Source organism: Ambystoma mexicanum, chromosome 4p (genome assembly GCF_040938575.1).
Source record: "Ambystoma mexicanum isolate Mex_15411 chromosome 4p, UKY_AmexF1_1, whole genome shotgun sequence".
Lineage (NCBI taxonomy): Eukaryota > Metazoa > Chordata > Amphibia > Caudata > Ambystomatidae > Ambystoma > Ambystoma mexicanum.
Window position 1 is genome coordinate 1,136,162,916 of NC_090927.1, and position 72,089 is coordinate 1,136,235,004.

Below are 72,089 nucleotides of genomic sequence, written 5' to 3' on the forward strand. Positions count from 1 at the left end.
ACCGTAAATACCTCCAAGGTCCCTTTGCGGGTCCAATCCATAATGGCTGGTAAAAACCAGCCGTTAAGGTCAGGACCCGCAAAGGGACCTCGTAATTAGGCAGTAAGGGGTTAACGGCACCGCCACCTTTAACAGCGCCGTTAACCCCTTACCGCCTGGGTTGTAATGAGGCCCCTAGACTGATAAAAAGGATAAAGAGGTCAAAGTAACAGGAAATGTTCAAGTGTTTCTCTCGTGTCAGCACAACCAGGCCATCATCATGCATCCATCATTATAGGCTGAGCTGCAGGAGCTCATCAGATGAGCCGCAAGCAGTGTGCCTCATCTGATGCTTATGTAAAGTGCCTGTGTATAGGGCGTTTTATTATCTCCAAATACCGCTCATAACACAGAAATGGATTATTTGATCTATACGCAGGAGTCAGAGCATGTTTAGAATTCACCACTGTGCGTTCCTTTGGTAGGTTTCCATACACCCTCGTAACCATTAACTTGGTCTTTAAATTAACATCTGTTGGATTTGACCATAAGTTATATAACTGCAGAGAATTCAGTAAATACATGACATGGTTAAACCATGGAAGGTGCGAGAATCCCTCTTGCATCAATACATTCAGGAGTGCTCCCTTATAGTTACCAAGGTCCATTGAAGTCCAATGTCGAACCCAATCCAGCAGTGTTTTTAACTCTATTTCATCAGAAATGCTCTTCATGTTAATTGAAGTAGGTACGGGCAAATTGGGAGTGCTCTTGCATAACCCCAGGCTCCTCTTAAAAATGTGTTTTTTTTAATAGATACGTTGGCTGTATCTCTAGAAAGCCACATGTCTGATCCCGTACACGGTGGTAGCCGATCCCCGAATTGTATATATTTCCAGGATCAGTGAGAATTCCCCATTTCCATGCATTTGGCCGAATCTGGCAATTGCTTTACTAGTTCTATCTAAAATAAAAATTGCCTTTTGAAGCTGCTTAGTCCATTTGCAATTGCTAGTAAATTTTACGCCAACTTATCATACATGTTACCCTGCTCAATTCCATCAATTGCCATTCTCAGCCTGGACTCCATTTTCCAAAGTGGAAAGGATACCATTGTATTTGTTTTGGATTGGTCTAAGCCTAACACTTTTTTTTTACAGCTTTCACAGAAAACTTTGTTTTTTTTAAGCCTGATTTTGTCAGTGAAATGAGTGTAGCATAATCCGCAAATAGTAAAATTGGGATCCTATCACTGCCTAGCCAAGGTGCATCTGTGTCCAGTCGAAGCACACAATCAATTATGTTATTGATGAGTATGCAGAAAGGTGTGGGTCTAAGAGCACAACCCTGACAAACACCTTTCTGCATATGGAAAGAACAAGTACATCCCCGGCTGAGCTCCATCAGATATCCTCGATTTCAGTGTATACAATTAGGATAGCTTTTATAAGATGATCCGTTGAATCTCTAAGGGCATCCTGTAACATCCCCGTGGGACATCATCGAATGCTGTCTACAGGTTAACAACTGTTACGCACATGCCTCAGTGCAATTCTTTTTGTTGTAGCAAAGATAACCTGATACTCTGGTCTACAGTGCGCTGACTGCTCTGAAACCCTGCCTGAAGGTGACTTATAATGTTGTTTACCTCCATCCAGCCTGTCAAACGATTGAGCAATGCCCTGGCAAACATTTTGCCAGCTGGGTCAAGGAGTGATATTGGCTGATAATTTGCTGGATTCTCACGCCCCCCCCCTTTCTTACATATAGGTGTACTACCAATGGTTGTGTCCATGAATCCGGTGCTACAAAGGATGACAACCAGTGTTCCAGGTAAGATTTGGAAGTGGGAGCTTTTACTCTCTATTTCTTAAAGTTGGGAGTAAAATGATTTTTAGGGAGTAAAATCGATTCCAGTTCTCAATAGGAGTATTTTATAAGTGAGTAAAAATATGTTTTAACTGGAAATCGGAAATGCTTTTGTGATAATTATTTCTGTGCACCTTGGCATTTATGCACATTAAAAGATGGATGTGTACGTCTTCCAATCAGTCAGTGATAACAGTAGTTTCTTCCTGTGTTACTACATGCACTACAGGTCCAAACATATCCATGGGCCTGTGTGGGTGAAAGCAGGGGCACAATGCTCTATGTGTCTTATTCCTTTTTTTATTGGGAGTATTTTTACTCCATATGTTTATTTTTTGGGAGTACTTGCCTATTTTTACAGAGTAAAAGTGTCCAGTACACCCCTTATCTGTAGTGCTGATGACATCCGTGTATGAAAAAGGCATGGAAGGATGGGAGCCAGAAACCCATTTCCATTTTAAATGCCTCCGCTGGGATATAATCAGGTCCCTAGGCTTCACCCTTTTTCAGTCTATGGATTTCATCACAAAAGTCATCTAATGTAAATGTAATAGTTCATGGGCCAATTAAGTCCTCCGCACCTTTAGTCCTATTGACGTTGTTTGTATTAGTCCTGAATTCAGTATACAGTGATTGGTAGTCGCTATGCCAAACATCCTCAATGTACTACTGTTCACATCTTTTGCAGCCTTGAGTAGAGCAGCCCACTTTCCTTAATTAAACACTTTCTCTGTACTGGTTATAAGGCCCTGGTGTTAGCATCTCAGCTCTCGAAACGTACTCCTACTTTCCCTCCCCACAGTTCACATACCCTTCTTAAGCTCTCATTTCATAGCGCTACAATCCTTATCGAACCATTTCGCATTCTGGATTGATAACGTTTTAACGTTTTAATGTGGTCCCCGTTTTGGTTACCAATGGACTGGTGCCTTTTACCATTTCATTGTGTACTGCAAACATTTCTATATTGGTTAAACTTGTGGCATTTAGCATCTTTTCAATGGAGGGTGTGAGTGTTTGTATTGTATTATATGGGCAAAACATATCTCATACCAAGAGAGTTCCATTTAACAGAGAACCTTGCAGGTCCTTGGATAGCCATTTTTGAGCTCCATCCACTGTCTCGATTTACCGCCTCAGCTGTCTCGATTTACCACCTCAAACCTGTCACAACACATGCAAATGTGTTCCACCCAAATTTTTGGTTGGCCTTGCGGGCTGATCACTTTGCACCCTCCCTTTGCATGCTCTTAATTCTAAATTATACACAATTCGTGTTACTTCAGTTGTATGTCTGTTGCCCGTGTTTTGGCCAATTCTTGATTAATGCTCTGATTTACAAAACATTTTTCAAACGGATTAGGCCATTGTAAAATGGTCTTGTAAATCAGGCCCTAAGTCTGGAATATCCAAAACAGAATCCTCTTCTTCGAGGACTCCCTTTAGGGATTCCCAAGGCAGGAATTGGAGGTCAATGGCCCCAGCTGTAGAAAATGAGCACCTTTGGTGTAGTGTTATCAATCCGATGTGTTACCAACTGTATAATGCCGAGGCCACTGGTGTTATTAGGTGTGTTCTATAAATTAGTCAGGAGAATGTAATGACCTGCTCCCATTTCTGTATGCCATTTTTGCAGATCGTTATTTTCAGTATGTCAGTCCCCAGTCTTCCAATTAAGTGAAGCATCAACCCACGGTACAAGACCACCAAAGGCGTGCCGCACTGGCCCGTTCACGCCGGGGTTCTTATAAGAGGCATCACCATGGAAGCTAATCTCATTACACACTCATGCCTCTAGACAGCTTATCGTGTGATCATTCAATATAAAGTTGCACCATCCGCTACCCGCAGTATGTTTTTAAAGGCCCGCTATATTCCATCAAATTAATTTTATCATAGCCTCCTTGCTATTCTCTAACAAATCAGTTTGACAAGATTGAGTAATAATCGGGATTATGGAAGAAACAGCATTATTTTGGCATTCTCCTTCTTCCATCACCTCCCCTCCTCCCGCCCTGCCCCGCCCCCTACAAATGTATTGTTGACATTATGCCGAACATGATTTCCAAGGGGTTCTACTTCGGGTTTAGCGCCATCATTAGAGAGATGATTACTATTGCTCCCAGTTACTTTCTCTTCCATCATAGGAGATACTGCTGTTAGTTCAGTACATGAGCCCAGAGCGGGGTACATTCTAAATTCAGTCGCCAGCAGGCACCGAGATAGACTTTCATCACTTAGCTCAACACTTATATAATTACCAGCTGATCCTGGTGGCATGGAGAATCTTGTACATTAGAGAATGTCCTCACGAATGATGGAGTAACATACCCGGATGTATCTAATCCAATGGATGCATTTGTTAGTTAATTCACCATGTTCTTCTTGTGTCCCTATAGTTAACCTCAGGACTTTGTGAGCACAATGTTCTCCACTCATTCTTTCATGACACAAGTTGTTAAGACTCCTCCACTTCTGTCCCTCAGAGAGTTGATAACTGTGTTGTTATTTAATTATCTCCTCCTCTCATTAGTGTCATGTATGCGTATTGCCTTTTGGGGGGAGTTCAGTGGCCACATGGTTGTCTATAACCGGCAATATTGCCTTAATAACTGTGTTTACTGATTGGCCCATCACACTGCCAATCCTACTTGTCATCCTATCAGAACTATTATTGTGACCACTCGCCTTACTTTGCTTTTTCTCATGATTTCCCACCACCCTGCCAGCAGTATCCTTTGATGGTATATTTATTTATGTATTGTTTTCTTATAAGGTGCTTATACAGAAAGTAAAATAATGTTTCAAAGTGCCCACAGGGTGAAGGGAGGGAACAAGGGAGTAAAAACACATTACAAAACACAATATTTAAGAGCAGTGGGAGAAAAGGGAAAAAGGACAAACCTACTATGCTCTGTGAGTATTCAGAACGTGCAAGTGCAGTAAGGGAGAGGGCATAGGGGGTAAGTGCTGGGGAATCCGAGCTCATGGGTGAGCCACAGATGAAGTGCTAGGATTGTTCCGTGCTACACGGTCTGGAGCCATGTTAGGTGTAAGTGCGAACATCCACGGCGGAGGGTGTGCCAATGCAAGTGCTGAGGGTAGACAGGAGCTGGGCTGATTGGGTGTGGGAGGACAGGTTCCCCGAGGATGCATAAGGGCCCTGGACACCAATCACAGCAACTATGGGTTTAGCAGAGGAGAGTGGAAGGGAAGGAGGAGGTAAAGAGGAAAGTTTTAAGGAGCTTTGGAATTTAAGAAAGTCCTGCTCAAGCCGTAGAGGGAGGGCGAGGCTGTTCCATAGGAGGGAGACAGCTGAGGAAAGCAAACAACCACCTACCCTCTGTTTAGCAAAATGCTTTACCCACAAAGAGGTGGTGCCAGAGGAATCTAGTGGTGTAGAGGGAGAGTCTTTTGTGAGATAAAGTTGAAGATAATACGGTCCCTGGGCCCAGACAGCCTTGTTTATGTTCTTGATTCAACCTTCCACTGTAATCAGCCACCTGCAGATAGCCACTCCAGGTCTGCTCTGCAAGAGAATTCCCTTACTTAGTTGTAATTGTAATGGGTTATTTATAAGACGCTTAATACCCAGAGATTTCCAAGCGCGGACTGGGGATCGAACTTGTTTTGTTTTGCTTCCAAGACAAGTGCGTTGCCCCTGAGCTATCCTCCCGAGCCTCATAATTCTTTGAATAATGCAAATAGCATTTTGTTTAAAACAGCCCCACCCAACCAATAATTCTGGAAATTACAACAACTGTTAGAGTGAAGTGATCAATAGTTTGTGTATGTTTAGCTTTGTCTAACATGTGAAAAACAGGTAGTGCAATGGTCCTTTGTCCTTCCTGATTGGCCACACTGCCAGCTGTTTCCTTATCTGACCCAGCTTACATCACATTAAGGGGAGAAATGTTCGAATTAATTAAGGGTCCAGGATCCCACAGGTTCTCTAAAACCGCCTACCTGTTGGATGTTGGAATGGCAGAGACTGTTGATGGAGCATGATTCTGTGAGATGCCTGCCTCTTCATTCACTAGATTCATGCATTCCTTACCATGTAAAGATTGTTCGAACCACTCTGGTTTATCTGTAGCATCGTTGTTGTCAAGTAAGTGAATATCTGCCAAAATACTGAAATTCCCACCTTCTTCCTGGATGTCTGTTCTTAGAATTTCATACATTTCAAGTGCGTTATCACATAATCTCTTGGTTCTGACTTTTTAAGGTGGAACGGTGCCTGTGGGAATTACAGGTTTATTAGTTGTATCGCATATCTCCGGACCCATAGGCATGGGATCCTAGCCGTGCAGCACTGCGCACAATCGACGGCGGCTCCGCACATACTGTTATTCTAAATGGTTTCCTCACCAAGCCTCCACGCGAACACAGTGCAACATTGTGATCCCACCGGGCGTTCGAACTACACCTGCTCCTCTGAAGCAGCTACACCTGTGCTTGTGCAGCAGCATCAACCTAAGGTGGAAGTCTATATGATTAAAGAAGCTCGACCAGGGCTGCTTTAGGCTCACTTCTCCTACTGGCAATCACCCCCACCATGGGAGGCTTTGCTGAATGTGTGGAAAACAATACCCTGTGTTTCCGTGCTAAAAGTACTCTGCTTGCAGTGCATCCAGCAGCATATGGTGATCCGTGGTGCTATTAGCTGCCACGCTGTGGACATATCACCAACCCGATATTGAGCATCTTGTGGCTCGTGAAGTGTCTTTCTGTAACACCAACAAGTGTTGATGTCAAACTTATATTGCTCTTGGTACTGACAGGATACTTACCTTGTTGTGTTTTAGCAGATTTTGCACATTGTTAATAACAGTGTTTTGTTTGTTACTTGATGTTGACAGTCCCTGATGAATTTCCATGCACAATCCTTGCACCTGTTACATATTGTAAAGAAACATGTTGGAATGATTTATATGTATGTGGATGAATGAGTAATGGTGAGTTTGAATGAGTGTTAGTTTAAGTTTAAATGCTTATTTGCACAGCACACAGCACTTTTATGACACCACTGACATTTTAGGTCATTTAAATCAAATACCCTTGACCTAATGTTCTACTGTCTGTAACATCTTTTGCACTGCTTATATTTACTTCAGTTAGCACTACCGAATTAATTGTGTATTTCCTTTTTGTGTTGAATCTTTTTATGGTGACCACTGGAACTTTTCAAGAATTACTTTTATATGATATGATATGATATGATATGATATGGCATTTGTAACGCACCTATACAAAAGGGTTTCAAGGTGCGACGAGGCAGGGGGGAACAAGGGGAGACAGACAACGATCCTACTAGGCCAGGTGTCATTCTGGTCACGCAAGTGCAAGGGTAGAGGGGAAGGGAAAAGTTCATGGGGGAAAGGGAGAGGGGAAAGTGCAGTACAGGGTTATTAGCATACAGCATACAGGATAAATAACAAGGGCCAGCTGGTGGCAAGTGCGAGGTAAGTGCACACAAGTGCTGGGAAGGGGGGCTGTAGGGATACAGACACAGTCCTGTAGTGCAGGGGTTGCCAGGGAGGCAGTGCAGTGGAGAGTGGCTGGGCCAAGGACCGAGAACGGTGAGTGGCCCAGTGGCAGATTCAGTGCAGTTTCAGTAGTATTAGCAGGGGAGAGGGGGAGAGAAAGCGGAGGCAAAGAGGAAGGTTTTGAGGTGCTTCCGGAACCAGAGATGGTTCTCCTCAAGTTTCAGGGAGGCAGGAAGGCTGTTCCAGAGGGAGGCCCCTGCAGCAGTGAGAGATCTGCCCCCAACTCGTTGTTTGGAGAAGCGGATGACCCTGAGGGAGTTGGAGGCGGATGAGCGAAGAGCTCGAGAAGGAAGATATTTAGGAAGAGAGAGTTGAAAGTATTTTAGCCCAAGGCCTCAGACAGCCTTTGGACAATGCAGAGGGTTTTGAACTTGATCCTCGCAGTCACTGGGAGCCAGTGTAGTGATTTCAGTCCTGGAGAGATACAGTCCCTGGGCTTGAGGCCAAGGACAAGTCTCGCAGTCCTGTTCTGGATGAGTTGCAAAGGGCGGAGAGTAGAGGCGGGCAGATTTAGATAGAGGCTGTTACAGTAGTCCAGCTTCGAGAGAACCAGGGCTCTAGAGACAGTGAGCTTCTGGGGGAAGGAGAGGAAAGGAAGGATACCTCTGAGGAGGTGTAGCTGGTAGTGTGACTTCTTAGAGACGTCGGATATGTGAGGAGAGAAGGAGAGTGTGGAGTCAAAGATGACCCCAAGGTTTTTTGCCTTGCAGGTAGGAGTAGGAAGAGGGCCCAGAGAGGCCGGCCAGAGAGCTGCAGGGAAGGAAGGAGTGGGTGTGTGTCATGATGCATACCCCCTGGTATCCAGACCACGTCCATCAGCCCCGGGAGCAGGCATCATGTTGCCTTGAGAAAACCCAGCAACCCCTGCTAGGGGCTGTCTGGGTTCAGTCCTGGTGCCTATGGCACCAGGCTCATATGGGGCATCAGTCCTGGCGCCATAGGTGCCAGGCTCATAGGTGTAAACTTACCTGATGCAGACCATGCTGCATGAAGATCCAAGCCCATGTGAGACCTGGAAGGGACTACTTTACCTTAGGGACTATTTTGTTTCTCGGGTGTGGTCAGGGAGGAATACCTACCTGGGACTACTTTGGAGGCTATTTAAACCACGCCCGAAGAGCAGCACACGCTTCGCGTTATTCTGCATCCAGCAGCGTAACGCTCACCGTGCCAGCAGCAGCATCCAGCCTTCTGCCACGCCCGGCTCGAACCTGGAGCACCTAGAAAGAAGGAAAGAAGCAAAGGTTAGAACAAGAGTATTACCTGATTTCTTACCTGATTCCGGATTCATCGCATCTTCAAACCAGAGGAAAGACTTTGTTTTAAATGTGTTGCATCGCCAGCAGCAGCGCTGCGCCAAACTCACCGTTCCACGCAGCATCTCGTCTATCCGGCGCTGTCTCCATCTTTACATCGCCGAATCCCGGCACCTAAGGGGGACAAGAAACAACAAGGTGAGCAGAGAGAACAGACAGAGACAATCTCTTTAGCCGCCATATGCTTACCTGATTTTACCGCCGTAGGTATAATTCATCAGCACGCCACATCTTCTTATGCCACACCTGTAATATAAGGAGAACTCAGCAAGTTTAACCCTTGGCATTATATACCGGACAGTGTTGGGTAACACAGACTTTTACCGGGCTGATTGGAGAGGAAAGAGGTCAGCCACGCCAGAGCCTGACCAGTGATACCCAGGTTATCATGGAGATGGTTGAGCAGGATGGTATGGTTGACAGCATCAAAGGCAGAAGAGAGATCAAGCAAAATGAGAACACATGGAATGTTAGAGTCAAGGTTTGAGAGCAGGTCCTCACGGATGTTCAGGAGAGCAGTTTCCGTGCTTCTGGCAGCTCTGAAGCCAGACTGATGGTCATGAAGACTACCAACAGATTCAGCATGGAGATTAAGCTGGGAGATGGCCATTTTCTCCAGGAGCTTGCCCAGGAAGGGAGTGATAGAGATTGGGCGATAGTTAGCTGGGCAGGAAGGGTCGGAAGAGGGTTTCTTAAGAAGGGGATGCACAAGGGAGTGCTTGAGAGGGGATGGGAAGACTCCAGAGGCGAATGCAATTGTCTAGTTTTTAAGTCAGACCTGTTGTGCGCTTCTGAATTTAATGTAGTGTAAGCACCAACTGGTCTTGTTGGTTTCTGGTCTCGTCCATGGTATCACATTGTGAAAACAGTACCAGCAGCTTGTCTGACCTTAATGTTTGTTGATAAAGGTGAAGGACCTTAATGAGGGTCGGTTAGCAGTGGGCAGTGCCACTCCCTCAGCCTCTTTTTGTGTGCAATTATTAGGTACATGCCCATTCAAAGGGGTCACTTAGTTTAGTTCCACTATCTCTAGGCATTCATTAGTATCACAGTTTGTTACACCGCTATTACCCTTTTGAGAGAAGTCTTCATCCTTTAAGGTATGCAACACATGTTCAATTGCATTTATTAAAATATTAGCTTCTTCTATCATAATTAGATTTCTTCTTTCACTTATGGGAGGTAGGCTAGAGTTTGATGTTCTCTTTGCTTTGACAATAAGTACATTTTTAAATTTAATAGATTTAAAAGTTACAATATATGCACAACTTTAGACCTATGTATGTATAATGTTCCTTGCATGACAATTCTAATTATTGAGTGGGAAAAGTACCTCCAATCTGTTCAAGTGCATTAGGAGTAAAGTGTGTTACTGGTATAGTGGAACACTGCAACACCTAAAGAGGCAGCCAGAGTCAAACCACTTGTTTAAGAGTTGTACATGTGCCAATGCTTCAGGCAATAGGAACGCCTCAACTGCTCAAGGCGCTGCCTGAGTCTGCTTTTCACCCGCTCCCACATTCAGTGGGAATAAAGCAAGATGTGACAAGTTGATCCTTGTGCTCAGTATTTACTTTCTGGTACACAAACGGAGTCTTTTATTTTCTTCATAGCCATGCAGACAAAGTGGAGCTTAGCTGACCACTCATTAAATAACTGTTAACAGATGACAGTTAACTCTCCAGCATCCACTTTCGAGGCCATTTACAGTAATGAAACATCTTGCTTCTAGCATGTTCCAACAGTGCTCAACAGTGGAGCGCCTGAGAGTGGGCTTTGCCGTGGGCTTTGTTATTGCCATTGATGAGTTATCCTGTCCTTCGCTGCTGGTGGGTCCTTGGTCCACATCCCACCTCCACCAGTTCTCAACATGTGCAAGCCCTTTGTGTGTTCTTCCCCACAGGTTTTGTTGCTGCGCTTGATGAATCTTTTGGTCCTCTGCTGATGGTGCGCCCTGGATCAGAGGCCTCCTCTCCAAACAGCACTCAACAGTGGCGTGACCTTAGTGTAAGCTTCACCACAGGCTTCGTTGCTGCCCTTGACAAGACTTCTGGTCCTCTTCCAACAGTGCGCCCTGGGTCCTAGGCCCACCTTCCCTCGAAACAGTGCTGAACTGTGGCATGTCCTTAACATGGGATTTACGAAGGCTTTGTTATTGCCCTTGATGAGTCTTCTGGCCCTTTGCTGCTGGTGCGCCCTGGGTCCACATCTCACCTCCACCAGTTCTCAACAGTGGCAAGCCATTTGTGTGGTCCTGTCCACAGGTTTTGTTGCTTCACTTAATGAATGAATCTTTCGGTCCTCTGCTGATGGTGCGTCCTGAATCAGAGGCCTGCCTCCTCTCCAGACAGCACTAAAAAGTGGCTCACCCTTAGCGCTTAGCGTTGTATTCACCACAGGCTTTGTTGATGCCCTTGACCAGTCTTTTGGTCCTTTGCCAACAGTGCTCGAGGGGTCCTAGGCCTGCCTTCCCTCCAAACAGTGCTCAACGGTGGCATGTCCTTAGCACAGGTTTCACACAGGCTTCATTGTTGCCCTTGATGTGTTTTCTGATTTTCTGCCTCAGGTGAAACTGGGGTCCTAGGCCTGCCTCCTCTCTCAACAGCACTGAACAATGGCAAGCCCTTAGCGTGGGCTTCACCCGATGTTTTGTATATAATGTATAATGTGTCAAACCAATTAAGCACTTCAAGACTAGTGGAGCTCAGTATGAATGGAAAAAAAACAGTGATGCTGTTGCAGAGAAATTCCAAAATGTTAGATTCAAAAGCCCCCATTTTGAGAAGGAAAGGATATGCTTAATCACACCTTTCCTGCAGATTTCTCACATGTGCAGTGGTTTTCAACCAGCCTCACGTTTTTCAAACTACAATGTGCATTCGCGTATTTCTGAAGGCCATAGCCAAATAATTAGTTGCAGTGGTTGTAATACACGACCGGACTTTGAAAAGTACACTGCACCAGTGTGTTAGGACTGTAACATTGTCAGAAGTCCATGCTGTGGTAGGGTCGCATGTTAGGTCAACCCGTGTTAATTAGGCCTATTTGTAATCATATGGTGGAACCAATAAAGTCATCTCCCTCAAGCGTCCAAGGTGCCATGTGCAAATGTATCCTAGTTGTGCCTTACTGCCTCACATTCAAAGTGGTAAATACAAAGATACGTTAACACTATTGGAATGGTGAAATTTCTACTGCTGGCTGGCCATGCCTCCTGTTCCACAATGGGTTCCTGCAGCCAACACAATTGAAAGTGGGTAAATCCCTTGTCTTATGTATTTTCTTTGTGTTTCTTCTTCCTTTGTAAAAGCGAAGTCCAGCTCTGTGTGCGATTGTCTTTGTTTGATTGTCTCTGGGACGTCAAAAGCTAATAGAACTACCATCCCAGCATAATATCTTCAGTTAGTCCAATAAAAGGTATACACATTTACATTTTTGTTTGATTTTAAAATATAAAATGTTGTGCAAAGTGCAAACACATATTTAATATTGGTTTCTATATTAAAGAAAGAACCAGGTGCAAGGTTTCTTTGCACATACCCGGCAGGAAAGGTTCTGACCTATTTCAGTAACTTTGTACTTAGCTTACTTTGAACATGTGCTGGCAGGAAAATGGCTGACCTCTTTAACACGCTGTTCACAGCAACACCTCATTTGTATGGAATTGTCATGCACTTAACCTGAATCCCTCACCTAAATTTCTTAAAGGGATAGCCGAACCCAAATTATGTGAATACTGTGAAAATATGAGTGATTCAGAGTTTGGCTGAATGTATTCTTCCACGCTTAATCAAGTGGGGACTATCGCTCATCATTCACAATCAGTAGCTTCATAAATGCTACCATAATGGTAGTAAGGATAAAACCTTTGGAAAATGTCCTGGTTCTAACACCTCTGCTGCTATAACACTGCATCGGGCATATCCCAGGGCTATCCCCTTGATTCCTGAATCAAACTGTCCCTGAAACAAACTAAATTTATAACACGTGGCCATAAAACTGTAACAGGGGACCTCTGCCAAAAACGAATGCCAGTGAAGAAAAATGAATCAAAAAAGAGTGTACACTAACCAAGAAGTAACACAGATTTATTCGACCCACACAGCTGGGAGATATGGTCCATACAGCCCCGCGAATGAAATTAGCTCATCACTCCTCACTGCGGTTATACCTTCTATACACAAATTACAAAATGACCATACAACATTTTGGTTACATTTGTGGGGCAGGTTGGTGAAACTACATTGACCCCTATAGTGATCTATACCTTAGTTGACTCTTATTGGATAAAATCTTCCTTGATACAAAATTACATTGACACCCCTCGTAATGTCACTACACCTTCCCACACCACCCCGCAATTATATGGTTGTGCTGATCTGTCAAAAAACACTTGTTTACCATTAGTTGACACTGCCCAATGTACAAATGGATAGCCTGCTGCATACTGACTGGACATGACATGTTGAGATGGCACGGAGCAAGACCTTCTCAATGAGTCTGACCAATGATGTGTCCCGCGGACATCAGCAAGGACACTTTACAAAGTTGTAACCTAGGGACTCCAAAAGCTCTCTCTGGTGATAGGTTCCCTGTTGCACGCCCCACAAGCACTATCCCATTACTCTAGCACCCCAAGCTCCCTTCTAACGTCTCACTGCCAGGCACACTTCTCAAAACTTGACTGACACAGTGAATATATATATTAATTAGCTGTATTTGATTCCTTTTTCCCTGCCAATTCTTTTCAGACACCCAGGTGCAAAGCTCAGTGGCCTCGGACATATCTCATGGAGCGACTCCGATCGGACTGCGTTCTCCTGGGTAACTTCGATCTTGCAACATTTCTGCACAATGTTTCAGCTGAATATTCAAGAAATGGCCATTGCAGTCACAAAAGCATGAGCCTTTATTATGAGCTCTCTACAAAATACTTTCCTAACCTGGGACTACAAATCATGGCTTCTCTAATGTTCACAAAAGGCACAAACATCTCCCTACTATGTTACACCATAAAATACCTTGCACCGCACCCCTATGCCCACTATGCTTGTACTGCACCAGCTACCCTATCCCTAAGCAAGTCACACACACACTTTTTCATTTCCCTGTGTGTCTTTTCACACTGTTGCTTACCAAACTATATCTATACTATACTATCTGCACCCTGTGCAGTGACATTGACACTACCGATGTCACCTACCACATCATGTTTTATGTCACCACGCATCTTGCATAACTGGTACATGCACCGCTTTGACAGTGATGGACCTGGACCCTTAAAACATTCCCCTTCAATCGATTTATTGATTGACACATCTTTTGACAACAGTTCCCTACTTTTCCCCCTTGATAGCCATATCCTTGTTACCATTTGCAAGCTTCACTATTGTGCCTCATACTCTTCCAAGGAGCAATCCAATATCAAACAGGCCAACTCCCTGGTCGAACAATCTTCCCAGAATGCCTCATGGTTGTCTATCTCCATGGGTGGCATTGTAAACACTCGTGTGGGCCATATTCAGATCTTTCTGTTTGTGTTTGTATATGTTGCATGCATGGTGTTCCTTTGCTTGCCCCATCAATATTCAAAGCCAGCATAAATGTCTTCCCTTACACATTCTTAGACCTATTTGACATGCACAAAAGCTGATGAGTACACAACAAGGATTGGGACAGCTATCTTAAAAACATTAAACATCCACATAGGGGACTCAGGAAAAAAATATCATCAAGTCAGTTGTCAGGGGTTGCTGGGCTCATTTCTGAGAACAAAGTCTCATGGTTCTTCAATTGTCTCAGACAAGGTCCCATGGGCCTCATCGTTTGTGGGTACATATGTACATCTGCTGCCTATTTTCTTACACACAACCCCTTCATCGCTGTTAAAAAGTCCAAAACATACTGGTTCTGGAGCGCAAACATCCTTAAAGACCTCATCTCCTCCCTCACTGTGTTTAGCCCTTTCTCAGTTGAATTTAGTTGTATTACTTCATAGCTTGTCATTTGGATCCACTTAGAGTATGCTGCTGCTTGCACCCCTGGAAGCAAAAGTGATGAGAAAAATGAAGCCGCCTTGGTGAACAGGCAAACTCTCTTGGGATGGCAGCCAGTCTATCTGATGATCTGTGTGACCAGTAATTGTTTTCCATGTGAATTCTATGCAAGTTCAAAGATCAGGCTGTGTGTGCACCCCCCACTGAATAATGTATGTGTGTCTAAATCTTTATCCAACAGTGCAGGATCATCCGCAAATGATACCAGGTCTGAGTGGGACCCCGAGGGCAGCGCGATTCAGTGTCACAAGGGAGCAAGTTGCCTAACAGAAATCCATCATCTACTTTTGGCACCCATGGTTGGTCCCAAGTGGGACGAGCCATTACATCTGAAACATGAAGACCAGAGTGTAAGTTTCCTTATGTATAAAGGTTGTTTATTCTCATCTATCCATGTTAGAGCATGGACATGCTCGTTCCAAATTATTCAACAACTAATATTCCTCTTTTTCACCACATCTTTTTGAAAATGCTCCAGTCCTTCTACCCTACATCGCACCATTGCCTTCTCCCACCCTTCATCATGGAAAACAGACCCCTGAATGCGCATTAAGGGCCTGGTGTGGCACCATGTTATACTATGCCCTGTGGCATTGGTGAACGCTAGTTTGGTGTGGGTTGTGAACAGTTGCTCCTCCCTTCTCGCTCCCTTCACGATGTATTCCAATATTATGTGCTTGGTGGCTTCTACATTCACCATCCTTGTTATTTGCATATAACTATCCGCATATACTTTCTTCCTCTTATCTATCCAGTGGACAACAACTCTATGCCCTAGCAACAGACCCTTATTTTGCACAATGCCAAATGCACTTGACAGTTCCCCACCTGGACGGGTACCTCTTGAAGGAGAAAGAGGTTGGGTGCAGCTGTTACGTGTGGAATGAGAGAGCACACAAAACATATGTCATTGGCCCTTTCCCACCCCACAGTTCTCATATTGTCATACCATGAGTTGCTGGATCCAGTGCCATGTCTGCCCCGGATACAATTTTCAAACAATTCAGAATTAAACACTTCTCTTTTATTGTGCAATTCTTCATTATCACTCCTACTAGGGGCATATTTCCCCTTCCAGCTATAAACCAAATAAAAATAAAAATAAAACATAAAAACACAACACTACAAAAACATATGTAATAAAACACCTTCTCTTTTCCTGCTACTTCAACGTGTTCCCACTCTTCTGCACCACTCACTGGTCTTCTGTAAAGGCGAAATGAGGATAAAAATCTCATAGTCAACTGGCTGATACGTCCCACCAGACGGCCCCCCTTTCTTCTTCCACAGGGAGAGCGCTGGCCTTGTAAAATGAATTCATGGATGACTCTTGGCCACCTTCAGCCGCTTCTGCTGATGCATTGCCTGTACTTGAAACCGTGTCGGCAGACCTGCCTTGACGTGGTTAGATCTGGCATGAAATATAGTTCAGAGATGTTCTGAGCTCATTTAAATACACCTTAAAATCTTCTGCCAGGAGCTGTGCAGTGCTGTTAGTGTCCCAAATTGTACATGCAGGAATGAGAGGCACTTGCATTCTCCTGTCAGTGACAATTTTGGTGATCCACGCCAGGGGAATTGTGTAGTGCAAACAAAGCAAGAGGCATACAGTTGAGTCAATTCTTGCCAAGTGTATCTGACAACTTGGCAATGCACTCTTTACGCAGGCCTTTGGGGTGTTCTGCAAGGACATTGGCTTGGGGATGGTACGCAGAGCACCGTTTGAAAAAAGGCATGCAACTACAATTATGTACCTATAAGAACTACAGCTATCCTACACATCAACATAGTTGATATGAAAATGCCTTTGATTTAACAGTTTTGAGTGCGTGACGGGCAATGAACCTCTGGCATGCCACACAATTAATTGCAAACTCAGCTACCAGTTCCTGTAAATTTGGCATGAACCATTGTTCATTAATCTCAGCAGGGACATGCTCTTCTGAGGGGCGGGGGGGTGTGGCTACAGAGCCATTTGAACAGACATGATTTCGAGGGCTCCTGCAGATCCTTCATGATCCTGGAAAACGGTTGTGACCGTAGGAAGCAGTGCTGCGGAAAACGCTCATGCAAGAGTATAAAGATGTGAAGGACAGAACACTAATAAGTTTGACCCGAAATCGTGCCCGCTTTGGTAATTTTGACCTGGAGAAGCGAGCAGTAGCAGAAGGAGGAATGAGCAAGATGGCGTTCAGAAGGAAGAAAGGACAGCTCTGGCAGAATCCAGTAAAGACGGCGGGCAGAGCAGAGGTGCACAAATGCTGGTAAAAACTGCGGAAGGTGCAAAGACGTGAACGAGTACCCGTGGTGAGAAGAACTGCAACTCGCACAGAAGGTGGAAGTGCAGGTGCCTCTACAGCCGCCGGAGCATTAATCATTGCATCAGAGCTGCGGGACAAAGGCTTCGCACAACACCGTTCGAAGGAGGTGCAAGAAGGAGCCAGGCGGCCGATCACACAGAAGGAGTACTCAATGCAGGAACATTGGAGTCCCTGTGGAGAGGCGGGATCATGGCTGTGTAGAAACTTTCAGAATAGTAAGTGTTGCTGAGGGCACCATAGTATATTTATTGTAACACTGGATTCATTTTAGCAGATTATGGACGGCATGCATCGGAACAAAGGGCAGTAATGAGAAAGGAACCGCTCCCTGCCAAGAGCTAGACTGAATAAGAAATAGCACCTCATAGCCCGGGATACTTTGTTGCATGAGTCAGGAGTGAACCGAGGTGGCACGCAGACGAGGCTGCCACTGTAAGATGTTAGACAAAGGAAAGCACACTGCAGATGCCCATGTATGCCGGAGCAGCGTTGGGAGGGCGCATTGCAGGGATAATAGTGGAACTTCTCAACAGAAGGCAAATAGGTAGCGGGAGAGCACGAGAAGAGGGAATCATCAACAGCAGTACTATCCGAGCAGCAGTAAAGGCAAAAACCCTTTGAACACGGGGAAGATGCCTAAACTGTGGGGATGCTTATAAGGTAACCGACAAGGGGGGAAGCAGTGTTGCAGCCTCATTGAGAACCTGTCACCACATGCAGGATGAGCCATCCGGGCCCATAGAGTAAGCAAGGACTGACCACGCTGTAACCAAGTCAGCAGACATATCATGGAGTGGAGGATGGACACAGTCTGGCACAAGAGAAGCCAAGACAACATGCAAGAAAATGGGACGGTGGAGAGGTAGATGGAGTGGACATCAGGAGTGGCATGCCAGCACCAAGTACGAGCCACACACCTAGACTGGCTGTAAGGCTATAGCGGTGCACAAAACAGACATAGGATAGCACGACGAGCTGCTGCAGCAGTGCTTCGCCCTGGACGCCACGTAGTGGCAGGAGCAAACAGGCTGCCGAAAGAGCTTCTAGTGCAGAAAATACAGGGGCACTTGGATGACATGGAGGGCAACACAAAGGGTGGTTGGCTGGAAGAGATAAGACTTCACACAAGAAGGTTAACAGAGGCTTGCACACATCAGAAGACGGACCGAAATAGCACAACACCGAAGAAAACTGCCACATTAGGGAGCACAGATAGAGTGAAAGCACCTGGACTGTGGGGGGGCTGCCATACTAACGGACCCATCTAAGAATCGTAGCCAGCAATACAAAGCAGCGAACATGGGAACGCAGAGCAGCCCAGGCCGAGGTGTAATGGGGCTTAAGAACCACAATCAAGAGGAAAGCAACATTTTTTAATCCAGCGGAGTACAATAAGCCCCTGAGGTCCATACACGACATTGAGTGCTGGGGGAGACACTGAAGGAAGGGCTGATCAACAAGAGCATTACAGAAGAAAAAGGACAGAACCAGTTCGGTCCCGACTGAGGCATGCACCACAAGGCAAGGTAACACAACAATGGCTTCAAAGTCAAACAAGGGCAAAGGGAGGCAGCCTTGCATTGATATATCTGCCAAACCAGCCCACACAACAGATGGTGCGAAGACACCAGCGCTCGCAAGGCGAAGAAGCTCCCGGAAGAGGTGATCGACATTTACTGGAAGCTCTAGCTGAACTGAAAGTGGCCCTGGAGTTTAAGATAGATGGAGTCAGGATTGATGTGAAACTTTTGCAGCAGGATGTCAGGACACTGTCAGAACCCATGGGAGTGCTGGAAAAAGAGGCGCAGGCGAACAAGAGCAGTTGCAACAAAAATTCCCAAGAAGTCCCTATATTGAACCAGCAAATACAAAATCTCAAGAGCAGAGCAGAGGAAGCAGAAGGATGTGCATGAAAGAACTATGTCAGAATTGTCAGGCTGTCGGAATGGGAGGAAGGCCCTAACCCGACAGACTTCATTGAAACCATGTTGCAGCAGGAAATAGGTGCCGGGACACTCACCCAGGGATTCACGGTTGAGCGAGCACACAGGGCCCTAATGAGGAAGCTGCCGCTGGGAGCCCCACCACGACCGATAATAGCTAAGATCCTAAACTACACCTAAACTCCAAAGACAGAGAGTGGATCCTGGAACACTTTCACAAAGGAGGAATGATCTGCCGCTCATCAGCGACCATTACTGCATTCCCTGATTACACTTTCCAAATACAAAAACAAAGGATGACTTATGTGGCAGTCAAGAGGAGGTTACGAGCAGCCAGTTTCAAATATATGTTACTGTATCCAGTGAGACTGAAGGTCCTATACAAAGACCAGGCTGTCTTCTTCGAGACACCAGACGATGCAGACAAGTGGATGGACACAGTGAACATGCCGACGGAGAAGGATGACCAGGTGGGAGGCGGGAGTGATAAGTGAATCTACATTGTTTTAATAACATACACTTTAACTGGAAGGTAGCCAGTACAGAAGGATCCAATATTATAAAGTTGAAAGGTCACAGCAGTAAACATTAGAAGTAGCTAAATGCAGGAACCAATGGTGCCACAGCGACAAGAGCAGTGCCAAAGGAATTGCTCTATACCCCAGGTAGTTTACATAGGTAGGATATTAATAGTTGGGTATCCTCCTGCTGCACTCGGAACACCAGCATCAGTACAGTATTAGGAGTGAAATGTGGAGATGCCTGAGCTTCGAGACAGGAGCTAGGCAAAAGTTGGGAACGGTTGGGGAGGTAGGAGGGAAGGGAGTTGGAGTAGTTCAAAGGGGGTTGGCCTAAAGACATGCACAGAGGTGGCACAAGGGGAATGACTTGGAAGGTAGAGCTCACAACATCTCTGAACTATATTTCATGCAAGATTTAAACATGTCAAGGCAGGTTTGCTAACACAGTTTCAAGTACAGGCAATGCATCAGCAGAAGAGGCTGAGGACTCTCTATCCTGGCAACACGATTCCAAACCGTAACTTCATGAGGTCCTGGAAGGAGCCCCAATTCACCAGGGCCTATACAGTGATGTACTGCACCCCAACAACAGTGATCCATGAATTAATCTTACAAGGCCAGCGCTCTCACTTTGGAAGAAGAAAGGGGGAACATCTGATGGGAAGTATCAGCCAGTTGACTATGACATTTTTATCCTGAAATGGGTGAACTTAAAATAGCACCTGGAATGTTAGAGGCTTGAACAGTTACATTAAGAGGAATCTGGTAATGACATTCATGAAAAGGCAGAAAATAGACATAGCACTCCAGAAAGAGACCCAAGGACAGACAGGATACCTTGGCGCGGAAATGGGGAGGGGTGACCCTGGGCTCAACATACTCAGCATATGCCAGAGGGGTCCTAATATGGGTAGCACCAACAATCCCATTCAAGGTCCTCCAGACCTATCTGGATGTAGACGGCAGGATGATAGTATTCCGAGGGATGTTGGAAAATAGAAAAATATGTGTTACAAACATGTATGGCCCAAATCAGGACACGACGGCCCATTTCAGATCCCTATATCCCAAGATAGGACCATATAGAGACTGCAGGCTCATATGGGGAGGAGATCCCGGCTAGACCCGGCACTGGATAGATCAGATGGTAACTTCTCTCACCCAGCCCCCTCAGCTAAAGCACTGAAGAAGTTGTTACACGAATTTCAGTTAGTGGATGAATGGAGAACTAAGCACCCACAGGACAAAGTATGCTCTCACTACACCACTCCCAGTAACCTTTAAACAAGGCTAGATTATTTATTTGGGGGGCAAAGAAACTCAGGGGCGGTGAAAGGAGTGGAATACGAAGCGAGGGTGCTCTCGGACCATGCCCCACTGTTTGTCATGTGGCTGGCCCTTCCCCCACAAGCTAGGATTATGACTTGTAAACTCAGATTTGAGGCACTCAGAGACTTGGGGGTTCGGGAACATTTGAGGGAAGAGGTGAAGGAATACTTTGAGCATAATACCGGTAGCGTGGAATCTGCAGGCACACTGTGGGAGGCCTATAAAGTAGTGGGGAGAGGGGCGGCCATAGCGAAGTCGAAAGGGATGCAAGAGGTCATTTCTGGGGATTTGCAGAGGTGGAAGGTAAACTGGAGGCCATAGCACTGGCAGGAAGTAGGTCTTTGGAAGAGGCGCAGGAGGTGGCTAGCCTACAACAAGAATACCGGACCCACTGGGACAGACTAGGCAAATTAAGCTACAGGAAATATATGGAGAGACAACATGCAGAAGTGGACAAGCCGGGGCAATTGCTGACCTGGGTTTACAAGAGTGAGAGGAAGCGAGAGACTATTAGAGCAGTTTTGGACACAAAGGGAGAGTTGAAGGAGATGCAAGAGGGTGTGAATAAATGTTTTTATGATTATTATAAGCAGTTGTATGATGAAACCTCAGAGTGCAATATGATAGAGATACAAGAACCATTGTCCGAGATGAATCTCGCCAAACTAAATGAAGAAGAGGAGGAAAGGCTGGAAATCCCCATTACGTTAGATGAATTAGAAGATGTGATTAAAGACCTGCCAACAGGTAAAGCCCTAGGGGCGGGTGGGCTTCCCAGTGAATTTTATTAAGAATAAAGGGCGGAAATCCTTGCTCCACTGTTTGCTATGCTGAATGAAGCGCTAGACACAGGCATATTGCCCGGGTTCCTGAGATAGTCGATTATCATTTCCCTTCTTAAACCAAATAAACCTGACACAGACTGCGGATCGTACAGGCATCTTTCATTACTGAACCAAGACGGGAAGATCCTGACAGCAGTCATGGCACATAGACTTAAACCAGTCATATCCAAGCTTATACATCTGAACCAGACAGGATACGTCCCACATAGAAACATCACCAATAACTTGCAGAGATTACACCACATAATAGACTGCACCCAAAGACAAATGCAGCAGTTCGCAGTGGCATCACTAGACGCAGCCAACATGCTCCTATGCTTGCAGCACCCGGAGACAAATTTGCAATACATTCTCGAGGTGATGGAGCGATATGCGGCCCTGTCAACTATAACGATTAACCCACAAAAGTCTAATCTGTTCCCGCTGGGGCAGTGGCGGCTGGCTCCTCTTACTAAAGGTGGGATTTTAGGCATTATATGAAAGTGGAGAAACTAGGGTAAGTTTGCTTCTGTTGAGCCATATGTAGGTTTTTTTTAGTAATATACATCTTATGACTTTCCATTTTCACATGCCACCCTCTTAGTTACCCAGAGATACCATTCTTTAGTCTGTACTGTTCATCTGATTTTCCCCACCAATCTGGCCCACACAAATAAGGGCTTCTTTTCTAATATTTTTAAAGCAAGATATCCTTGTGTCTTCGTTACTAAATAAACGATACAGAGAGAGTCGGATTGCCCTGATCACCCAACCCGCAAAAGACTCATGCCTGCTCACTTTGGAGAATGGTCACTGCTCTGAACTCCTTCTCAGGCCCTGGCAAATAAAATATTGAGAAGGTGCATTGTGGAATTTGACATCAGATGTCTTTAGTTTCACAATTATCAACCTGGACTGCAATTTGTTCGTGCATGGTGTTTTTGATAGTCTGTAAAGAGAATGCGAGAGAGAGCGAGACTGATCTGAAAAAGAGGAACATTGGCTCAAAGCAGAGGACAGGGCTTACTTTGCAATCACCCATGCACACAGAGGTGTTTAAACATGGTCTTGCAGCTGGTTGATATTTTCACACCGTCCGGGTTTGGGGGACTCAAAGAAGCAATGCAAAGCACTGGTTATAGCAGAAGGAAAAATCTGAGAATAAGCACTACCCCTCATACTCCTGATCATTCAGGAAAAGGAAAGTGTGTTTGAACAAAGAGTGGCAACAAACGCTGATTTTCACAGATGCGTGTGTGTGTGTGTATACATATATACACACATGCATATAAATGATTACAAAAACTTCATCATTCACTAATACTATCACTTCTTTATCCTAAGAAAAGTTGTCCTCCTCAATTTCAAAAGGCTAAGCATACTCTCTCACCAGACAGGTACACACATCCACCATACCCGTCTCATCTGAGGATGGAGCACTCTCAGAGATACACTGTAGGACTTATTTTGATCTATAGTTACTTGTAACAGGGACTAATGAAAAGGGTGGCATAAAGGTTTTCTGTGTTCTTTTTTTGGTAGCAGTGTGAAGGTTAGGGGAACAGAGTGTAAAATCACAAAGTATGTAACAAATATGCTCCCAAGGATTTCCAAGAAAAGGCTTTACACAGGGTTTCCAACAAAACGTTTCACGCAGGGTTTCTTTTTTCCTTTTATATATTTTTTGCGGGGGGGGGGGGGTAGAAGGAGGAAAGGTTATCAAAACGGATAAGAAAATAACCACAAAGGGTTTCACAAAAGGTTTCTCAAAAGGGAATATGAATTTATGGGAATTACCAAAACTGGCACATTCAAAAAATGAAAAGGCGCAATCAGGGAACCGAATGACAAAAATAGATACACATGATCTGAATGTCTGACGCAGAATATCTCCTGCTTTCGTCTAGTGTGGATCAGCCCTGTCCCTCAATCTAACAGCCAATCACAATCCACAGATAATCCGGAAGTGAGCATGGAGTTTTCTATGGTCATGAAACCTTACTAAGGATTCCAGAGCTTGGATTGGTCTATCAAATCTCAGAGAAGTTCACTGGTTCTTATTGGCCCATCAAAATCACACAAAGGTTTGGGCATGACCTTCAGATGCTGCCTAATCCTGTGAGAACTCAGGAATCATCCAAATCCCCATTTAGAGGATTTAGTGCACCTCTGGAGTTAAGAAAGAAAGGAGTTTGCCCAGCATTACCCATTATCTGTCACATTGCTAAAACGTTGTCACTGTTTAAAGGGGATTCAGGAGAAAGGTTTGATGGTCTCCCCATTTCAAATGCATTATTATTATTATTATTATTATTATAGAAATGGTAATAATAATACAAATAATAATAATAAAAGTTATTAATATTATTATCATTAGGGTATTTATTGAGCACAAAGCTAGCTTTGGGAAGCAACATAGCGCTTTACAATCATGAGTGAAGAACAAAGTGAGGGAAGCAGGGAAAAAAGGAGCAGGGAGCTTGCCACGGAGGGAGAGCAGGGTGGGTCATTGGAACCACCGCCTCTACAGGAAGACCATAGGGGCCATCAATGTTAAAAGCAGGTTGTCTACATGCTGGGCACCCTATTGTTTTTCAAATGTGCATCTTACACTTTCATAGAAAAAAATAGTAATTTCCAAACTTAAAAATGCTGCTTAAACTTGCATTCACTAGTTTTCTTTGAAATATGTTTCTGTTTTTGTCGGACTACCACACAAATACTGTGTCATTTTTATGCCTCTTCCTTTGTGTTTTATCACACGTTATGTTGATAAAGATGTTATATGCGTATCAAACTGCTTAATCACAAATACATGATTCTGTTGTGCTGACAGCAGTTATTAGGAGATTAAACCATGGGATGATGGGTGCAAACGTTTGATATCCCCACCATTGCCCTGAATATAAGGAAGCGACTGGCCCAACCCATGCCCTGGCCAAACACATTTTATAGCACTTGGTTTTTTTTTTATAAGGAATTGCAAAAAGTCATACGATTACCAACCAGTTTTTAATATATAACATCTCAGCAATGGTCTCTCAAACTGCTGAGTTACCCTGGTAACATTCTATGTAGAGCATGTCTATGGATCTCTTAATGTACTAAAAATCACAGCATTACAGACCCTGTTGATCGCACAATGAACTATCCACAGAAAGAATGCAGATTTATCCCACCCCATGTAACATATTGTTCCACACCGTCAATACACTGAAGCTCCTACAAAAATGTAACAGTTTGAGTCCTGCTGTTGGGTTCACAAGGGTAGTCCCCTCCTGCCCCTTATGCCGATCGGCATCAGTGGCTCCTAATGCGAGCAGGCCCTATCTATCTGCTTGAAGCAGGGGTGGAAAAACATTTCAAAGTAGCCCCATAATACATATCTTCAGCAAGCCCAACCCTTTTTTTAATGAGGCTGGAGTCTCAGAATTTCAGCAAAATGACAACCATCAGCATTTTTATTAGTTTTGTTTTCGTTCCTGAAAACAAAACTAATGACAGTGCTGGGCAGTGGCAGGCTCGGTTGCAGTGGGCCCACTGACAAATTAAAACGAAAATCATCTAATTATGTACTCGGAGAACCTGCGTTCATTAAAATAGAATTTCAGTGGCGTATTCATAATTGCCATGATTTTCTTTTTAGTTCCCTGCTGCATCTGCTTGAGCGTGCATGGCTGTGGTGTGCCGTGTATTGCTTCTGCCCTTTCTGGGGTGATCCTCCTGCCCTCTACTGATATTATCTCTCTTAAGTACACTACTTATTTTTGGCAGTACTGTAATTTCCCCTTGTCCACTTTGTATCACTTTTCTGCCAGTAAAGTCAAGAGTATCACTGAATCACTGAATCTTTTCTGCACTGGTCCTCCATTATTTTGCACACTAGTAGGTCATGCATGTACTGTATGACTGTGCTGAGAATTTGTAATGTGCTTAGGTCCATCTGGACCACTCTACTGAACACACTAGGTGATTTGCAATACCCTGTGGTAACGAGTGTGTTGGAACAAGGTCTACCGATACGTAAACATGGTGAGATTCTTTGAGTCTGGTGCAATGGGATTACACAATATGGTGGCTGGATTTGGTACTAGTGGAAACTCCACTTTCACTACATTTTTCAAGGGACAGAGATCCTGAATAAATCTCCATGCCCCGTCTTTCGATTTCATGACAGGGTGAATTGTCATGTTACATAGGGATTCTGACATTTTTATTTTGCCCTTTGCCATAGTGTGAGGAGTGTGTCATATATGCCCTTGTCTGCTTCTCATGATAGTGGGTCTGGTTTGCCCCTTCCTTTCATTTTATGCAGACCAACCCTTCTCCCTTCAGTAACCCTGTTCCATAATACCTCTGATACATTTTTCAGATCATCCCACAAGTGAGCTGATAACATGCTCACTATCTGCATCCTCTGGGGGACCTGTCTCTTTTTTTATATGACATGGGATGCATATCTGGAACAGTCTCCCCTTCCTCTTCATCCTCTGAAAACAGTTGGTTGTCTGTAAAGTCTGTTAGTCTTAATGTCGAGTCAATGCATAGGACATGCGCCACTCTGTACCATCCCCATCTTTCCCATATAACATGACCATGTCCTTACTTCTACGTGCTGCTTCTAAGTGCATTGTGAGTATTGTTCTGGTGCAATTTCTATGTGTACTGCTGTTCTAAACAAGAACTCTGTGTTCAATCGAAATACCTTGTCTTTCATTCTGGAAACCCACCCTAGCAATACTTGTACCCCACAAGGGAATAACTTGGAGTGACGCAGTGAACGTCGCAGGGTGCTGTATGAGCGCAATGCGTGTATGATTGCTGCGACCAACTCATAGAAAATGCCGGGCATTGAACATACAATGCCATTCTGCGAGAATGAAATTGTCATATTTAATTTGCTTATTATGTCTCTCCCATATATATTATTGGGTGTGTCTTTTTTAATACAACAGCAGCACTAGTATTTGCCATGTGCCTATTGTGAGTGTCAATTCTTCTTGGATAGGAACCATTACAACAGCCCTAAAAATTCCCTGTGTGTCCATTGTTTTGTCCGACAAGGGAAAGACACCCTCCGTAATGCAGAATTTATTCGCTCCCATGTCGACCAAAATGTGAAATGATTTTGTCCAATCTTCATTGCTACTTCGGGTTCCTCCTTGGGGTCTTCGAAAAGATTGGAAACACATGTGTCATCTTTGGGCTGTCCTATTGGGTATTTGGGCCTTGTCCTGGAAATGGGAACGGGTTACCTCCAAGTACGGTCACTGCTGTGGAGTGTGGTACTGTGTTTTGGGCTAACAATGTAATGCCTCCCTGTATATATATTTGTGCTTGAGCCTTTTTGGTGTTCTGTGGTACTGATGCTTGCTGCTGTGTGTTTGTGGTGCCATGGCAACTCTGGGCCCTGCAGACTGAACTGTCTGTATGAAAGGCTCCTGCTGTGGTTGCACCTGTTGCTACATGGGTTGTATCTGTTGATGTATGGGTTTCACATATACCTGAGAACCCCTTAAACCCCTTGGCCATACTGAGATTTTTGGCCATGGGGGCACATCTATGCAAAGTGTCCCCTCTGCCCACATGTTCAACATGGTCCTCCAAATCTGGGTACCACTCCTCTATAGCCATACCCCGTCCCTCTCTTTGAATATCCTCTGCCCTGCTGATAATAACCCATCTGTACGTAATTCCCCCCTTGTTGATAATGCCCTTGTTGCTGATACGCCCCCTCTGGAGGCTACCCTCCCTGCTGCTCGAACCCACTGGTGTGGATATATACCTCACTGTGGCCTGCCCACTCCGGAAATCCCCTTCTTTTCAGGGGCTACTTCAAGCTGCCCTGGATCAATGTTTGTAAGTACTGTCCCTTCCATAGATATGTATTCTTACTTTTTTTGCACCGATTCGCCTTTGCTTTTACTGCATTGTCTACTGTGTCTTTAACTCTTTCCTGTTTCCTTTTACAAAAATGTATGATGTGGTTTTGTATCTGTGGCCACCCCTTCACCTCAATCCCAACCACCTTCTCTATAGATGCTTGCACCTCTTTGGGGAGACCACTGAGCAATACATGATAAAATAGTGGTATGTTCACATCCCATGATTGTTATGTCTCTAATTTGCACATCTCCTGTATCTGTTATATTTATTCTGTGGGGTCTTTGTCTGGTTTCATTTTGCATGCCAAAATGGCCTGCATGTATGATGTGTATGGGTACATAGACCTCAATACTTTCCATACGTGTGCGCTGCAGTTATTGAAGGGCGCACCATCGTCAATGTTACTAATCAACTTAACTCTGTCATATCCTGCCTGTTCCCATATTTTGTCCCCCGCTCGCCCTATATGGCTGCAAATAGACTCTTCATATTACCTATTGCCACAGTAATACCGGCTGTCTCTTTCTGAAGAGCATGTATCTCTTTGGCTGCCCCTGCCATGTGGGATTGCAAGCTATACATCAAATTGTCTCAGTCCATGCTCTGCCATGGTATATACTGTGCTCCTCCCCTGCCCATCTGTAACAGGGGCAGCTGTGTCAGCGGCACTGGTGCAGCCCTGCATTGATATCGCTGGCTACTGCAAACCTTCCCATTCTATTTCTGAGGATCTGGGACCAGTCCCTACTGGTCTCCCATTCTTTCTCCCTCCCTTTCTCCTTTTCTCTCTACCCCTCCTCCTTCTTCTCTCCTCTTCCCTTTCAATGACTCTGTCCTCGTCCGAGCCCCTCTTGTCCCACATTCTCCCTTTCTCACCCACTGCCCCTCCATCTTTGTCGGTGTCCTCGGGGTCCACTTCGGACCCTGCAGAGATCTCTTTCTCTGGGGTCCTTCTGTCCAATTTAAACAATATCTTTCCTAATGTCCAGACACCTGGCGTTCCTGCTGATCCTCACTCATCCTAATTTTTTCAAACCATCCTCTCCATCTCATCCTCTGCTGCCTTGAAAACTGTTTCTAACTACTGCATGTTTTTTTCTATCAGCGTTACTTGCTGCAGTGTTCTCAAATGTAGTGGTCCTTGCCATTGGCTTTTCCTTCCGCATTTCTGTCTTATCCCTACTGGGGCACACCCGTCATGGATTTGTGTACCCTGCTAAAGGTTTCAGCATTGGGAATGACCCATATGGAGGGTGCACTGGGTGGCACTGCAGTGTCTCTACCTTACCTTACCTCTTTGGTGTGTTCCTTTTTCTTCTCTTCATAAAGCTTCCATAGGCCTAAAATGTTATGTCTGCTCTTCAATTTGGTGCCTTTACATGTCGCCAATAAATATGAGAACAAATGTTCTATTATATCGCGAACGAACATTCCTTCTCTTGGTCATTCTCGGAAATACTGCCCTAATGTGTCCTGCACCCATTGGAAAATTGGAAATGGTAATTTAATATTTGATCTCTATGTTGGGGCAATTTAGTAATAATCCCAATCAGCCCCATCTTCCCCCTGTTTGCCACTCGGACTCCCTTACCATAGTCGAGAGTGCCTCCCTTCTGTCCTCGTACAATTTAGCTTCCCTCCCAATTTACACAAAAAATTCCAATAACAATTGCTTTCCACTCATCTCCCCCCACATCCACACCTTCAACCTCAACCTCAATCACAAAAACTAAACTCAATGGCCCTCTGCAGAGACCAGCACAATTATTTTATCACGTAGCATACCTCATTATACAACTACCCAGCCCCTCCTCTTTGGGCCTGCAAACTACTTAAACAATCACTAAGCACTACCAGTAACAGCCACAATCTCATGCCAATCCCTTCCACCTCGACCAACACGATATACAACACTATGTCTAGTTTACTTCATGCACTCTCCATCAATCAATAATCCCTTGCCGCACTCCCCATAATGAAAGAAAAAAATGACACAACTATGCAGTCGCCTGTACTACGCACCACACCTTCTAACGGATTTCTGCTACCACCAACCCAATAATGTATTCTACTATAGATGTGCCCGCCACACACCCTTTTCCTATCAGAGGGGTGGAAATAATATCTACGACTACTATGGCGATCTTTCTCCCCTGTAGAATGCATCCTATAACCATAAAAACCCGCCATGTCCATGCATTCACAGCGCTGCATATTCATGCACGGTGGTGCAGGTCCATGCAGAGGTAAACTCACGTGCTTTAGAGACTCTCGAGACTCTTGACACTGATTCTCCCCCCTTGGCCTGCACCTCTTTTTGAGCGAGGGGTGGCACTTGGGACACTATGCTCACGCTTCACCAGCCTCCCTATCCATAAGCAAGATACACAAACACTTTTTTCGTTCCCCTGTGTGACTTTCCGCGGTGCGCCAGCACCTGTTGCTTAACAAACTATATCTATACTAGCTGTGCCCTCGGCAGTGATGTCACCACTCCTGATGTCACCTACCACGTCAAGTTGTATCTCACCAAGTTACTTGCATGACTGTTATGTGCACCCCCTTGACAACACTGGACCTGGACTCGTTCAACTGTGCTACAACAACAAAAGGAAAACTGACACATATTGTGGCCCAAGACTTCCCTTTACAAACTCATGACTGAACTTACAAAATGTGCATGTCCTAGATTAACATCTAGCTGAGCATTCTACAAGTTCATACAGACATGGACAGCATTTGGTTGAGCATGGAGTGATATTTGGTTATTGTTGAAGCCTTGGAAAACACTGCCGGTGGATGTGAAAATGAAACAAGGAAACTACAGCACCCGGAAACTGACATGAAGAGAATGTGTAACAAAGTGTTCAGCTTTGAGGATGCAAACAGGTAGAAGGATCTTCATATCAAAAGAGTCCCTGAAGATAATGAAGGTCAAGCATGATTTATCGTCTCCATAAATTCCTCCCCCCGCCTCTGGATCTTCCTGACTTGTGCACCTTAGACACTAGCTCATCATCTTGGCCAAAGCAATCTATATTAGCCATGCGGAGTGATTACTTATAAAGACAAGACTCGCTCCTACCTTGATACTAATGATCTGCAACAATTTGTCAACCTGCTCACTCTAAGTCACATGTATAGCGCCCTGATGCAGACCTCCAACCACCAGGAATGCTTGCCTAGCCCTCCGAAACCATTTACTTTGCTAATTATAGTTGTCTTTGGTCTGATGGTGTTATTCATGGCAGTGTCTAAACCCCAATTATTTATGTTACGTGTCTCTTCTTTAAACATGCGTATGTTATGTAATGTAACACAGCCTTTCTAATTTCAGCAGGACTGAAATATTTCGTTCCAGGCATTTGCTATTGTGAGATCCATTGCATTAGTATCGGGTCTAAAACTTTCATTCAGGGTGATTGGCTTAGGGGTGATTGGCTTAGGGGGGCACATTGTCAGTGAATTACGAGTACCTCTCTCTTTTGAAAGTTCTCATACTGTTGTTTTAGAGTACTATGTCATTTCTACATGGAATCCGCCTGCTCCATCCCCTGCTTGTGAGAGTGATAGAGCTTTTACTGCCCATACGACACATGCCCAACCATTCATACCTCTCTCTAATGGTGAACATCTAGTAATTATATGTTCTTTCGTTCCCTTTCGGTAGGCCCAAGGCTTTTATTCTGTACCATACTTACCCTGCTTGAATTTATTACTAAGAAAACATTCTCTTAAATGTCGCCATTTGCACCAAAGTCCACTCTGTCAAGAAAAGAGACGAGTGTGACGTAGCTTTGTTCCAAGAGACCCATCTCTTTCCCCATGAATCCAAGAAACTCCAATGGGATTGGGTCTCCCTGGTTTCTTTGCCTCCTGAGTCAATTGGATGAAATGCAGAGTCCATTTTAAATACGTCCATTCAGAAACAATTCTGGAGAGGAGGTGGGTTGTGATATATTGTTTTAATATATTGCTATGGCCCTACTAGTGATGTCATTTGGGGGTTGCCAGGGGATGCACCTGTGATCCCTAAAATCTCCTTTTCTATCCCTGTGGTCTCCCTTGCTACCCTAAAAAAAGAAAGAGGAATTTTTCTTTCTTTTTTTAATGGAAGCTCCTGGGCTGTGGTCAGTGGCACGTGGCTCTTTATTTCTGGAGTGGCTGGCTTTCTTGTTCAGGCTTCTTTAAAACAAACAGGGGGTTCCACAAGTGTAACACTTTGAGCAGTGACTCTAAATAAGAAAGAATAGGAATAACAAATAATGTGTCTTTCTGGAATGCTATACAATAATTGCTAGACTCATTAAAGATGTATTTCAGTCTCACTTCAGGGAGAGAGTCACAGATGCAGTCTGTTCTAAAACACCTCAAATTCACAATGCAGACACACACTTCCAAAAAGTATTTAGATTAGAATAAGCATTCATTTTGGACTATGTATTTTGTTTTTCGCAGGTTGCAGTTATAGCATGTTTCTTTCTGCCGTTGACTCTGTTACAATTATCACAAGACATTCCATCTCAGTTTGCTCAGTCACTGGACAAAATCCTTGTGCCTAAAAGCGTGTGTACAGTGTAGGAATGTTTGACCATATCAGAGAAAGTGACCCTTGATTTCATTGTGCTACAATTAATGCTTTGTTGTAATGCGTCTACCTTTCCTATGTCCATGGCACGCTGTTTAGGATATCTGTTTGTATGTATGAGGTAAAGAGTGCCTAAAGTACGGGATGCTGTGTGAGTGCGCTGCTTTCTCTGTGTTACTCTAAATTCTTTAATACAGTTATGAACCCTCCCAATGGGATGTATTTTGCCAACCCCTGAAACCTGAAAAGTAGATGATCCGTGCAGACTTGACACGTGGCCAACTTTTCACCAGACCTGATATGATATTATATTTTATTTGTATCGCGCTCGGACACAAGTATTTCAGAGCACGACAAGGCTAGGGAGGGGAACAGGGGAGAACAAAACAACGATCTTACTAGGCCCAGTGACATTGAGTTCGAGCAAGTGCATGGGAAAGGGGAAAAGTGTATGGAAGGGGGAGAGTGGAAAGTGCAGAACAGATGATAAACAGATAATAATAAATACAATAAAATAGATAATGGAGCAATAAACAGGGGTAATGCAGCCTGCAAGTGGCAAGTGCTGTGTTTACGGCAGCAGAGCTGGCTAAGTCAGATAGATGCATAAAAAGAATAAAATGGGGTGGTGAGGGACTGTATGGGTACAGATACAGTCCCCAGTGCAAGGCGTGGCCGGGAGGCAGTGCAGAAGAGTGGTAGGGTGAGCAGATACCTGGGCCAAGGGGACGGAGGATGGCCAGATGCACAATGCCAAGAGAGAGCAGATCAGCAAGGGAGAGGAGGAGCAAAGGCAGATGCAGAGAGGAAGGTCTTGAAGTGCTTCCGGAACCGGAGATGGCTCTCCTCAAGTTTTAGAGTGGCAGGGAGGGTGTTCCAGAGGGAGACAGATGAACTTGCCTGCTGTTAAATCTCAGTAACCAGTTTATTGGTATGCACTACAGAGGGCCTCATTACAACTCAGGCGGTAAGGGGTTTACGGCGCCGTAAACAGCGCCGACCCTTACCGCCTGAGTACGAGGTCCCTTAGCGCCATGGCGGATTTAACACCTGCTTTTAGCAGGTGTTAAAATCCATGGCGCTAAGGGACCATGGAGTTAATTACGCCACCGTAATTTACGGTGGCGTAATTAACGCCTTCCCCACTCCCATTATGCCATATGGGGCAAAAATGGGAATGGGGAAGGGTAAATGGGGATTGGGGACTTACCGCCCCGCCAACCTCGGAATGGGGCGGTAAGTCCGCCAACCACCATGGCGTAAACGTAGTTTACGCCATGGTGGTAAAGTCACGGCCCAGGCGGTAACTTACCGCCTGGGTCGTAATGAGGCCCAGAGTGTAATTTGCTTTCTGACTTTGAGAACTCTCAGACATTCATTTGCTCATTTTACTATAGCTGGTAAGAAAACAATATCTGGTAAGATAGTTCAGTGGGTTGAGCACTCGTTGCTGCAATGTATGTGAGATCTGCATTTTGTAGGTTCGAATTCCGGCAAGGCTAAATCAGCCTTTGATCCTTCTGAGGTTGATAAATGAGTACCAACACAGGTTGGAGGATATTGTATGTATATTTGTTCTTTGTAAAGTGCTTAAGCATAAGTGCTATTTAATAACACATCATTATCATTTGGCCTTGGATATCTACTTGCACTCACTGTAATATGGGTCGATATTAAGGATACATATGGTGATCCATTCTTGTATGAAATGCATATCTATCACATTACAGTGATATCATAACCACATTTCTTTCGTAGTGTACTTAGCAAATATGCTATGTGATGCCATTCCTGTTTTGTCAAGGAGTGAAAGGTTGTGTTCCTTCAATTCCTGTGATGTCACTTTGGGGCAGGGTCAAATGACATCACTTCCTCTGATGTCATCAGAGGTCAAGGGTTGTGTGATGTCACTTCCGCAACCCCTGGCATTTTGGTGAAATGACTTCCCTGGGCCCTACAACGAAAATTCTGTAGTTTCAGGACAAATTACAAAAGCTATGGGTGCTCTATAACTGTGACTCATTGTTGCTGATTTTAATCTGCATCTGCATCTGGATACTCATCTGGAAACACGTTCTCAGACGGTTCTCTCTAGATGTAAAGCCCACACATCTCTCAGAAAAGCTCTACAATCTCAGCAACTAAATGATACATGGAGAGCTCTCCACCCACAAGTTTTCGATGTCATATGTTTTCCAACCCACATGGAACATACACTAGGACAGAACACATTCCAGCAAATAAATATGTTACATCAAGGCTCGTCCAATTGGCATTAGTGCGAGGGCAGTCTTTGAACATTCTCCTACCTGGTTGCTTTTTGACCTGGAACTCAAAGAAGTGAGTCCCTAGATCAGGGGTGCCAAACTGAAAAGTTGGCGGCCTAATCGGTCTCGTAAGGCCCCTTCCACCTGCCTCTGCGTAGTGCATATTGCAGTAGAATGCTCTCTGACGGAGCAGATCAAATACAAGGCTCCTCGGCTGCAGGGTCTTCAGTTTCATTAACAGAAATGCACAGTCATCATTAGCTGATTCTCTTCAAAATGTCCGCCGTACAAATCCCCAGGGCACTGAAAGCAAAACAGCCCAATAGAATCAGAAATCAAAGCAAGATAAAAAGTTCAAAGAAGATTATAAATGTAACCAACAAAATAAGCATTGAAATAAACTGTCACATTTCCATTAAGCACTTATGTTCTTTTCAGAAAATTCAAATGGTGTTTTTCTCCAGCCACCCAGAAACACTGTGGGACCATTTAATAACAAATAATGCAATGATTCTGACAACAACAAGATACACAAACATGCTCTTTGAAACCACTGGAGCTTGGGACATATTAATAAAAGGAAGCCACCCACATTCTGTTCACTATTTGAAAGAACGATGAAAATACATCTGAAATGAAACTATGTCACTTTCCTTCAGGAGGCTGCTTCAATGCCACTCTAAAGCAAAATGTGTCACCCCTGCTTCAACAAAGTTCACAAGAAGTTACTGTACATGAACATGTAAAATAATAAACACTCAATATGAAGGTAAATTAAAAGATTTCCAAACTACTATTACATTATATATATTCTTTATAACACACTTAATACCGCAGCGGTTTCTAAGGGCAGACCCGGGAATCGAACCTGCGTTGCTCTGCGTCGTTTTGCTTCTGAGACGTGCACTTCCACTGAGCTATACTACCCATCTCCAGCAGGTAGCTTCCCAATTGACATTTTTCCCAGTGTGATAGAGGCAGGCATGATTTGGCCCAAGTGTCTGTAGTGGGAACTGTATCTGCTGCTGCTTCAGTGATGTCCTGCCAGAAATATATATATTTGTGTGCTGTGCATTGATCACTTCCATGGGTCATCATTTTCTGATGGGCACATACATGGTTTTTGGCAGTGAAATGGTCCCGTGGATTGTTGATGATGTGGGATCTGCAGTCTAAAACATATAATGTGATCCCCTACAGGACTGTTGGTAAATCCCACAGCATTCTATTCAATTTCTAAAGTACATACCAGCTGACACTTTTTATTATTACCCTTTTATTTCCATAGGCCTGATACAGTGGCCCATGGCACGCTGTCCAATGGAGTTTGATACCCTTCCCTAGAAGGTGCCTTGTTCATTTCCCTTTTAAAAACAATGAGACCAGGAATCTAATCCGGGCACACTTTTTTTGAGTTTTCTTTCCTTGAGAGTCTATCAGAGACTTTAACTCAAAACACACCTACAAACCTAACTTATATCCATGCTTATTTCCAGAATGGCACAAAAGAAAAGGAAAAAGGATGGAACTTAAGGGGTAGGACATGTATTGTCACCAGAGATATTCCCTTACAGGATCAGTAAAGGATGGCCAAATTTGACCTAAATACCGTAGTCACTGTTGTGAGAAAATCATACATTTAAATGTATAAGCACAGTCCACTTTGGGGGAGAAAGAAAGAGGGAACACTATTGGCAGACTGCCTGAAATCCAGACAGGATTGGGTGAGAAGAACCTTAATTTGAGATGACACTGTGCTCACTGTTACCAATGACTCCCACAATCCAAACATCTTCTATGAATGTTCTCACACTTGTCCTTGGCATTCACTCACTGAAGTTCCCCTTCTCATTGCCCCTAATGACAAGTCGGCACGCCTTGAATCACCTATCATCAAATAATCAAGGCTAGCGAGCCATTAGTTAAAATAAAAGCCACAGGGCCTAATAGTCCTACAGATTGCGTTTACAGCAGAATGCTCCACATGTTAGTGCTCACGTTCTTGTATTTCTTCCATTAGAGAATCTTAAGCAGACATGACATTGGCATCTTCCTAGAAACCCTCTTGAGTGTATTTCCAAAACTGGGGAAGGCCCCAAACCTCACTCAAAATGATGAAACGTTCTTCCTAGTTAACTTTGAATGCACGGATTTGGACTAATTATTCGCCAATAAGTTTACTACAGTGTTGCTGTTTTTGACTTCTCCAAATTAGGTTAAGGTTCATTGACTGCTGTTGCACACGTATGGTGTTCTCCATAATGTTGCACATCACCACTAAATCCCTGTGCAGAGTATCAATAGGTGCCAAAAAACCATTGTCCAGATTGAGTGAAGTGGCCTCAATGTATAGGCTTTCGTCCTTTTGTTATAAATTGTTTTTCAAATCAATTTAGTGGCAAGGAGTCTTATAGCTGATTTCCTAAACCCATTTTAAAAGCTTGCTTAGGGTTGGGGCGAATTAGAAGTCAAGTGCATAGCAGCTCGCATCTTCGGTGCTCAATTAGATACACTGTGACTGTTTATTTTATGTTTTGGCTTCACGGAAAGAGAGCTTTTGTTTAGGATGTCATTACATAACTTCAAGGACATGATAGAAACATGCAAACAATCCTTGCCAAGGAAATCTGCAGCAGTGCAAAGTGCAAGCTGAGAGCAACTTTAGATTTAAGTAGGCATGTACCAAAACAGTAACATTATTAGTGCACAACGAAAGCCAAATCAAGTAAGATCAAAAACGTTGTTTATATATTAGCACTAAACATTAGCAGTAGACAATCAAATACGTGAAAAGCAGTGATCACTGAATTAGATACCATATTATTACACCTGGAGAGTCAGTAGAATGCACCGAACGAAGACTGTCATGGCACGAAACGTAGACATGTTCCAGACAGAAGTTCCTGTCATGTCACCAGACTGCACCCTTCCCTCTTCATTATGAAAATAGAAACTTATCGAAACGTCTGTGCACATTTTGGCCTTAGAGCCAGTTAGTCAAACAATGTAAAAGGAACCCCAAAATCAGAGGGGTGTTTAGAAAAATATAGATATGAAGAGATGGAGAAGGGGTGAGGCTGCACTCACATGACATGGACCACGCAGGCCAGCAGCTGATTCCAGAAGTGGTAGGCAGATGGGCTAAGCTATGAAAACACATGCCAGCAGGCACCGCAAATCAGTTGGTGTTGCATTGAATATCTTTTGCCAAATATACCTTTTGACTGTTACGTCACCATATGCAAGAACAAAATAGCTGTGCCACATCATACACTAGACGTGTTTATTATTTTTCTCAAATTTAGCGTGAGAATTCCAGCTTAAATCACCAACAAAAATGTGCATTGCTTTCCCTATGTTGTTTTTCACTGTGTTTCACAAATCTATACCAGTGATTTGTCCCATGATTAATGCTCTATGCAGCTGTATATAGTGAATAAAGTGAGGTCTCAAAAAACGTAAAGAATAAGTGAACTGAAGGTAATTAAGTTCAGTAGCACTAGCAGGACATTTGCATTTACCGAGCATAGATCTGATAAATGCAGCCTGGAAACAGACAAGTTTAACCAGGAATTGGGATTGAACATTGGGATGGTGCAGGTTGGGAGCAGGGCAGAAGAAAAGTGAGTGCGCCAGGACAAGGCACGAGGATGAGAGCAAGAAAGGAGCCAAACAGAATAGCAGAGAGGACCACAATTCAGTAGGCGAACCCTAGCACATGTACATCATGGGAGTTGTGGTTTGAAGTGAGAGAAATTCATCGCAACGGAACTGAGAACAGATGAATGAAAAGGTAAAGATGGCACTGCGCAAGAGAGAAACAGTACCAAAAAAAGGCCATATTCGGACGTGGACGTTACATCAGCGGGTAGTGCAATAGGCAAGGCACAGTGAAACAGAGGAGCACGTAGGTACATCGTGCGGTGGAATAAAGAATGATTTTAATAACAGTTTTGAGGGAGGTACTTTGCGAATAAATGCATGAATTCAACAGGTAAACAACATGAAGGAGCACAGTTCTACAGGCAACAGAACAGGAGCTATTTTTGATGTAATAAATAACACTGACCGATGGTCAATTTCATCCCGGAAAGGGAACCTGCTACGCACTTTGGTGGGATTGCAGCAAGAAAATGAAGTGGCGAAAACGTCCACAACTAACAAGTAAGAAAATGGCACTATTCGTTATGAGGAATAGGACACAAGTTGAGAGCACGATGAAAAAGAAGGAGAGCAGCGTGGGCAAAACAGGGACGTGGTTGTCAAAATATGAGTGGTAGCTGTGCGCGCAGTGCCGGGGAGACCTTACACGCACAGCGCCTACACTGGTCATTTACGCCATCACGACTAAACACAGAACATTCAGTGGGTGCTAATTACTGTCGTATGCATCAAGTTAAGCACTATTCATTGTCATAAATACTAAATCAAATATAGTAAAAATATAATTTTACTTTATCCATCCGTAAAAAAAAATGGACACTGGCAAATAAGTGTAGAACTACGAACAACACCGAAAGGTCTTACTAGAAGCAGTCAGGAGAAGCAGGCACGATCACCATCAAGGGACAAACAGCCTCCAGCTCTGACCTCCTTCACAACATGCAAGTGAGACCACACAACAAATAAATAATAAATAGTGCCATAATATTCAGAATACGCAATGATATCTCACCTATATATGATTACATGTGAGCTCATTTTAATCAGTGACGTAACGTGAATGTGGTGTGGAGTGAATGAAAGGTGTAAAAGCCGTATGCAAGGTGTTTACACCTTTTTTTCACTCCCGTCACATTTATATCCTTTTCTGTGGCATAGAGGAGGGGTGAAACGCGAGTTGCCTTTTCACGGCCTCTCTCTTCCTCTCTGCCATACAAATGCCCCAGCCTTTTCGGTGGCAGACCTTTTCCTGCTGGCATAAAGGCTGCAGAATCCTATGGTGCGTATAGGCTTTATGCGCCAACGTAAAGCATGCAGACTCCACGGGGATCCATTGTGCATCCTGCCTGCCGTGTGAGCATGCTAGGCAGCGTCTACTCATTTGCATGTTGGAGTGCAAATGTGCAGGGTAAACGGCAGCGGACACGTGTGTAGGGCGCCTTTGGACTTGCACATTTGCACTCTGTCATGCAAATGACACCCATTTGGCGGCAGGGAGTTGCCTACGCCTGAGTGGAAATGTACCAGGTTCCCACCGTCAAAGTACGTTATTCTATAAGATGAGCTCCATTGTGTGTTGCAAGTCCCAGATCTAACACCTTAAATAATCAAAGACGCTATTTCACCAAAAGGCCAGGAGTAGTGGAAGTGACATCAGAGACACTTGACCTCTGATGACATCACAGAAAGTAATGTCGTTTGACCCTACCCTGAAGTGACATCACGGGAAGTGATGGACATCGACCTTTCACCCCTTGACAAAACAGGAAGTGGCATCACATAGCATTGTTCCTAAGTACACTACGAAAAATATGGTTACGATATCACTTTAATGCAAATACATGTCATACAAGAATGGATCACCATGTGCATTGTTAATATTAGTGTGTGTAGGCCCATAGTCTCGGGAGGATAGCTCAGGGGCAACGTGCTCACCTTGGAAGCAAGACGACACGGAGCAACACAGGTTCAATCACCGGGTCTGCGCTTTGAAACCTCTGGGTATGAAGCACGTTATAAATAACCTATCATATCATATCATATTACCAAATTATTGTGAAAGCACGCAGACTTCCAAGGCCAAATGGTGAGTTATTATATAGCACTTACGCTTAAGCGATTTATGTAGAACAAATATACATACCTTACTGGCTGTAGTAAAATTAGCAATTACATGTCTGAATGTTCTCAAAGTTAGAAAACAAATTACACTCTGTAGTGGATACCATCAAACTGGTAACTGAGATTTAACAGCAGGCCAGATCATCTGCAGGTCTGGTGCAAAGTTGGCCACAAGCCAAGCCTGCGTGGATCTACTTTTCAGGCTTCAGAGGTTGGCAAAATACATACCATTGGGATAGTTCATAACTCTATATTAAAGAATTTAGAGTAGCACAGGGAAAGCAGCACACTCACATGACACCCTGTTCTATGGGCACTCATTACCTCATATCTGCTAACAAACATGATATTATATGACATGATGTGATGAGTCATTTATAACGTGCCTGTACACAAGTGTTTCTAGGCGCGACAAGGAGGTGGAGACAGAAGGTGAACAAAACAAACGATCTTACTAGGCCTTGTGTCATTGAGATCGTGCAAGTGCAAGGGGGAAGGGAGATGAGAAGTGCAAGGGGGAGGGAGGTAGGAAGTACAATAGGGCAACATTGCTCTAAGTAAGTGCAGCCGGGGTGACCGGTTCTGGGTAAGTGCAAGGAGTCAGGGGCCTGTAGGGTTACAGATATAGCCCCTACAATCCTGAACAGCATGCCATGAAGATAGTAAGATAGACAGATTACAACAGGGCATTACTTGTGGCACAATGAAATCAATAGCCACATAATGTGCAATGATCAAACATTTCTACACTACACAAGCTTCTAGGCACAACGATTTTGTTTTGACTGATGATCGTAACAGAGACAACAGCAGAAAAAAAATACCATAACTGTAACTTGCCAAAAAAGCAAAAGACAGTCTGAAATGGATGCTTATGCTACTCTAAATGCTTTTTGGAAGTTTTTCTCTGCATTGTGAATTTCAGGTGTTTAAGAACAAACGAAATCAGTGACTAACACCCTGAAGTGAGCCTGAAATGAACTTATAATGAGTATAGCAATTATTGTGTAGCATTCCAGAAAGACAGATACTTTGTTATTCCTATTCTTATTTAGGGTCACTGCTAAAAGTGTTACTGTTGTGGACCGCCCTGTTTTTTTTTTTTTTTAGGAGGCCTGAATAAGAAAGCCAGCCACTCAAGAAACCAAGAGCCACATGGCACTGGCCACAGCCCAGGAGCTTCAATTAAAAACCATATATATATATTTTATGGGGGTAGCAAGGGACACCACAGGGGTAGCAATAGATACCTCAGGGCTCCCAGGTGCGACACCTGGAAACCCCCAAATGACGTCCCTGTAAATAATAGATGGATCACTTTGTATAAATAATACAATATTGTGTTTTCTTATTTATTGCTTCATGCAGGATTCCTCCTGCTTCTGGTGCTGGAACAACAGTTATCATTACCCAGTTACAGGATTCTCTAAGAAAACTAAAGGGCAATGAGGAAACTGTGGTGTAACATGGAGGCTTAGTACCCCATTTTTTATTAAAGGTGTCAAATATAGCTAGGAATCAAGCATGCCCTTCAAGCATATTATATGCAGCAGCATTAGAATAGCTTGTTATTATCACGTGAGACGATCATCTGATTAAGAAGTTTTTTACCACTATCAGCACAAACAAAATTCTGATCACAAGCGGGATGGCTATACACATGAAGAGAAACAGTGTCATGCAACCCTTTTTTGTCGGTCATTGGCACCGATGGAGGCTTGGTCGCCATGGAATGTCCCGCCACGTTTTGAGACGCATTCCGAGAGCGATCTAGTTTTTTTCCCAATATGGCCACCTCCAGCATATTGGCGTCCAGTTGCTGCCGGCTCGCCGCGTTGCAACTTTCGCTCTTCGCTTCCTTTGGTTGTTGCGCTCAGTGATCCTCTTGGCTCTGCTGAGCCCCCTCCTGTCCTTAGGGCCCCTCGCCCTCCTCTCTTTGTTTCTTTCTTTTTCCGCCTACCAGGCCCGCGGGGCTATCCCCTCGGCGCCTCCTCTCAGTCTGTCTCCCCTGCCTTCTCCTTACCTGCTAGAGGATTTCGTCCTCTCCCCTGTGGCTTCTCCCTTAGTTCAGCATCTCTTCTTTGGTGTCCCGCTTTGCCTGCTGCTCCTCCGTTGTCTTCTGCCAGTACTCTTCGCCCCTCGTATCTTATACCCTTGCCATCTTCCGGGGATTTATTACCCACCGGACATCGCAGTCTGCTGGAATCATCTCTTGGCGAGTCCTCCAGGGGTTTTTTGCCTTTCAGGCTTTTTCCCCTCCGGATATTACGGATGCGGGGCCACTGGTTCCCGGAAACTCCGGCAACCATTGTGGCGTCGTTCCGTGGTAGACCATATCTCCTAAAAAAGAAATCTGCCGCCAGAGAAAGAAGAAGGAAGCTCTCCAAAGACATTTCCTCAGGTGAGGAGGAAGGGGAGGTGACAGAAGTAGGGGGCGACTTGGATATATCTGATATTTGTGACAACCAGTTAGAATATGTAGAGTTTCACACACATATACGTGGCCAGCACTCTCAGGTAATGCATAGGGTAGCTGGTAGACAGGCCCTCAATTGTAACTCTGCTTTTTAGCATAAAAATGCTTAATTGGCAACTCTCAAACTAGACCTGCAAAAGCAAATTAGAATTAGTTCACCAAGGGGGGGCCCTTCCACCAGTCCTCAAGGGCACTAAAATAGGTGCTGAAAATAGATATAAAAATCGTTGGAATTTTCTTGACTGGCCCCCTAATTGCCACCTAAAAAAAACACACAATGTCATGCTTACGCAAAACTATTGCAAGTACAAAAAAAGGTCCCACGTTGATTTTGCCTGTTTGAACACTTTTTCTCTTCGTTTTGCACAAGATGGCCTTACTTTGCTGATTTTTCAAAAGGATCCTACAACTGTTACTGTTCGAACTATATCCCACGTAGAAATTTTGGAAGAAAAATCTCAAGTACATATAATCCAAAAGGAACCTGGAAGTAGACAATTTAATTTCTGGAAAAACTAAAATAAGGAGAGGGACATTAACAAAAACGAACCGGCAGTGGTGCGAGCAGCTGTACCGGATGCAGAGTTTCCACAATAATCCTATGAATTCATTCTCTACGTTTGTCTGTGCATTGGGGTCGGGACAGAGGGACGGACCTATATGCCGTGCCGTTCTTACTCTGAGACCCAGTCCCTTCAGATGTATACGTTTTGTCCGTTTTGTTGTTCACGGCCAAATTTACTGTGGTAAATTTGTCCGCGAAGCCAATTTAGCTGCGGCCAAAACGGCTCTAGTAAAAAAAAACACGCGCCCCCTGCGGCCTTGGATCAGTCCTTCCTACACGGGTCGAATACGACGCCACAGGGCCTGGGTTTCTTTTTTTATTTTTGATCCCCGCCTCCAGACCTCCAGAAGCGGGGGACACCCCGGAAGGCAATCACTACCAAACATGGGGCGCAGGGGACACCCCCCGCAACCCCTGCTCCCCATGTTTGGTAGTGATTACCCAAATTGGTCGTTTCAAAACGACCAAATGACACTGGCCAAATTCGGCCAGTTGTACCATACGGTCAAGTTGAAACAAACAATTTGGGTAATACCGTCCCCTTCACCTCTAAAGTTCATCACAAGTGCTAATCAAACAATAGATGTCTCAGCCAGTTCATCTTCACATCCATATCGTGAAGCTGTCCATATTAGTACATACATAGTTCATGGTAAAACGTTTTAATTTTAGGGTGAGTGTTGTTAAAAATGAAATAAGTAACAGGCTCAGTGTGCATTATATATTTAGTTATTCAGCATGAACCTTTTTTTTTATTGAAGACATATTTGTCAAATATAAAGATCTGTGGCCATTCGTATGTTCCCAAAATGTCCCTTGATTCATTGTAAAGAAGCCAGGAACCCTCATCTGTTATATTTGTCCTCCTACTCTTTCACATAGGGTTATTTCAAACGAGTACAATAGGAGTGAATCAGGCTATCCACCTCGAATGATAATCTTCTTCGAGTCAATAATGTATATTGTTATGGGAGGATTTCAAAATATGCTTTTATCGGAAAGAAAGTTATAGCATTCTTTTCATGACTTCCTTGATTTCTCTTCCAGTCTCACCCTGTCATCATGCTCTTCCTCCCTCTCTCAAATCACCCTTTTCTCTTCTCACCCTGCCGCATTTTGAAACAGGCCACAGGTGATATTTAGTACAATATAAGAAGGCTATCTACAAACATTCAAAGACAACAATACATGGGAGAAGAAATTCAAAACGGAAGACAATTATTGATAAACTGAGAATGAGGAAGGTGACATTGAGGTTGAAATGGAAATTGAGAGCTGGAGCTGAGACATCAACTGTTGTAGACCTATGTTAATAGGAAACATACTGATAACAACGTCTGCAAAAATGATTTGAACTGTTTTACGCCATTGAAGAACTTGTGAACTATCAACAGTATCCAATTGTTGGGCCAGACAGAAGTCCAAGACAGAGGACGTGTCCTGTTCTCCTCCTTTTTATTTAGTTTTTTGTAGTGGTAGTGCCAGTTAGTTGGAGAATCTTTGTTTTTTAACTTTGACGAGCAACTTTGAAACACTTGTGTATAGGCGTGTTATAAATGCCATATCATATCATACCATTATACCCTGATTGATGGAATTATTTGCGTGTAAAACAGGGATTTCTGTGCCATTCTGCCTGCAAATCCCCAGGGATTCTGCAGGCAGAATAGCACACAAACACCTCTGGGTTTTGTGTGCTTTATAAATGTTCAAATAAATAAATAAAAAATCAGTTTTTAGTTTTGCTAGGTATGGAACCTCCCACACAGAAATAGGGCAAGTTAGTAGTTTTCTTTTTATTAAAATAAACCTTTTGTTTGTTACATGTGAGTAACTTCTTCTGGTTCGCCACAGTAAGTATGAATCACAAAGCGGGTACTGGTCATTTGTAAACTAACCATCTACCTGTAACTGGACATTTGAATGCTAGTTACATCTAACACATACCATGTGAAATGTGCTAACACTGACCGTGTGGAAATTAGCAAATAGGTTACCCTGACACTAGGCATATGTAAACGTCAAATACTTTGGGAACTGACAATATGTGCTGCTAGTGTGATTTGAGTACTGGCAACCCCGGCTGTTGGTTGGAATGTTTTAACTGGCAAAATATTGTATTATTGTGTATATGGGAATTTACTGGGCCTGTGTGAATGGTGATATCTGTTTTTTCTTGAATATGCTGGACACAACATCGTGCTGTATATTTGTTTTTAAATCCTCCCATCTTTTGAGCAATTAAATGAAGTCAATGTGCTTAACAGGCACTCTTGAGCCCGTTCTAAAATGACCTTAAATCTTACAGAATTTTATTAAGGTTACTGACAATGCCCTTAAAATCCTTGACGATGGCCATCCTTGCCTCAAAGTTCTCCACAACCTCTCAGCAGCATTTGACACAGTAGACTACCAGATACGCACAGCAATCTACATCCCTGCATAGGGATCAGCAAGATCATCCTCAACTGGTTCAAATCCTACCTTGTTAATTGCCAACAGTTCATACAAATGGACTCTTCCAGATCATCAACTCTATCCATCACCCATGGAGTCCCGCAAGCCCCAATCCTGTCCCAATGTGACCTTCAATAATTACATTGAACATCTCAGAACCCTCCTCACTGCACACAGAATCCACATCCACCAATGCGCACATGACACAACGATCTATCTTAAGATATCCTCCATCGTCGACATCCACAGGCTCAAGACCTGCATCACATTGATCCAGTCCTGGGTGTCCAGTGCTTACCTAAAGCTCAACCCCTCCATGACTTTATGCTATGAACCGCAAGGGCTTCACACCCCATCTGGCCAGCTGTGCCAGGTCACTTTGGTTCAACATCGACAGACTTCACACATTCAAACAGCACATAGCAAGGAAGGCCCACACGGTGTGGTACCAACTTTCTCTCCTGCAGAAAATCAAGCCCTTCATCCCAGAAAATAAACTAAACATCCATTGTCCAAGCCTTGGTCGTCTCCCATCTGGATGGTTGCAATGCCCTTTTGGAAGACCTTCTAGTGACTACCCTGGCACCCCTGAGATATGTCCTGCATGCTTGCAGCAAGACTTGTTATAGGACTCAGAAAATTCGACCATCTACAAGGCTGTCACTGTGAAGTCCCCAAGCTACCTCATTGAGAAACTCAGCATCACAGAGGCCCCGTGATCTACTGGAAGTAAGGACATGTGCTTGATTTGATCCACTAGAAGTAAGGACATGACTGAAACTGAAGTCTCTGCCCTCCTTAGATCCATTAAACCCCCCAATTGTAAAGGGGACGGCTGCCCAGCTCAGGTTATCAAGGACTGTGCCCCCTACCTTGTTCCCATCATCACTGCCTTCATTAATGCCTCGTTGCTGTCTGGCCATGTCCCAGCTGAACTTAAGGAAGCGTGGGTTTGTCCACTCCTCAAGAAACCCTCCCTAGATCCATCAGTCCCAGGGAACTATAGGCCCATTACTACTGTCCCCTTCTTACTAGAAATCTTGGACAAAGCAGTTTACCTGCAATTACAAAAATTCCTCGAGGACAACCACCTTCTTGGTCTTCAGCAGGCAGGCTTCAGGCCAAGACATGGCACCGAAATGGCACTTCTTGACCTCAAAAATCAGATGGATGACCTCAGAGATGCAGGCAAACCTGCTCTACTCCTCCTTTTGGACCTATCAGCTGCTTTCGATCTGGTTGATCATAAGACCCTCTGCCACCATCTCGCCACCGCAGCCAACTTCACCCCCAGTGCCTGCAATTGGATAACTTCTTTCCTGCAGGAAAGAGCAATGAAGGTCTTCTCCGCCTCCTCCTGGGCCGACCCGACATCATCCAATGTGGTGTCCCACAGTGATCCTGCTTTTCCCCAACCCTTTAAAACCTCTTCACGAGGCCTCTGTTCAAGATCCTTGATGCCCTGGGCATCTATTGGGGCTCAAATGGGAATGGGGAATGGCCCTGGTGAATGGGGAATTACCGGTCCCTCCGACCTCGGAATAGACCGGTAATTGCTCCATTCACCATGGCGGAGTCGGAAGGGTTTTGGAGGCAGCCACGGAGCTAATAGCTCCATAACTACCTCCAACCTCGTAATGAGACCCTTTGTGATTTTATACTCTGTTTCCCTAACCTTCACACTGCTACCAAAAAAGGAAACAGAAAACCTTTATGCCACCCTTTTCATTAGTCCCTGTTAAAAGTAACTATAGCTCAAAAAAGATCCTACAGTGTATCTCGGAGAGTGCTTCATCCTCAGATAAGACGGGTATGGTGGATATTTGTACCGGTCTGGTGAGAGAGTATGCTTAGCCTATTGAAATTGAGGAGGACAACTTTTCTTAGGATACAAATGTGATAGTATTAGGGGATGATGACGATACAGAGTAGAGTCAAAAAGCAATGACAAGAAGAGAGAGTCTTGGTGGAGGAATGGGTACAAGCACACCACAGTGGCATGAAGTCGTTGTGAGAGTTGCCTCAGCTGATGTGAGTAAAGGTGGTATTAGCAGCATCAATTCTCTTGAAAGATATGCTGGCTGTAGAGTAGGACAAAGCAGAAGTACCAGTTGAGGAAATTTTTCAGCTGGATGCTGATGTCAGTCTCATACAACACTATCAGTGCACTACTTTTTTATTAATTAGTGGCCGGTCTTTGACTTCGACAGATGTACGTTAAAACAAGCGATAACTCAAGGGAACTCCTGTCACACAAATGATGGTTGAGTGAATTTAGCATTTTCACAGTATAATTACATATGTTTTTTCAAATATTTCTAATTAAAGAAGATTTGTGTTTAATTTGGCTGGTAACTAATATGGATATGATTAGTTGGACTCTGGTTAAACCTTTAGGGGCCGATTCATGGAACAAACGTGCGCCGAAAATCTACGCGCAAGCAGGCGCAAGCAGGCGCAAGCGGAAAAAAAGAGGCGCACGCGCACGCGTGCGATTCATGGAAGTCCCTGCGCGTGTCTTCCTCGGGATGTGCGCCAAACCCGTGCATGGCGCACACGTCACTGCAACATCCCGAAAGACGTGCGCGACGCGCACAGTGAAAGCGCACAACCTCTGCGCATACACTAGAAAGTGGGCGGAACACGGGGCGTAACGCGCAGAATGGGGAACAACTTGCGAAAACAAGGGCGTAACTGGGGATGTACTGCAGGGAAGCAGAGGGAACGCCCACACGCACCCGAACCACACGTATTCATGGAACCGAATAGGGCAAAGCCACGCACAGCGAAAGACACGCACAAGCCGATACACGTCCGCCACACGAAGGCAGGCGGTAGCGTCCCTGCGCATTACAAAAGTGGCAACATATAGCAATAGTGCCTGTGCGAGCGGGGCACGTGTATTTCGGGGTTGCGCGGGAAGTTACACACGCGATTGAGCGGGGTATGTGTATTTCAGGGGTTTGCGTTCTCACGTGATCGGGCCTGGGGGAGCGGGCTACGTGTATTTCAGGGGTTCGCGTGAAGTTTTCCACGCGATCGGGCCTGGGGGAGTGGGCTACGTGTATTTCAGGGGTTTGCGTGAAGTTTCTCACGCGATCGGGCCTGGGGGAGCGGGCTACGTGTATTTCAGGGGTTCGCGTGAAGTTTTACACGCGAATAGCCTGGGCGCGTGTATTTCAGGGGTGCGCGGGAAGTTTTACACGCGAATAGCCTGGGCGCGTGTATTTCAGGGGTTCGCGTGAAGTTTTACACGCGAATAGCCTGGGCGCGTGTATTTCAGGGGTGCGCGGGAAGTTTTACACGCAAATAGCCTGGGCGCGTGTATTTCAGGGGTTCGCGGGAAGTTTTACACGCGAATAGCCTGGGCGCGTGTATTTCAGGGGTGCGCGGGAAGTTTTACACGCGAATAGCCTGGGCGCGTGTATTTCAGGGGTGCGCGGGAAGTTTTACACGCGAATAGCCTGAGCGCGTGTATTTCAGGGGTGCGCGGGAAGTTTTACACGCGAATAGCCTGGGCGCGTGTATTTCAGGGGTGCGCATGAAGTTTTCCACGCGAATAGCCTGGGCGAGCGGGGTACCACTCACCGTCTGCCTTGCGTGTAGTAGAACGCGTAGCCAACACCCGCTGTGAAGTAATAGCGTGTGAACCCCAACGGATGGAAAACACACGCACCGCACGAAAAGCACGTACAGAACATAAAGGCATGCGGGATCTCCAAGCCCTGCCAGGGCAACGCCCGTGCGCAAAACGTCACAGACGCGCTTACGCTGTAAGGGCCTTTGGTCCAATGAAATCGCGTACGCGTGCTGACGCGCTTACGCGCTAAGGGCCTTTCCTCGAATTACACGCTGACGTGCAGATTTTTCACGTGCCAAATCACTCCGTATCAAGCTGGCCACGCGAGAACACACGGAAGACCACGCTCCTGCCCAGAAGGCCGAATCACTGCCCCCCAGTGCCCCGAGCAGCCTCCCACGTGCCATCTGCTGCTGCCTGCCTGCCTGCTGCCACCGTGACCTGCCATTTGGTGCCTGCACATCAGCCATCTGCAGGGGTCCAGTTGCTGTGTCCACCCCTGCTGGTACAGAAGACTCCCGACTCGAATAACATCGCTCCACAGCCCAGCCCCAGGACCCAGTTGCCCACCCACTCCTGCCCCTGCGGTTGCCATGTCGGGCACATCCACATCTGACCCCAGTGGCAACCCCCGGCCAGAGGGGCAGAGGGGCACCAGCTTCACTGCCACCGAAGTTGGTGTCCTGGTGGAGCAAGTCCTGGGGCAGTATGATGCCCTCTTCGGATCGTCCCGCGCCAACAGGGAAGGACGGGATAGGATCTGGGCCAACTGTGTGGTTGCCATCAACGCGGAGGGGGTGGCAACCCGCACCATCCTGAAGGTCAAGAAGCGCTGGGAGGACTTGAGGTCCAGGACCCTCATGAAGGCCCGGCGCCTCGTGGAGGGGGGCCGGGGCCGCATGAGTTCCATCCAGTTGAGGGTCCTGGAACGCGCACACCCAGCGCTCCACGCCCAGGTCCTTGAGAGGGAGACCCATCTGGAGTTGAGCGGTAAGTGGCCAAGCATTGCTGTGTGAGACAGGGCATGTTGCAGTGTGCTGGTTGTCTGATACTTGCCTGCATGTGTGACATAGGCCATGTACGCATGTATGTGTGCAGGGACATCATGGGAATGCATGTGCGACCTGTAATGTGTGAACCGCACGGTTGTTGCATGTGTTTGAATGCGACATGGGGAGCCCTGTGCAGATTGCACACATGAGAGCATGGCAGTCTCTGTTCCTGGACATGGGTGGGGGCGAGGGATGGGTGCCAGATACATATGTGGTATCCATGTCTGTGTGCCTGACCTGCGTGTCTTTGACTTGTGAGTGCCATGGATGCATGACACATGTCTGTGACAATGTACAGATTCACTGATGCAGCCTAGTCATCCTTGTATGCACTGTGATTGGGGTGTACGGGGCCAGATGGATGTGACTGAGGTGAAGTGTGTGCATGTGATAGGCATGACCCATGATGCATGTGAGTCCCATTACATTGTATGATTCGAGAGTCCATTGGGCATGCATTGAAATGTCCATGGCACGCACCATGACTGTCACTGTGTGTGTTTTGCCTGGACTGACACATGTGTTGTGGTGTGACATGATGGAAGTGTACTTTGACAGTGGCACTCATCTGCTATTGCTTCCTGTCTAGGGGACCATAGTACAGTACCCTGATGCTTGTGTTCTATGTCTCCCTCTACGCAGCGGCTAGTGAAGGAGAGGGCGGAGACGGCGCTGTGGAGCAAGGCGGCGGGGATGCCCCCACGGCTGCAGCGGAAGGGGTGGGTGAGCCCCCACAGGGGCCTGCTACGGCGGTATACGGCAAGGAGCCATCCAGGTTGGTGGTTTCCACAGAGGAGGAGGAGGCCGCCACTGAGGCGCACATGGGGCCTGGTGGGGGCATCCCTGCTGGTGCAAGTGGTGCAGTCCAGGGGCAGGGGCAGGAGACAGCACAGGTCACCGTGGAGGGGCCTGTGCATGTCGCTGTCCCTGAACCTGTGGGTGCACCACCTTGCACCAGCAGGGATGCCCCGTCCCAGGCCCGTCCGCAGGTAGAGGGGATGTCCATGTCATCTGACTCCCCTCCACCTGCGGACGAGGGGACCCCTGGCCGTGTGGAGAAGGTCCTGATTGGGGTCGCGATGCGCACGGCTGTGATTCGTGATGCCGTGCGTGCTTTCCAGGAGGAGCACGCACGTCATCACGAAGAGCACCGTGCCGACGTGGCCCAATTGGGATCGGCCCTGTTCGGGGGTTTCCTGCATGTGTCGGCCAATCTGGCGGCCCTCTCCTCCTCTGTGGAGACTATACGCCAGTCGTTCTCCTTGCCGTCTTCCGGCCCAGATGCCACCAGGGCCCCCTGTGGACCTGCCCTGACCAATGCAGCCAGCTCGGTGGGGATCCCATCCCTGCCACAGTCGGGAGTCAGAGGTCCAGCAGGGGTGGACAACACAGCAACTGGACCCCAGCAGATGGAGGATGTGACGGCATCATCGGGCAGGGCACGTGCACGACGGCGTCGGTGGTTTCCATCATCCTGGATGCCGTCGTGCTGGCAGAGGCAGTGGCGTCGGAGGCAGCAGCAGGCTCGACGTGGGAGGCATCATGGCTCGGGGCCATCAAGATCAGAGGGGCAGGCATCGGCCGGAGGGCAGGAGAACCCTGGGATGGTAGTGTCTTCCGTGTGGGAGCAGTTGGTCCAGCGGATAGGTGCGGAGCGGCAGCGGGCGGAAGAGGAGCGGCTCACCATGGTCAGGGCGGAGTTCTCCATGCGTCGGGCGTTGAGGCGGGCTGCGTGCCTCGAGGAAGCTCGCAGGGAGTTTGAGCTGGACATGGGGTTATCCCTGCGAGACCTCGGGGCCAGGACAGAGTCCCGCCTCCAGGACATCGACATGGAGTTCGATGATGCCCTGGCTGGCAACATCACAGAGTGAGCCGCAGGACTTGCCCACTGCCATTGTATATAGTTCTTTAGTTAGTTAGTGTTAGGTTTCCTTTATTTTTTAAGTTTTTTTTGGATCGCTCGGACAATGGCCACTTTTCTGTATATATTTTTTTTATTAGTTAGTAGTAGTAGGTTTCATTTATGGTGTTGGGCTCATGGACCCTGGGATATTCTTGTACATAGTTTGATGTTTGGAAAACATTTGTTGGATTTATATTTGTGTTCACCATGAGGCAATGGTTTTTCCTTATTTTTTCCCCCCATTATTTTGCTTTGGACTACATTAGTTTTTGGATTCCTTTGTTTTTTGATTTTTTCTATTAGTTCTCGGACATGGACCATTTGTTTTGTCATCCCCATTGTTGTGTGTTTTATTTCTTTACTTCATTTTCATCTTTAATACATATATTTATTACTTACATTTGTGGTATTTTCTCATTGGTTTCATGCATGTCATGATATGGGTTTTGACATTCACTTGCACCCATTGTGTATGTGTGTGTGACGGACATGTGTTCATTTACATACTTGCCATTGGGGTTGTATCATGTAATTGCATCTACTATGTGGGTGGATGCAATCCTTGGCTGGGTGTTTGTGCTGGGTATGCTGCCCATTACTGCCATGATTGCGTTTCGTCAGGACCTGGGGGCAGGGGGACATGAGTGGGAGCCTGCAGGGGGGTGGGGGTGCAAGGGGACATGAGTGGGGGCCTGCTGGGGGGTGGGGGTGCAAGGGGACATGAGTGGGACATGAGTGGGGGCCTGCTGGCAGGTGCCCCACAGTGCTGGGGGGTGGGGGTGGTGGGAGACATGGGTGGGGGCCTTGTGGAGGCTGCCCCTGGTGACTGGAGGGGTGGGGGTTGTGGGAGACATGGGTGGGGGCCTGGTGGAGGCTGCCCCTGGTGACTGGAGGGGTGGGGGTGCAAGGGGACATGAGTGGGACATGGTTGGGGGCCTGCTGGCAGGTGCCCCACAGTGCTGGGGGGTGGTGGGTGCAAGGGGACATGGTTGGGGGCCTGCTGGCAGGTGCCCCACAGTGCTGGGGGGTGGGGGTGCAAGGGGACATGAGTGGGGGCCTGCTGTGGGGTGGGGGTGCAAGGGGACATGAGTGGGACATGGTTGGGGGCCTGCTGGCAGGTGCCCCACAGTGCTGGGGGGTGGGGGTGCAGGGGGACATGAGTGGGGCCTGCTGGGGGGTGGGGGTGCAAGGGGACATGGTTGGGGGCCTGCTGGCAGGTGCCCCACAGTGCTGGGGGGTGGGGGTGCAGGGGGACATGAGTGGGGGCCTGCTGGGGGGTGGGGGTGCAAGGGGACATGGTTGGGGGCCTGCTGGCAGGTGCCCCACAGTGCTGGGGGGCGGGGGTGGTGGGAGACATGGGTGGGGGCCTTGTGGAGGCTGCCCCTGGTGACTGGGGGTGGGGGTGCTGGGAGACATGGGTGGGGGCCTGCTGGCAGGTGCCCCACAGTGCTGGGGGGTGGGGGTGGTGGGAGACATGGGTGGGGGCCTTGTGGAGGCTGCCCCTGGTGACTGGAGGGGTGGGGGTGGTGGGAGACATGGGTGGGGGCCTTGTGGAGGCTGCCCCTGGTGACTGGAGGGGTGGGGGTGGTGGGAGACATGGGTGGGGGCCTGGTGGAGGCTGCCCCTGGTGACTGGAGGGGTGGGGGTGCAAGGGGACATGAGTGGGACATGGTTGGGGGCCTGCTGGCAGGTGCCCCACAGTGCTGGGGGGTGGGGGTGCAAGGGGACATGAGTGGGGGCCTGCTGGGGGGTGGGGGTGCAAGGGGACATGAGTGGGACATGGTTGGGGGCCTGCTGGCAGGTGCCCCACAGTGCTGGGGGGTGGGGGTGCAGGGGGACATGAGTGGGGGCCTGCTGGGGGGTGGGGGTGCAAGGGGACATGGTTGGGGGCCTGCTGGCAGGTGCCCCACAGTGCTGGGGGGTGGGGGTGCAAGGGAACATGAGTGGGGGCCTGCTGGGGGGTGGGGGTGCAAGGGGACATGAGTGGGACATGGTTGGGGGCCTGCTGGCAGGTGCCCCACAGTGCTGGGGGGTGGGGGTGCAGGGGGACATGAGTGGGGGCCTGCTGGGGGGTGGGGGTGCAAGGGGACATGGTTGGGGGCCTGCTGGCAGGTGCCCCACAGTGCTGGGGGGTGGGGGTGCAAGGGAACATGAGTGGGGGCCTGCTGGGGGGTGGGGGTGCAAGGGGACATGAGTGGGACATGGTTGGGGGCCTGCTGGCAGGTGCCCCACAGTGCTGGGGGGTGGGGGTGCAGGGGGACATGAGTGGGGGCCTGCTGGTGGGTGGGGGTGCAAGGGGACATGGTTGGGGGCCTGCTGGCAGGTGCCCCACAGTGCTGGGGGGTGGGGGTGCAAGGGGACATGAGTGGGACATGGTTGGGGGCCTGCTGGCAGGTGCCCCACAGTGCTGGGGGTGGGGGTGCAAGGGGACATGAGTGGGGGCCTGCTGGGGGGTGGGAGTTCAAGGGGACATGAGTGGGACATGGTTGGGGGCCTGCTGGCAGGTGCCCCACAGTGCTGGGGGGGTGGGGGTGCAGGGGGACATGAGTGGGGGCCTGCTGGGGGGGTGGGGGTGCAAGGGGACATGGTTGGGGGCCTGCTGGCAGGTGCCCCACAGTGCTGGGGGGTGGGGGTGGTGGGAGACATGGGTGGGGGCCTTGTGGAGGCTGCCCCTGGTGACTGGGGGTGGGGGTGCTGGGAGACATGGTTGGGGGCCTGCTGGCAGGTGCCCCACGGTGCTGGGGGGTGGGGGTGCAAGGGGACATGTGGCTTGGCTGGGGGGCATGCCCATGGTGGATGGGCTGCCTGCAGGACATGACCAGGGGTGCAGGGTAGTCCCCTGTGGTGTGGGCTGCCTGCAGAGGTCGTGGAGGGGGTAGAGGGGAGACCTGGGAGGACCCACACTGGCAATTCACCTCTTCAACTTCCCGCACAGCCACGTAATACACTGCCCCACTCGCACAGGCCCAATCGCGTGTAGATTTTCTCGCGCACCCCTGTAATACACGTACCCAGGCCAATCGCGTGTAGAATTTCTCGCGCACCCCCGGAATACACGTACCCAGGCCAATCGCGTGTAGATTTTCTCGCGCACCCCTGTAATACACGTACCCAGGCCAATCGCGTGTAGATTTTCTCGCGCACCCCTGAAATCCACGTACCCAGGCCAATCGCGTGTAGAATTTCTCGCGCACCCCTGAAATCCACGTACCCAGCCCAATCGCGTGTAGATTTTCTCGCGCACCCCTGTAATACACGTACCCAGGCCAATCGCGTGTAGAATTTCTCGCGCACCCCTGAAATCCACGTACCCAGCCCAATCGCGTGTAGAATTTCTCGCGCACCCCTGTAATCCACGTACCCAGGCCAATCGCGTGTAGAATTTCTCACGCACCCCTGAAATCCACGTACCCAGGCCAATCGCGTGTAGATTTTCTCGCGCACCCCTGTAATACACGTACCCAGGCCAATCGCGTGTAGAATTTCTCGCGCACCCCTGAAATCCACGTACCCAGGCCAATCGCGTGTAGAATTTCTCGCGCACCCCTGTAATACACGTACCCAGGCCTATCGCGTGTGGGAACACCCGCACACCCCTGAAATACACGCTCCCCGCTCTGCGTTTGCTGCTGCCCTTTGCGCTGGATTGGGGATTTTGATGGCTTTTCCCTGCGCGAGGGGCGTTCTTGGGGGCGTAACTGACGCTGCTGCAGGGTCGCTGCGCCACTCTGCGCCACGGCTGGTTGTGGATGTTGGAATCCATGAATACGCTGTGCGCCTGAATGTGTTTCGGCGCACGCGGCTGGCGCAGACTACCGCACGCGCACACTGTGCGCCAGCCGCGTGCGCCACTTGTGCGCCGAATTCTATGAATTGGCCCCTAAATGTTATCCGATTGTAACTCATCTTTTCCTTTTTCATATTGTCAAACAGTGATTTAGTTTATTTAAAAGAGTTTGTTCCATATATTGCTTGCTTCATTGTTGTAATTTATATATTGTTCAGGTCATTTAGAAATCGCCAGCCTAACGTAGCCAGCGTGTGTCTTCATTAAAGCATCATATAATCCATTAAAATAGAGTGTAAAGAGCAAGGGAGCTAACATGCAGCCCGGGTGCACTCTGGAGTTAATGGAAAGTTCAACGTACGGTGCCCTTGGTCCGCAGTACGAACACATGCGTGATCGTTTATGTGAATGGCCAGTAGTACATTTATTGGTTCTGTAAGACATTCAAAGAACCTGAGCACTTTCCATTGCTTGTTCCTATTGACTTCATAAAAAGCCGTGCTCAGGTCCATGAATGCAAGGTAAATTGGCTCTTTTTTTATATAAATAGCGTGTGCAGCCAATAAATATCCATTCAATGCTTGATGCCCTGTTCCTATCCCCGGCCGAAACCCAAACTGAATATCAGTCAAAATATTGTTGGTGAGGACCAATTGTTCCAAACTTGCAAGAAATGAACTCCCCAAAATCTTGAAACTGGTATCAAGAAGTGATATGGCCCTTTAGGCAGACAGGCTTGCCCCGTCCCCCTTTTTAAATATAGGGAAAGAAAACCACTAAATTCCATACCGTGGGAATAATAATAATAATAATAATAATATTGCTGCCCATCGCCAATACTGAATTGAAGGCAGAAGTGTGCAAGGGGGCTCAAACCTCAATATCTTGAAATAGATCAGCTGGGATTGCATCGGCCCGGGGAACGGTTGTGGACCTGATTGACGATTGCTGTCCTCACTTCTTCCATTGACCGTTTTAATGAAGATTGGCACTTTAGCATATCCTCTGTCATCTCTGTTCCTCTATACTGGATAGAGAAGTGTTTAATCCATGCCTTATCCTCCAGAGTTGTCTCAGCACATTTAAACAAACATTTATGTAAAGGCCCGTTTCCCACTAGATCCCCAATTCTCCAAATCATTAATTCTGCTAGCAACCATTAAGTCCACCCTGGCAATGCTCTTGCCTTGATTATATCTGATATAGAGGCATCAATATTTTTTAAGGAGATTATCTTTTGCCCTTTTACATTCTTCGTTAAACCAGCCCCTAAGTTATTGGGCCTCATTATGACCCTGGCGCTAAGGGGTTAACGGTGCTGTAAAAGGCTGCGGCGCCTAATTACGAGGTCGATTTGCGGCTCCCGACCTTAACGGCTGGTCTCGACCAGCCGTTAAAGTAGGGACCCGCAAAGGGACCTTGAAGGTAATTACGGTACCGCAATTTGTGGTAGCGTAATAGCCGCCTTCCCCATTCCCATTGAGCCCTATGGGGCAAAAATGGGAATGGGGAAGGGCCAATGGTGGATGGGGAATTACCACCCCGCCAACCTTGGAATGGGGTGTTAATTCCCCATTGCACCATGGCGGACTTGTTACAATACCGGCATCAACCATGGTGCTAAAAGCGCCATTGGTTACCGCCGGTGTTGTAATGAGGGCCATTGTGTCTTTGGTACATATTCCTTTTGGAATATCTCTGTGTTTTATTAACAAGAGTTCATTAAAGGCCTGCAGGATGGCGTGAACATCCATGACATCATTAAACATGGTCACACAAAGGGCCAGGTTTGGGGACATTATATCATGATGAATTGAGGTGATCTTGATTTTACCCAATTTTAGTCTCCTTTTGCAGTTCATGTTGATTTTTAGGTTCTCTGAGTACATTAGCTCATTGGAGGGTGGACGATTTAGCTGTGATTTAATACACAAAAGAATGGGATAATGATCACTGTGGTGCTCACTAACCACTCCGATATCTTCAATAGCATACCAGTGGTTTGCAGAAATGAAAAAAAATATCTGTAGTGGTAGATCCCTGGTGACTTTTAAACGTAGCTATACCCGGGATGACAGAAGGAGAAGGCCGTTTATAGAACAATTCCATTAACCACATATAAACCGATAATCCATTTTCACAAGAGTATACGTCTTGCATTTGGGGATCCTGGATCCCTACCGATAAGTCTTTGGTTCCATCATAAAAATCTTTCACTGGCACATTGCCAATTTTAAGATTAAAACCTCCCCATATTAACACGAGGGTGTTCGGTAATACTTTTCCTGTCATTAACGTTTTAAATGCAGCCAGACTAGTGGAATGCAGGGGAATTTGGGGGCTGTTATATAAATTCACAATCACCAAACTTTCCGGAAATGGCAGTGAGAAGTAGCATCTGAAGAAAGTTCATGTTAATCTCAAGAGATTTGACAGTAAAACTCAAAGAAGTTCTGACAGAACGAGTTGGTCCTCCAAACCAACAGCCTTTAGATTTTTTAGAGGCATGGATAGCACAGGTCGAAATCCTCTAGTACCAAGAATTTCCTATTTGTGGACAGGTGGTTGTTTGAGCAGCATTAACTCTTTGCTTGACACTAATAAATTAAGTGGCTTTAGGCTTTCAATTTCGGATGATTTTATCTTTGATCCCTAACTCTTTCTCTGCTGTCTTGGACTTTGTCAGCATCCTGTAGGCAAAAGGGTGACTTGAAACATGATTTGTGTACTAAATTGCATGTCAGATCTATAAACAGAACATTATGTTAGCTCTTGAAATACAAATGTTAACACATAATTACATCTTTCTGTACAAACATGGCTATAGCATGCTGTGATCAATTGCATACATTGCTGGCTGGGTTCAGATTCTAGCTTCAACATTTAACCAAGGTGTGAGATGCTGTGTGACTCATTTAATCTCCTTGTGCATTGCCTTAACATATTGATTGTCCGTGGAAGTGATTTAGTTCATAATGAAAGTTATTCAAAAAGCCACACTCGTGGTGTACAAATGTGGGCGACTTTTATTTAGGAGTATTGGGCCACTATATTTCTGCTTCCATTAATTATTATGTGAATGCAGAACAAGAAAAGGAGGCCATAGAGTAACACGGTGTGAACATAAGGAGGTAGAAATGGAGGAGAAGGAGAAATTAGAACAGCAGGCGGTAGAGATGAAGTGGAAGGAGAAGAAACATGCAGAGGCAGATATCTGGTGGGGAAATCTAAGAGGGGACAGAAAGAGGTGAAATATTAGGTGATGAATGGGGAGCAACATGGGAGGAATTAGAAGGAACTGGAATGCTAGGAGGTGGATGTAGGGCAGTTGAAGAGGCAGCAGATAAAATACAATAACAATTCATGATACAAGGAAAAGGATGAGGAAGTGGGTGTGAGTTATGGAGGAAGAGAGGCAGGATGAGTTGCTGCAAGAAGGGGAGGAGTTGGATGAGTGAGATAATGCTGGTTGCTCCGGTCTTGTGGACGAGGCAAGGCAGGGAAAAGGATGGGACAAAGGACATGGACCTGCCCTTTCACTCTCCGCAACATGTCTTCTGGGGTGTGGCAGTCCTTCCCCGCAGTTATAGGTAGAAAAACAGCCAGAGGATTGTATATCTGTGTTCAAGCATTCCTTTGCAATGCTTGAACACAGATATACAATCCTCTGGCTGTGGGCCCACACAAATCAATGGTATTCATTCTGCATTACTGCAGTGCCAAACCACATTCAGCAGTGACATGAAACAACCTTTGAGACACATATGGCATCCACCATTCCTGCCTCCATGGTACTGTCCTCCAGTGGTTGGAGAAAGCACATGACTTCATGACTGCAGAAGCTTGTTCATCACCTTGATGTTGAATGGGGCCATGTGAGAAACATTATGAGCCATACCTACCAGGTTCGTGTGGGTTCCCTGCCCACCTGCGGAAGAAATGTTAGCTATGAATCTATGCAGGAGCAACCAATTCAATCACTTGTTCCAGCATGCAGGCACACATTGTCTGCATTGCGCAGTGGCAGATAGCCTTTAGAGCTGGTGGACAATACAGTCAAAGATGCTGTGGAAGCTGCTCTGCCCATCACCACAACATCCCCATCTAAAAAATATTTGTGTTGTGCCTGTTGTGTACAAGGCAGGCACATAGAAACGTGAGTGCTTGCTGCTTTCACATAGCATGGAGATCCTGAGGCATATTTGAGGTTGAAGCAAGGAAACCCTGAAACTTATTGGGTAGCAAGGAGACCCAAAGAAAAATACTGCCTGTGCCCCTCGCGTGGTATGAGGTGGATACAAAATTCTCATGTTTGTGCCTCTCATTTTGAAGGGAGGCACATAAAATGTCTCATGACTGTGGCTCTCATTGTACAGGAGAACCAGAGCACCACGTAAAACCTGAGAAATTTTGAATGACCTTTCTTCCCTCCTGGATGGTAGCTAAGATTGCATTACTGTTGTTCTAAAATAACAGGAGCAGATTTTTTATTTTTATTTAATTTATAATAAACTCTTAAAAATACAAAAAGACATCAAAACCATGTCATCTTACCAATCATTTACATGCACTCATCCTTGTGTATCATGTCCTACATCATACATCATGTCTCACATGTCATACCACTTGTTCCATTAAGCGCCAGGTTTGGTGTTCCGCAATGTTTTCCAGGAGTATGGAATTTATTTTGTCCAAAAAATTCATTAGAGCATACGACAATTTACCTTTTGAGTTTGCAAACCTCGCCCACCAATCCTCGCCACAGAGTGATGGGCTCCCTGCAATAAACATTCCTAGGTGTCTAGTTGGCAACAACCTAAGCCCTGGGCAATATAGAGTCAGATGTGTTAAGGTTTCTTTGCATCTTTCAAAAACAGACAATTTTTGTTCCAATCAACTTCTCTGTGTATCAACCTTAGGCTCTCTTTTGTGTCAAATAAGTTCAAGCCGAACTTCAAGTAAGTAGTTCTACATTTCATGCCTTCTTTCGCTGCATCTTCCATCAACCTATGTTGGTTTTGCGTTTCGACTGTAGTTGTGCAATCTAGTTCCCATAGTTTTTGGATTGTGTTTCTTTCTCAATGTGTCACTGTCAGTATTCAGGTCTGCCAAGTGTTTTTCACATTGTGCCATCCATTTGGTCAGAACAGAGTCTTCGCTACATTTTCCTAGATCAGCAAGAATATCAAACTGTGGAGCACGGTTTTCAACGATGATCTTCCTGTACGCGGATAACATATTCCACACTATTCTTGCATTGATTGACACCAGAGCTAGTTCATATCAAACACATGGGGCCTCATTATGAGGAATGAGGTAGCCATGCCGCTTTTTGCAGCATGGCTACCCCCATTTCGGGTACCGGTTCCCTAAATGGGGAAATACCGGGCCATTCCGACCTTGGAGGTCCCGGTATTTCCCCATTCAGGGAACCCGGACCCGGTCCATCCCCATTCCCATTGAGCCCCCATAGGGGAATGGGGAGCATGCTAACAACGGGCCTGTTAATGAAAGGCCCGTTGTTAGCATGCTGGACCGCTCGCGGGACCCGCTAAAGACGTCTGGTAAAACCAGGCGTCCTTAGCAGGTCACGCGAGTGGACCTCATAATGAGGCGGTAGGGGGTTAACAGGGCCGGCAGCTCTACCGGCCCCGTTAACCCCCTACTGCCGTCCTCGTAATGAGGCCCATGATATTGGTTGTCCCTTCCAAAGTTTTAGGATTCTGCTCCAGTACACGTTCTCTAGCTGATACCATAAGGAAAAGGGTACTCCCAATGCGTAGTCAGTGCCATGTATAAGGGGGGCACTACCTTTTGGTTGTAGTGAGCCAGCGCCGGTTTTAGGGAGAATTTTCTGTATTTCCGTATTTCAAGGAGCAGAAATGAAAGAATGACCTCTCATAACACACATTGGGACTCATTATAAGTGTGCCGCTCAGATAACAAATGTTGTTAATGGACTGCCACACAACGACTCTGCGGGCGGGTGCAGCACCACCCGCGAGGGTCTGACCTGGCGGGTGGAATGGCACCCACCCACAGAGTTTCACAGAAGGGCCCGCACCTTTATTAACGGTGCCGGAGCATCTGTGATCCCTGTTCCCATTGAGTCCTATCAGACTCAAATGGGAATGGGGATTAACCATTTAACGGCACCTGACTTCCGAGAACATCGGGGTCGTAATCCCCCAGTGTTTCTGGCAAGCCAGGTGCCGGTAAATATTGCAAGTCCGGCAGTAACCTGCTGGTTTTACCAGCATGGTTACCGCTGGACTTGTAAGGAGGCCCATAGTCTTGCAGTACGAGTTCATCTTAATTAATGCCAAGTGTTCCACTTAATGCAATAAAAGTCTTCTCCTGGGGCCAGTCACAATAGCTCCATCAGTACCAAAGAGCCATTGTCAGGACACTTGGGGATCCTGTGGTAACTCTCATTAATGAGGCTGAGCAGTTAGACAGCTTAATAAACCAGTATTGTAATGGATCATCATGCATATGTGCTGTGATAAGCAGATAAGCTTCCATCATCTGATCTGCTGAAGGCCCACTGTATGTTATTGCGGACACAGTTGTGTTTTAGGATTACCGACCTGAGGAGTGTGTCCTACAAGATCCCCAGCCTATCACTATTAATAGTGTTCACTGAACACGGTTCAGGTGGTGTTGCTGACAAGAGGAATGTACTTCCTGATAGTGACAAAGACAATGTTCTTGACATCTCTGGTGCTCTGTTGGCCACAGGGGATATTGGCATGTTTTTCCTGCTTCTAGTCATCACATAATTTGTTTGATGCCCACTGCTTCAGTACATCTTTGCTTTTATAAACTGTGTCTCCTGATGCTACATCCCGTGAATTCAGATTTACTAGATGCATCTGGGACTACATAAACACTGAAACATGGATTGAGAATTACATCAGGAGACTTTCATGTTATACTTGAGCAATGATATGCATAGTACCACATGCAAGTTTGAGGCCAGATCCTGCAAAAGCTGCACAGCATCCGCATGAACCATCTAAATCATAGGCCCTATCATGTTGCACAAGTTTAGTTCTAGCATGTACAATAACGGCAGTAATACAATGTGCTGGCTAACATGCGTGATAGCTTTCTCAAAAAAGCTGTAGCACACATCAGACATTAGATATTAGCTTACACATTTCGGAATAAACCATGACCCATTAATGCTTAGCTGTGACTTTCACTTTGCCAGTCCAACATGTGAAAAGCGTATTTTTAACAGGTGGCAACTGCAGTCTTCAGGTTCAGCTGTTGCAATGTGTGGTACTCAAGCAATTGTCATAATACATGTCTTGCACTGTAGGCCTGGCAGGTGTGAGCTAATATCCTAGGCCACAGCAATAATACCTTTCAAAGGCATGCAGATGCTGATGAAACATGTAACCACAGGGGTACGGACATGGCCAAAGCTGTGACCATGCATGGCTCTTTCAGTTCATGAGGACGCAAGCATGCTAGGTTGTTTCTTGACCAGAACAAAGACAAGCTGTGGGTGTTCAGGGCTTATCTGCTTCGCCACCACTTCAACAGCATTCTCAGGTGATCCTCCCTCGCTTCTCCACCCCCACGGTCGGGATCCAAGAGTTATGGCATTTCCCTTGCCACCTGAGAAGTGGATCCAGTGGCACTAGGAGTGAGAACACCCTCAGGTTCTTCACAGACCCCTTTTGGGTGGCAGGGCAAGGGAAGGAAAGGTCACCTTGTGTGTATGCACAACCACGTACCCAGTACTCTGTCAACTGGTCCACATGTCCATGTTGAAGGAGAATGTTTTCCGTTGGAATGATCTACTGTCTGTCCCATTGCAAAAGGTTTTTCTACATAGAATATGGTGAAAGGCTAGCATTGCAACATTTGGTTTATCGCTTAACCAAATGAATGTACCCACTAGCTGTGCATAGCAATTGAAACTGGTGCCAGTAGCAATGCAGGAATATTTTAAATACATTAAGTATTCTGTGTACAGATACCATCTTTATGGCAACTTCATGTAGATCTCATAAACTATTCTTTCAGTTTGTACAGCAGTCTCATTTGCCAAATATGATATAGTCGCTGGCTTCCATGTGAACCCCTGCTTTCACCACATTTGCTTGTGCATGCAGTAAGTCATAATAGCGCAGACTAATTTCAGTTAATATTTAAGCCGGTCAGTGCACCATATGTATTTATATATGCCCCTATTAGTGGAAGATTTGTTATCGTGTTCTTAACATATAACAAGAGATCATCTGCATAGAGAAACACTAGGTGGTGGTTACAGTAAATATAGATCCCTCTGTCTGCATGAGTCTGTCTTTATAAACATGCCAGTGGCTCAACAGTTAAGGCAAAATGTAACACGAGAAAAGGGACACCCCTGTCACATGCCCTTTGTCAATGGTAATGGGTTAGATATGATACCATTAATTAACATTGTTGCTAGTGGGGGACTATATAGTAATTCATTTATCTTAATAAATTGTAAACAAAGATATACTTTCCAAAGAACATCAAAAGCAAGGGTCATCCAACTGAATCAAATGCCTTTTCTCCACCTTGTGCCAGAAGGACTGCTGCAATCGCCAGATTAATATTATGTATTAATGCAAGTGACCTTTCTAGTTGTTTCTTGCAGTGAACATTCTTCAGTGATGCTTCATTAGTCTTATTAGGATGAGGGATGATTTCATTAATATATTCTTTGTAAAATTCAGACATAGGTCCATCGGTCCCTTGGGCTGTGCTATTAGGAAAATAATCTTCCACCATTATGGGCATCTTCATGAGTATTCCCAGTTCTTCTTTCACCCATCTCAATATGATCTCATCTGCAAAAAATGTCTACCATCATCATTGGCTGACAACTTGGAGGTGTATAACTGTTTTTGCTATGCAGAAAATGATGCATTTATGGTTTGATCCAAGCGATTTCTAGTGTCCTCTACATCTTTCAAGGCTTTTATGAGAGCAGCACTCCTCACTTGTTTCAAACCCCATGCAGGTAGCTGCACTGGCCCATTGTGTGCCCAATATTGCCAAGCTAGGTACTTATATATATTCCAAGTAACTAATGTCTCTATTTGCCATTTTCTTAAAATGCTCCAATGTACACCCTTTTCCACTCAATAGAGATTTGAACACTTCCCAAAACATTGTATCTTCTAGCACTGCTCCCACATTTCTTTCAAAGAACAACTCTATGTTGTCAGCCACTCCCTATTTGAATACAGGTCGTGTCAGTGATTCAGGCCAGGGATGTCATTTCACCAAAATACCAGGGGTAGCTAAAGTGACATCAGATGACCCTTGACATCTCATGACATCACAGGAAGTGATGTCACGTGACCCCAACCCGAAGTGACATCACAGGAAGTGATAGCACATGACCTTTCACCCATTGACAAAACAGAAAGTGGCATCACATAGCATTGTTACTATGTATGGTAACAATATCACTGTAATGTGATATACATTCCATACAAGAATGGATCACCATATGTATTGTTAATATCAGTGTGTATAGGTCCGTATTACCACATTATTGTGAATGCAAGCAGACATCTAAGGTCAAATGATATTGATGTAATATTATATAGCACTTACTCTTAAGAGCTTTATATAGAACAAATATACATACAATATCACCCAACCTGTGTTGGTACTCATTTGTCAACATCAGAAGGATGAAAGGCTGGGTTGGCCTTGCCAGGATTTAAACATGCAACCTGGAGATCACACACACATCACAACAGCAAGCGCTCAACACACTGAGCTATCATACTGGCTATAGCTATGTTATCGGCTATAGTAAAATGTGCAATTACAGGTCTGAATGTTTTCAAAGTCATAAAGCAAATTATACTCTGCAGTGGATATCATTCAACTGATAAATGAGATTTAACAGCAGGCCAGTTCATCTGCAGGTCTGGTGCAAAGTTGGCCACATGTCAGGCCTGTGTGGATCTACTTTTCAGGCTTCAGAGGATGGAAAAATACATACCATTGGGCGGGTGCAAAAGTGTGTATTAAAGAATTGAGAATAGCGGAGGTAAAGCAGCGCACTCACACGGCATCCCGTACTGGGCACTCATTACTTCATACGTGCAAACATACATTCTGAACAGAATGCCATGGGGATAGGACAGATATACACATTCAAACAAAGCCTTAATTGTGGCACATTGAAATCAAGGGACACTTTGTTTGCTATGGTCAAACATTTCTACACTGTACACAAGCTTTTAGGCACAAGGACTTTGTCAAGTGACCAAGGACATCGAGATGGAATGTCTTGAGATGATCTTAACAGAGACAATGGCAGAAAAAAACATGCTATCAAGGCAACTTGCGAAAAGCAAAATACATAATCCGAAATGCATGCTCATTCTACTCTAAATGCTTTTATCTGAATTTTTTGGCTGCATTGTGATGTTGAGGTGTTTCAGAACAGACTAAATCAGTGACTATCCCCCTGAAGTGAGTCTATAATGAGTCTAGCAATTATTGTATAGAATTCCAGAAAAACAAATTATTTGTTATTCCTATTCTTTCTTATTTAGGGCCACTGCTCAAAGTGTTACACTTGTGGAACTCCCTGTTTTTTTTAAAGAGGCCTGAACAAGAAGGCCAGCCACTCCAGAAACAAAGAGCCCAATGGTGCTGGCCACAGCCCAGGAGTTTCAATTTTTTAGGGGTAGCAAGGGAGACCACGGGGGTAGCTAGTGAGACCACAGGGGTCGCACCTGAAACCCCTGGCGAACCCCAAATGATGTCCCTGATTCAGACTTAACCCCATAAGTTGTAAGGGTGTCTATATTTGTCATGAATTACCATAAGAAATCATTATAGACTCTGCCCACTCTCGCAGTTAAGTGTTAAAGCACCACCTACAGTGATTAGAAGACATTCTGGGAAGATTATACTGCAAAACTGGCGGCTGATCTGATAGTGTATGAGGTAATATGTTACACCGGTAGGCCTTATGTGCTTACCTTGTGGGGATCACTTACGAATCAATGTCTGATGGTGCATCTTGAATAGATGAATAGAAGATATATTTTTGAAACCAGGAGTCAAGGGATATCAGACATCTCTAAGGAATCATTGTTGTGTAATATCTTGCCACTTCAAGGCAGACAGCAATACAGGCTTCTTCAAGGTCATGGATCTGTCCCACTACAGATCTATAGTCATGTTGAAATCTCCCACCCAAATAATGATACAATCCAGTTATTGGTTCAGCCGTTAAGCTGCACTTTAAAAAAATGTGCAGTTCATTTGGTTTATGGAGAGCATGTGTTCGCTGTTCCCAGTTCTAAACCTTATATTGCCCGATGGACTAGGGGCAAGTGTCCATCATTGTCATATTCATCTTCATGTAACTGAAAATTCAGTGATATATATATGAATGATGCTACTCCTCTACCAACATCGAAATATGAATACAAATAATTGTGTTCTAAGCAGCTCAGCATAATTTTAATTTACTAGTAGCATAAAATTGTGTCTCCTGTAGCATCAGAATGTTATACAAACTGTCTGACCTTCAGGGAGTTCTTTGCTCCTCTAATTTTCCAAGACATGATCTTTGGCAATGTATGCTCACAGTAGGGGTTATATCTGAGATGCCATATGTATATTTATTCCGGTATACTAATGTAATATGTCCTAAAATAAAAACAAACCACTCCAACATAACTACACCAATGCCCATACCGATGCGGTTCATATAAATCAATCGGCCACACCCCACCGACTAATAAAACCAAGAAAGAAAAAACATTTGCAGCATGCTGCAGGGGCATTCAATTGGCAGCCGCGATTGATCTACTCACCACCTTCAAGCATGTTACCCGGATGTCATACCTAACCATGTTTCAGTTTCTTCATTTATCTTTATTGCACTTCGGTCGGATGAGGAAATACTAGAATGTCCTCTTAGGGAGCATGGCCTTTTCATCAGGAAGTATTGTGCAGATTTGGGATATGGACAGAAAATGTGATTGGCCATCTACCGCATACATCATGGCATATTTTAATTTTACACTACAGAGATTTTGGTTAACTTTTATGAAATGTTGGCATGTGTTGTACTAAAGGGTTGATAACATTCAGGGGTTGCCCCACACTCTGGTGATACTCCCTCCTACCAAGTGAGGATATATTATACATATTTTAACCGAAGGAAGGAAACACAAACAACTCTTGATGTCAAACAATTGATGTACCCTCAGAAAGCGGCATCTAAAAACAGCCACTTAGCAAATATGGGCTGTATTCTGTATTCTATATACTCAAGAAACAAACAGTGTTGTCTAAAATATCATTTTTAATTCATTATTCTCTTTCTAGCACAAGCAATATAAACATTAAAAAACATACACATCACATAATAATATACATCATAAAATTGTTCCACCTTACAACATCAAAGTCACCAGATACTTGATCACAAAACAACAATGGCAACTTAATTATTCTTATTCCCCACTGTGTTGAACAAGCCCAACTTATATAAGTTTCTGTCCTATACGTTACAGGTAACTGGACATTCTTCAGGGGCAGAAGTAGTCTTGTGCTTCAGGTAGATCTTTTTAATTCACACACCAAATTCCTGAATCTAAGAGTACACAAAAAACAAACACATTACTAATGGGCATTATAGGTCTGATGAATCAACCTAGCCAATCCCTAATCACCAATAGGGTGGAAAGGTATACAATAAATAATATACCTAAACCAGTAGTCCGAAGAAATAAATGTCTTCAGCCTTAATAGCAAAAACCATTCTTGCTCTTCACTTCTCTAGCAGATAGCAGGATTCACTCAAAGTACCAGGTACCTAAAACCAATTACATAGAAACTAACCTTAGTCAGTAAAAGTCTATAGCATCATTACTAGCTCTAACAGGGTTACCCATAACCACAAAGGCGCTGGGCCCCACGAGACAAAAAGCTCACCCTGAGGTGTAGAAACAATTCTTCTCCTCGACACGACTCATTAGCGGTGGAGTCTTCAAATGTAGGCCGCTAGCACTCCGGAATAATCAATTTCCTAAAAGAGGGATGAAACCCCGCAGGGTCTCAGTCACTTTCCAACCTTCATAAATTCTTAGATCTTCACATAAAGGATCCTAAAAATCAGTCCCTTACCTTTATCTTAATGATGTTAACAATATGAACCAGAAGCGGCAACACCTCGTGAGCCTGTTCTAAAAAACGAGGAGAGGCCACATCCTTCTCCAATTAATTGGTCCGAGGCAGGGATATTTCTCATCTAGCCCTATAAGTAAAAAAGAACCACAGAGACAGTATTAATCTATGTTCACCAGTCTCCTTCTGTGGTCCAAGCCCCTAAAACCCAAAAACCAACACTCGCCCCATTTCTTACCTAGTAAAGGAGCCAGTACTGCACTGAAAGGAAGAAGTTGGCAATGAAGTCCAGGAGGATGGCGGGAAACACACCCTAACTACGCCTTCTAACCACCAAAAGAACCACCTCTGTCGCATCATCACGCAACGTGATGACGTCATCGCGTCATTACGCTATGTGATGATGTCATCACGCCCAACGTTGCGTGATGACGCCTCACGTCAAAAACGGGCCGTAACTAAGTAACTGCAACCGCCAAGTGGTCATAATATAATTACTTAGGTTGTTGTGTGGCAACCAACCAAAACAAGGTAAGGAAAAATGCCTCAAAGTGGAATACAAGACAGCCCAAAATTAGAGAAATCTAAAAAAATGCACAATTTAACATGGTCCTATAGCCACTCAAAAGTTCTCTGTGCCTCCATGCGAACTCCACCACAAATCCCAAAAAAGGGGCTGCTTGCCCCTATATCAGGAACACGGCAAATAGATAGCCAAAGAGCCTAAAAAGATAGGATCTACTTCATTTAAGATCGAAAGGTGCTGTCCACCACACTACCCTACCCAGTGGATCTGAGTAAACACATGCAAATCATGTATCAGATATACCTAAATGACATACATATCACTTATATTGTCCCATGGTAATCTAAAAAGACAAAATCATGCTGATATTTCTATCAGTTTGTTGTAGCAGAAAGTCCAAGACTCCACTGACCCACGAGCACAGAGCACCCGCTAAATAGTGGCACCAGTTATTTAATATGATGCCACTCAATGTTCTCATTCAGCCCTATCACATGGCTGTTAGTAAGGAAGATAAGCTTCTGTTCCAAATTAATCAATTTCCTGTTAATTTCTTCTTGAGATCTCCCTTTAACCTTTTTTAAGATACATCATTCAAAATCTCTAAATGTGTGTCCCTTCTCTTCAAAATGTTTCACTAGAGGTGCCTTCTCAATATGGTTTTTCAGACAGCTCTTGTGCTCGATCATGCGAGTCTTGCACTTCCTGTTGGTCTTGCCTATATACAACAAATCACATGGACATTTAATCATGTAAATTACATTTTCAGTTTTACAGTTTGTATGTTCTTTAAGTGTCCATTCTGAATTTAAAAGGTTTACAGAAGTCATTTTCCATGTAAAGGGGCATATAACACATTCTCCATAAGGATGATGTCCCACGACTCGGGCCAAACCCCACAATGTACTTGTCATGGGCGCTACTCCCGAGGGGCCAGGACTGGCCCAGCGCCCTCGGAAGCAGACCCGTCTTCCACTACTCCAGACCCAGCAGACCCCTACAGGGGCCCTTTGGACCGTGTCCTGGCGCCTTTGGCGCCAGGCTCATGAAGGGTTTCAGTCCCGGCACCATAGGCTCCGGGCTCATATTGATAAACAGTGTAATAATGCTTGGGTGGACTTACCTGAGGCAGACCATGCAGCATATTTACCCAGAACAATCCAGTCTGGTTGAAGTCCCCAGCCATCAGGGCTGGGAGGAACTATTCCCTCCATTCAGGAACTCTTTTCTTACCTGGGTGGAACCGGTGGAAGAACACACACTGGAAGCACTTCTCTGCTATTTAAACCACGCCCGATGGAAAACACGTGCTTCGCGTTATTCTGCAACAGCAGCAGGACGCTCACCGAGTCGGCTCCTGCATTCCAGGTCCAGAGTCATCTTCAGCTTCCGCGCAGCAACCTGTGGATGAAGAAAGACACAGAACAATACTTACCAGATCCCGGAATCCAGTCACCGGCAAAACCTGCAAAGAATAAACATAAGGTTAGAAAAGTGCGACTCGCTCGCAGTCGCGCCCGCTTACCTGATCCATCCGTGATTGTAACAGAGCTAACCACGGCCTTCTCTTCGGCAGCTTCTCTGCACCTGAAAGGCAAAGGACATAATTAAAAAGGGGTTCGGGTGAAGGCAGTCGCATTCATCTTAACTTACCAGTTTTTGCACGCGCAGTAGCAGCCGCATCAACCTCAGCATCCCGGCACCTGAAAACTAGAAAAAGGACATTATTAGAGGTGCCATTAAAAGCGGCCAATGACCATTATACTTACGTGCATCGGCACGTGCAGTGGCAATGGATATAAAGCCTGCAGCATCCCGAGACCTGAAACAAAGGAAAAGGGACATTATTGAGGTGCCCATCTTTTAAAGCCTAAAGACTACAATATACTTACAGGCATCCACTCGTGCAGTAACGGCGGCATCGCTCTTCGGCATCCCAGCACCAGTGCCACAACTAAGGCCGCAAAAGACTTGAGCCTCAACACTGAACTCATCCAGTGACGCAACTGGAATCCACGCACCCCTGCACCAGACGCAGGATGGAGAGCTCAGCATTTATACGCCTAAGGTGAGAGCTCGCCAAGACAAGTAGAAAGCTAGGCTGTGGGAGAAACTGGCGATTGGTGGGAGAAGGAACCCCATCAAACGGTGATTAACCCTTTTTCTTCCACCTGCAGAAAACTTACCCTGCAAGTCAGACATTCGATAAGAGGAAGCCCAGTCCTGAGAGTCGTCCGAGCTCTGCGCTTCTCAATTGAAGAAACAATAGCAGCCCAGCCGGGATCAGCGCCTCCGTGGGAATCAGGTGAGCGTTACAGTACTCTGAGCACCCTCGGAACTAATAATCTTGTGT